Source organism: Trichosurus vulpecula, chromosome 3 (assembly GCF_011100635.1).
Source record: "Trichosurus vulpecula isolate mTriVul1 chromosome 3, mTriVul1.pri, whole genome shotgun sequence".
NCBI lineage: Eukaryota > Metazoa > Chordata > Mammalia > Diprotodontia > Phalangeridae > Trichosurus > Trichosurus vulpecula.
In genome coordinates, this window is record NC_050575.1 from 403219310 (window position 1) to 403291398 (window position 72089).

General features: G+C 41.5%; 1 protein-coding gene across 3 annotated transcripts; it reads left to right on the forward strand.

The window, feature by feature from the left end:
- Positions 1 to 5014: 5014 nt before the first annotated feature.
- On the forward strand, positions 5015 to 27875 carry LOC118840700 (zinc finger protein 420-like). Of its 3 annotated transcripts, XM_036748040.1 has the most exons (4): positions 5015 to 5137; positions 5814 to 5939; positions 16721 to 16847; positions 25207 to 27875. In XM_036748040.1, exons 2-4 carry the CDS (start codon positions 5892 to 5894, stop codon positions 27318 to 27320), a joined length of 2289 nt encoding a protein of 762 aa, XP_036603935.1. In that variant the 5' UTR covers positions 5015 to 5137; positions 5814 to 5891; the 3' UTR covers positions 27321 to 27875. The 3 variants fall into 3 exon arrangements, with proteins under 3 accessions (XP_036603935.1, XP_036603936.1, XP_036603937.1); XM_036748041.1 differs by lacking the exons at positions 5015 to 5137; positions 5814 to 5939 and adding an exon at positions 11643 to 11704; XM_036748042.1 differs by lacking the exons at positions 5015 to 5137; positions 5814 to 5939; positions 16721 to 16847 and having other exon boundaries at positions 25462 to 25630; positions 25714 to 27875.
- Positions 27876 to 72089: the final 44214 nt, after the last annotated feature.

Below are 72089 nucleotides of genomic sequence, written 5' to 3' on the forward strand. Positions count from 1 at the left end.
GGCCATAAGCCTTACATTATCATTAGGCCCAGATCTCTACCTAGCCTTGACCTTTATTGTCCAGCTACTTCCCACCCTTGATACTATCAATATCCGTGACTTCAGCTACTTCTCCCCCTTAATCCCATTCTCTTGGTGTTTTAACAATCTGGCTATCAGCTTCTGTGGGGGTATAAGATCCACCCACAGCCAGCACCCAGAAAGCTGCTAACAGCACAGGTTCTTTTGATCTGCTTAATTAAGGAAAGCAAGGTGAAGGGGTTGACAAGCTTACTTTTAATACAAATATCATTCAGTTAGTTCCGGGGAAAAAGCCAGCACCTTGAACTTCAAAACAAAATGCAAACAAATTACAAACATCAACAGACTTTGTCTGATTCAAATCCCAACACATAGTTACCAGAGTTCAACAAAGTCTCAGCATCTGGGTTTACAAGCTGGAGGGCTCCTTAGCTGCAGCTGCCTGGAGTCTGCTCATCAACACCATCTCCAGAGCCCCGCACAAATGGCTCTGTCCTCCCTTCTTACAGGGCTTCAGACATCATCAAACATCATCTGAATCGCCAGAGCTCAGGCTCGGGTGATTGCTTCTTGAGTTGGCCCCTCCACTTAGGACCCTGGGAGGTTCACATCCACATGGATTAGGTTAACACCTAATGGGGTTTGGGCCTGGGGCTTAGCACCTAGTAAGGCTCACTGAATTACTCAAAGAAAACAAAGGCTCTTTTGCTTATCAACACACTTGGTTCCTGGCGTCTGACCTCATCTTGTCCTCCTTAGATTCCTCCTCAAAACCCTCCCTAAAGCCCTTCTCTAGTCACCCCAGACCACCCCTCAATCCCTCCTACAGTCTTTGTGTATATAATCTCCATCTTGCCTCCATGAAGGTGCTCAGATTCACTCTAGCTCAGTAGATTGAATCTGGCCTGCTTGTGAAAACAGGCATCACAAAGGGTGGGATTTCCTAAGACAACCCATTATGGTGAATCCCTAATAAACTTTGTCATTTCACTTGGCTGAGAAGGCTTGAGTAGAATTCTTTCAGCAGGACCTGGTGTGTCGGTATTTTGAGGTCATGAGCACCCCTAGAAACCTATGGTTTCCTTACCTATCATTCCTTTTGCTTTAACCTCATCATTTCCATCTTGAATTTCTTCCTTAAGAAATGATCCTTCCTTAAGGTGATCAACTCCTCAAAGTATTTCTATCTTGACATAGTATAATAGACTCCTTTTAGTTCTCCTTGTCTTACTTTTTGTGTTTTTAATCAGGGTGAAAGCCTGGGTGGAGAATTTACCAGGTCCTCTGTACTTTTCTCAAGAGTAAATTATTATTATTCATTTTAAAGCAAAACATACCCAAGAAAATCTAGAACAGTTTGCAAACATTGTAACCACAGTCATACAACTGAATTAAAAATAAAAATAGAGGACTTTCAAGCTTTCTCAGTGAAAAGACCAGAACTGAATAGAAAATTTGACTTTCAAAATCAAGAATCAAGAGAAGCATGAAAAGGTAATCAAGAAACAGAAATTGCAAGGGACTTACTAAAGTTGAACAGTTTTGTTTACATTCCTACATGGAAAGATGATGTGTATGATTCATGAGACCTCAGTATTAGGGTAGTTGAATGGAATATGCATATATATATATGTTTATGTATATATATAAGTGAATGTGTATGTATGTATGTATCTATGTGTATATGTATGTATGTGTATATATATATGTAAAAGAGAGAGAGCAGACACAGGGTGAGTTGAAGATGAAGGGAAGATAGCTAAAAGAAATAAAATGAAATTAAGGGATGAGAGAGTAACATACTGAGAGAGGGAGACAGGGAGAGATAGAATGGGGTGGATTATCTCCCATAAAGGTGGCAAGAGGAAGCAGTTCTATGGGAGGAGGGGAGAGGGTAGGTGAGGGGGGAATGAGTGAACCTTGCTCTCATCAGATTTGGCCTGAGGGGGAATACCATACATACTCAGTTGGGTATCTTACCCCACAGGAAAGAAGAGGGAGGAAGATAAAAAAAAAAATAAAAGGCGGGGGATGATGGAGTGGAGGGCAGATGGGGGTGGAGGTAATCAAAACAAACACTTTGGAAAGGGGACAGGGTCAAGGGAGAAAATTCAATAAAGCGGGATGGGTTGGGAAGGAGCAAAATGTAGTTAGCCTTTCACAACATGAGTATTGTGGAAGGGTTATACATAATAATACATGTGTGGCCTAGGTTGAATTGCTCAACTTCTTAGGGAGGGTGGGTGGAAAGGGAAGAGGGAAGGGAATTTGGAACTCAAAGTTTTAAAATCAGATGTTCAAAAACAAAAAAAGTTTTTGTATGCAACTAAAAAATAAGATACACAGGCAATGGGGCGTAGAAATTTATCTTGCCCTACAAGAAAGGAAGGGAAAAGGGGATGAGAGGGGAGGGGGGTGATAGAGGGGAGGGCTGACTGGGGAACAGGGCAACCAGAATATAAGCCATCTTGGAGTGGGGGGGGGAGGGCAGAAATGGGGAGAAAATTTGTAATTCAAACTGTTGTGAAAATCAATGCTGAAAACCAAATATGTTAAATAAATAAATTGCATTTTAAAAAAAAATAAATATGGGGATAATAAAAAAAAAAAGATACCCAAAAAAAAATTTCACAGCATTCAGATCAAAAGACAAATTACTTTTCTTTTTTTTTAAAATTTTTTTATTATTTTTTTAAATTTTATTTTTTTAATTTTTAGTTTACAAGACTTGGTTCTACATATTTTGAGTTCCAGATTTTCTTCCCTCCCTCCTCCCTCCCTACCAAAGATGGCATGGAATCCCATATAACTTCCATGTATAACTTCGTATTGAATTAATTTACACACTAGTCAAGTTATGGAGAAGAATTGTGATCAATGAAATGAATCATGAGAAATAAGGAACAGGACCCCCCCCAAAAAAACAACCCAAAAACAAAAACAAAAGAGAGAAAAAGAAAAAAAGGGGGAAAAAGGCTAGCAAGAAGTGTGCCTCAATCTGCATTCATACTTCATAGTTCTTTCTCTGGATGTAGATAGCATTCTCCGTTGTGAGTCCTTTGGAGTTGTCTTTGTACCTTGTGTTGCTGAGAAGAGTGAAGTCTGTCAGGGATGGTCCTCACAGAATCCATGTATCTGTGGCTATGTATAATGTTCTCCTGGCTCTGCTCTGCTCACTCAGCATTATGTCATGTAGGTTTTTCCAGGTTGTTATGAAGTCTGTTTCATCCCCATTTCTTATAGCACAATAGTATTACCATTACCTTCATATACCACAGCTTGTTCAGCCATTCTCCAATTGATGGGCATCCCTTTGATTTCCAATTCTTAGCTACCACAAAAAGAGCCACTATAGATATTTTTGTACATATGGGTCCTTTTCCCTCTTGTGTGATCTCTTTGGGATACAACCCTAGAAGTGGTATTGCTAGGTCAAAGGGTATGAACATTTTTATAGCCCTTTGGGCATAGTTCCAAATTGCTCTCCAAAATGGCTGGATCAAAAAAAAAAACAAAAACAAAACAAAAAAACAACAAAATGGCTGGATCAGTTCACAACTCCACCAGCAATGTAACAATGTTCCAATTTTCCCACATCCTCTCCAGCATTTATCATTTTCCTGTTTTGTTATTTTAACCAATCTGGCAGGAGACATGTGATATCTAAGAGTTGTTTTGATTTGCATTTCTCTAATCAGTAATGATTTCCAGCATTTTTTTCATATGCCTAGAGATATCTTTAATTTCTTTCTCTGAAAACTGCCTGTTCATATCCTTTGACCATTTCTCAATTGGGGAATGACTTGTATTCCTATATATTTGGCTCAATTCCCTGTGTATTTTAGAAATGAGGCCTTTATCAGAGACATTAGTTGTAAAGATTTTCTCCCAATTTTCTGCTTCTCTCCTAATTTTTGTCGTATTGGCTTTTTTTTTGTACAAAACCACTTCAATTTAACGTAATCAAAATTATCCATTTTGCATTTTGTAATGCTCTCTATCTCTTGTTGGGTCATGAATTCTTTTCTTTTCCATAAATCTGATAAGTAAACTATTCCTTGCTCTCACAAATTACTTATAATATCAGCCTTTGACAAGTTACTTTTCTAAGAGTGCAATTGCATATCCGTCTCAAAATCTTTTTTTTAAGTTGAGAGCATAATTAATATGATGGTTCCCCCAAATCCCCAACTGAGACAAATTTGGAGCATAATAACAACATAAACAATGTTACAATGTTGATACATGAAACAAAATTGCTGTCAAATAACATCAATTCATTTCATTATCTTGGTTAGAACTATCTTTGATGTTTGACCCTCTGGGCTGATTACATTCAGAGAGGAGCCAAGGGGAATTCTGATCCAGTTACATTTAATTCTTATTTCTTCAGCTCCTAAACACCTGTCCTTAAATACCAGATTTTAAGTGTACTTCACATTAAGCGTGGCTCTGCCCTTAGGTCTTCAAACATCCCAATTATCCTGCTGGGATCTGACTTTAAAGGAGCCACATTCTATTTTAAACTAGGAGAAATGTGCTAATCAAACTGACTGCATTTTGTGAACAACTTGTATTCTGAAACAGCTCTGTTTGGCTGTGAATACCTTGCTTTCCTGGAAATCTGCTGGTTGCCTCTTCCTTGTTCTCCCCCTCCCAAGTCCTAAAGTCCTGAATCTTTCATCCAATAAGGAATCAGGGGGTAGCATGATGGGGGAGGAGGAGCTCTCACAGATGACCAGCCTGGTGGGTGGTGGCCAAGCTCTGGGGTGGAGTTTGGAGTCCTGGGTGGAGTCTAGGGCCGGAGAGAGGCCATCCTAGTGGCTCAGGCATTCCTGGTGATGGAGGGCAGGGCTTGGGGACGAGAGGCAGAAAGGGTCTAGAGCACTTGGCTCTGGGTGTGATTGGAGGAAACAGCCCTTCCTGAGGCTTCAGAGGATGGGAGGACCCTCCCACAGTGGGCTGGCTGAAAATTGCAACTTGTGCTGATTCTGCTAGGCCTTCTCCTCTTGCAGCTGAACTTTCTCTGCCTTCCCTGCAGCTGAGATCACAGTGCCTTCACTTGGACCTGAGATCTCTTCCTTCTGGAGCCCAGCCCTGTAGGTGCAGGTCCCAGGTAGGTCTGAGCCAGCCCCTCACAGACCTTCTGGCTTCTGCTGGCCTGTTAATACCATTGAGTCTCATACTCCTCTGCTCACCCTGTGGTAAGTCCAGCTCCAGGTCCAAGTGGAGCAATCCTCCCTCCCTAGCACGGCTATTGGACAAGCTTCCCACTGCAAACTCCTTTACAGACTCCCAATCGTCTCTCAAAAATCCAGGGTCACTTTTCCCAGATTTAAGATTGGGTCCCTTTTTCCCAAAATTCAAACCTTACCTGCAGGGCCCCAGGAATCCTGTCTTGAGTGAAAGACAAGTGAAGGGCTTGAACGAACCTCCAAATGCAAGGGTAAAGGGCCACAATGAAAGGACAATGGAACGGATTATTGACTGTCTAGGTGGGGATGTGTGGGAAAGTTCAGGAGCTGGGTTGCTCTTTTGGGGTCCAGGTCCCATATCCAATCAGAAGGAAGTCTCTGATTCAGGAGCCACTGAGGCTCTGACTGTTCTCGTCCCTTCTGGGTTCCCAAGCGCCTTCTGCTTCTTGGTTCTCTGAAGGAGAATGGGGGAAAGGAAAGGGAAAGAAGAGGAGGAGAGGGAGGGTGGTACCATCTTCTTTTTTGAAGCTGGACCCTACCTGGAGGTTTCATTCTCTGTCCTGAGGGCAGGGCCTTACCCTCTGTAAATCTCTGTAGGCCAGTCTCCTGCCCTGGGATCCTTCTCCCTCCCCTGCTGAGTCTGCAGAAGACCAAGGCCTGGCCCAAGCAGGGAGCATGGAACCAGAGGTAATGGCTCCTGGGAGCTGCAGACCCCCACCCCAGGTAAGTGCACTCGGTCTACAGACTTGACCAACATCCACAAAAGAGGCCATTTCCGTAGACAAAGAGCATTGTCCGTGAGGCTGGCAATCCCCTACCTATGGATTGTTTCTTTACAAAAATAGGCAGGAAATTGGAAACAGTAGTCAAAAGCCACCCTGTTCTCTGTACTTTGAACTGATTCATGGCACATTGGCATCACAATCACTAACTGCCCCCCACCCTGAATTATTGCCCTCCTCTGTGAGGGTATTTTTTTTTTTAAGTTTTCCCTCATGATCCCTGTCACAAGGAAGACCACTTCACTCGTTCCTCTCTGTGCTCTAGGGGTCTTTTCTTTGCTCCTTTATCCATGTCTAGCACCCCTCCCCCCCATATCCATAGAACTGCTTCCTCCTCCGCCTTTGCCTCTTTGGCCAAGATCTCCCTGCCAGACTGGAAGATAGGATGCTCTGCCCAAGGGTGTGAGCTGCAGAAATAGCTCTATCTCTGGTGCATCTATCTGGTGCACACTGATTGGCCCCTGTCATGTAGCTGGTTTGAATGTGAAGGCCACACTGAGGAAGCAGAGAGGGCTAAAAAGAGCAAATACTATGAGCAGGGGCTGGGGGTGTTCCTGACCTCCTGCATACTCTGGTTCAGTGTTTCCGGAAAATATGGCAACTGAAGAAAACAGGTTAAGTTGGCTTTTGGATCACTTTCACATGATCAAAGGCCCTTACCAGAGCTATTTGGAGGAGGCCAAAGAAAAGAGTACCTTCTTTAGCAGTTAGTTAATTAGTATTTATTAAGGGCCTAGTACTTTCCTTGATTAGATATAAGGAAAGGGCTGAGTTTGGGGTTCTATTCAAAGTTCTGGGAGTTTACTTTTCCAATGATGGAAAGGGGGATACTGAAGGAAATGCTCAGTTCTTGTCAAAGAGGTATCAGGCTCAAAGGCAAAGACACAATGGAGTGACTTAGTTTCTCCCCAAAATCCACTTTGGATCATCTTCACAACAGTCCTATAGGGTAGGTGTTCTTATATTTTTTATTTCACAGTTCAAGAAACTGAGGCCAACAGAGGTTCAGTGACTTACCAACCAGGGTCACATGACTAGTCAGTGTCTGAGGCTGGATTTGAACTCAGATCTTTATGATCTTCTCCCATTTCATAGCTCCATCAATAATGTATTAGTGCACCCATCTTCCCACACCTCCTCCAGCATTGACTGGTACAAATTTTTGTCATTTTTGTCAATTTTGCAGAGTATGAGATGAAACCTCAGTGTTGTTTTGATTTACTATTGTCTTATTAGTAGTTTAGAGTATTTTTTCATATGGTTGGGTATACTTGGTAATTCTTTCTGAGAATTTTTTGTTCATGTACTTTGACCATTTATCTATTGGGGAATGGCTATTTGTTGTTTTTCAATTGTTTCAGTCATGTCCGCCTCTTTGAGATACATTGGGGTTTTCTTGGCAGAGATACTGGAGTGGTTTGTCATTTCTTTCTCCAGTGCATTTTACATAGGAGGAACCATGGCAAACAGGGTGAAGTGACTTGCCCAGGGTCACATTGCTAGTAAGTATCTGAGGCTAAATTTGAACTCAGATGCTGCTGATTCCAAGTCCTGGCACTGTAACTGCTGTGCCCCTTAGCTGCCATTGGTTATTAGTCTTTTTTAAAATAGTATTTCATTTTCCCCCAATTACATATAAAATCAATTTTTATTCCTAAATTCTCTACCTGCCTCTTTCCTCTTACCCCTCCTGCATATGGTAAACCATCAGAAGCAGATTATACATATGCGGTCTTATAAAACTTTTCCCTATTAGTCATTTTGTGAAAGAAAACTTGGACCAAAAAGAAAGAAAGTTAAAAATAGTATGCTTTAGGTCTCTATTCTGACTCAATCAGTTCTTTCTATGGAGAAAGAGAGCATTTTTCATTATGAGTCCCTTGGGATTGTCTTAGATCATGGTATTGCTGGGAATACTGAGTTATTCATGGTTGTTCATCATACAATATTTCTGTTACTTTGTGCAGTGTTCTGGTTCTGCTCATATCATTCTGTATCAGTGCATGTAAATCTTTCTAGGTGTTTCTGAAATCATCCTTCTTGTCATTTCCTATAACACAATAGAATTCCGTTGTAATCATACACCACAACTTGTAAGGGCATTCCCCAGTTATTGGTTGTTTCTTCCAATTCTTTGCCACCACAAAAAGAGCTATTATAAATACCCTCCTAAAAATAGGTCTTTTTCTCTGTTTTTTTAAAAAATCTTTTGTGGATACCAACTTAGTAGGGTTATTTGTGGGTCAATGGGTATGCACAGTTTTATAGCCTTTTGGGAATAGTTCCAAATTGCTCTCCAGAATGGTTGGATTAGCTCACAAATCCAAGAACAGTGCATTAGTGTCAGTTTTCTTACTTCCTCCACTATTTATCATTTTCCTTTTCTGTTTTATTAGTCAATTTAATAGGTATGTGGTAATAACCTAGGGTTGTTTTAATTTGCATTTCTCTAATCAGTAGTGACTTAGAGATTTTTTATATGACTATAAATAGCTTTTATTTTTTTGTCTGAAAACTGCCTATTCTTATGCTTTGGTCATTTATCAATTTTGTTGTGATTTGTATTCTTATAAATTTTACTCAGTGCTCTATATATTTGAGAAATCAGGCCTTTATCAGAGACACTTGGTGTAAATTTTTTTCCCAGTTGTCAGCTTTCCTTCTAATCTTGGTTGCATTGATTTTGTTTCTGAAAATAAACCTTTTTAATTTAATACAGTCAAAATTATCCATTTTACATCTAGTAATGCTGTTTATCATTGAGTTCATTCAATTCATATTTACACTTTTGATAACTGTATTTCCCTCCATCCTATTTCCCCTATTTCTCTCTCCCTCTCTTACTCTCCTTGCTAGTGTTTTGCTTCTGACCAATGCCTCCCCCTACCTACCTTTCCTTCTATCAGCCCCCTGCCTCTTATCCCTGTCCGTTTTTACTTCCCTGTAGAATGAAATAGATTTCTATACCTGTCTAATCATGTATGTTATTCCCTCTTTGAGCCAGTTTTGATGAGAGTAAGGCTCAAGCCCCCGTTCCCACCTCCCCCATCTTCCCCTTCAGTGTAAGAGCTCTTCTTTGCCTCTTTTATATGAGATAATTCACTCCCTTCTACCTTTCTCTTCCTTCTTCTTGGAGTGCAATTCTCTTTCTCGCTCTTTAATTTTGTTTTCTTGAGTATCATCCCATCATTGTCAATGTATACTGCCAATGTATACTCCTAATTGCCCTAATAGTCCTACAGGTCTTAAGAGTTACAGGTATTGTTGTACCAGAAGCGAGTGAGACACGCCATAGAGTATAAATTTTAAATGGAGAATTTATTAGCGCGGCCGTAGGGGCGCTGCAACCCAAATCAATGGCCCTGTGTTGGGGTGACACTGTGACTTATATAGGACATGTGGGGGTACAGTGGTTAATTATCTCCTGGAACCTACAGGCCAGGTCACAGGGTGGGGGGAACAGGAACAAAGGTCCTGGCTGATCAAAAGATTCAGTCAGGATGTCCTTAAGTGGGATAATCTTATTGACATTCCTTGGTGGAGTTGGAGCCCCCAGGGATATCTGCTAGACAGAAAGGGTCTGCCAGGTTATCCTTCAGTGGGATGGTCCTATCTATTGACATTCCTTGGAGGAGTCACAGAGCCCCAGGGATTTCTGCTAAATGCCGGGGAGATCTGAGTCCATTCTTTCTGGGGGTGCTTGTCAGTAGCTAGGGGTATTCTCAAGGGTTCCTAGTTTTTCCAGTATTACAGTATCATGTTCCAATGTAGGAATGTAAACAATTTAACCTTATTGAATCTCCTCTCTTTTCCCTTTCCTGTTTGCTTTTTGATGTTTCTCTTGCATCTTGTATTTGAAGATCACATTTTTGTTCAACTCTGATCTTTACAACAGGAATGCTTGATTGCCCTCTATTTATGGAATGTCCATTTTTTCCCCTGAAGGATTATGCAGTTTTTCTGGGAATGTGTTGCTTGGTCATAATCCTACTTCCTTTGTCTTGCTGAAGATCATATTCCACACCCTCTGATTTTTTTAAATGTAAAAGCTACTCACTTGTGTTTTAGCCTGACTGTGGCTCTATGACATTTGAGTTGCTTCTTTCTGGATGCTAGTACTTTTTTCTCCTTGACCTGGGAGCTCTGGAATTTGGCTATAATATTCCTGGGAGTTTTCATTTTGGATCTTTTTTTTAGGAGGTGATTGGTGGATTCTTTCAATTTCTATTTTACTCTCTGGCTCTTAAGATATCAGTTCTCTTTTCTTTGATAATTTCTTTGTGAAGAAATTACCAAATGGAGTCATGGAGGATCAGACATGACTGAAACAACTGAACAGCAATGATCACATCTATATAGAATGTATTGTAGAGTATTGTGTAAGATGTTGATCCAATCCTAATTTCTTTCCTGAATGCTTTCCAGTTTTTTTAAGCAGTTTTTTTCTTAACCATATAAGGAATTTTACCCTAAGCAGTCTTTTTTCCACTTTATCAAACATGGAGTTACTGAGTTCTAATGATTCTGAATCTCCTTTCTTTAATCTGTTCCATTCATCTCTCTCTCTCTCTCTCTCTCTCTCTCTCTCTCTCTCTTCTCTCTCTCTCTCTCTCTCTCTCTCTCTCTCCCCCCCCCCTCCTTCCTTCCCTCCCTCTCTCTCCCCCTCTCTCCAATACCAAAGGATTTTGATGACCAATGATGTATACTATAGTTTGTTGCCTGGAAGTGCTCTTCCACCTCTATCTTTACTTCTTTTCATCATTCCCCTTGATATTATTGTAGGTCTTTTATTTTTCACATGACTTTTGTTATTTTCTCCAGCCCCATAAAATATCTCCTTCATAATTTTGTGGTTATTATTATTGATGTTGTTATTCAGTCATGTCCAACTCTTTGTGACCCGATTTGGGGTTTTCTTGGCAAAGATACTGGAGTGGTTGTTTTTCTTCCTCCAGCTCATTTTTCAGCTGAGGAAACTGAGGTAAAGGGAGTTTAAATGACCTGCTGAGGATCACATCGCTAGTAAGGGTCTGAGCATGAATTTAAACTCAGATTTCTCATTCCAGGACCAACATTCTATCCACTCTGTCCCCTAGCCACCCCCATAATTTCAGTAGGATGGTATTAAATGTGTAAATATCATTGTTATGTCTCCATTTGAGTTTGAATCTTTTGTTGATCCTGAAACAATTTCCATTCTTATTTTATTATGGAGTGAAAGGATATATTGATAATTTCTGCTTTTTTACATTTGTTTGCAGCCTGTTTCTGTCCTAGTCCATGGTTAATTTTTGCAGAAGTTTCATGGGGTACAAAGAAACAAATAATGTCTTCAGTTCTGATTTTCCTTCCAAAAATATTTGACTCTGTTAGCATTGAACATCCATCCACTTTTTGTCCCATATTGCTGAGCTCCTATTTGGAGGACAAATCTCCCTGGGCTGCATACTGAGCTTCACTGCTCTCTGGAACATATTCTTCCATTACCTTCTCATTTCTGGTGGGTTTGGAATAGTCTTGCATATTTCTGTCCTTTCCATTGTATTTGAAAGTCTTTCTCTTGATGGTTTTTAGAACTCTCTTAGCATCAAGAACCTGAAAGTGTAAAAGAGGAAAACAACACAAAAAAATGATGAAAACAGGTTGGAGTGTGGAGAAGATACTCCAGTTCAGGGGCTCATAGAAGTCCCAAAGATGTTGAGCCAGGTGAGAAATGAGATTTCTGAAATGAGCTTCCTCCTTAAACGGAGGTTTGGAGTTCATAACCCCATCCTGTGGTGGTTACAGGTGGATGTGGGAGGCTTGCAAAGGAAACAGATTGTTTGTGAGTTAGGGAATTAGAGATCAGTTCTCAATCAGTAAGAGGACAGCCTTCCTGCAATGAAAGCCCATATGATGATTACTATGCAAGGAAGAATAGTAACTTGAGGCCCCAGTCAAAAACAAGAATTATAAATTCTTGGGAATCTCAAAAATTAGCAAATACCTTAATTGTTCCAAAGTAAAAAAATAAAGGAAGTTAAAGTGAGATGTTTAAAAATAGACCATAAGTCAGGTGCTTTAAAGAAGACATCACAGTGATAAAAAATAAAAGACAATTTTGTACATATGATGGAGAATTGTTCCCAAATATCAGAATGTCTGATAAAGTGTATCATATCCTAATGATTGAAATGGAAGACCATCAAATTCCAAGCACATTGGCCAAACACACATTGTGTATGTAGCTGATTGGAAATATAGATGACTGATCCCAAGTACCAAGGCATTTTCAAATTTAGCCCACCTCTCCTATATATGGTCCATTCTCCTGATTGTACTCCCCAGTTTCCAGAATTCTGGAGGTATGTTTAGATCCTTTTCTTCTCTTGAGGAAAGTGTCAATATCTATCTCATGAATTAGCTTAAATACAACCTATATTGATTAAATTTTGCTTTTTTTAATATATTAAGAAGTCCTCCACAATTACTCTTGTTTCTATGTAACTAGATAACAGCATATGGATCAATTCTGTGATGCTTCTGCTAATTTTGGTCTGACAACAACACCAAGAAAAAAATTTTCTGAAAGGTCAAGGATATCAAAGGAATAGATTTTTTAAAAATGAAGGAAGGCAGTCTAATCATACCAGGTCTCAAACTGTATTATAAAGTCATAATTATCAAAACAATCTGGTTCTGGGTAAGACATAAAGTGATGGATCAGTGGAATAGATCAGGTGTAAATTACCTTATAGTAAATGCCCCTAGTAATCTGGTATATGATAAACACAAAGATCCTAGCTTTTGGAGCAAAAACTCGTTATTTCACAAAAACTTCTGGGGAAACTAGAAAACACTATAGCAGAAGCTAGATATACACCCACATCTCACAAGGTATACCAAAATAAGGGCCAAATGGGTACATGATTTAAACATAAAGGATAATGCCATGAGCAAATTAGGAGAGTAAGGAATCATTTACCTATCCTATCTATGGATGAGGGAAGAATTTATGAACAAACAAGTGTTAAAGAATAATACAAAAAGTAAAATCCATAATTTTGATCATATGAAGTTAAAAGTTTTACACAAACAAAACCAATGCAACCAAAAGTATAAGGAAAGTAGATAATTGGGGAAATTTTTTTTCCAAGAAGTATCTCTGATAAAGGTTTCATTTCTTCAACATATAGAGAACTGAGTCTAATTTATCCAAATCAAGTCTTTCCCCAATTGATAAATGGTCAAAGGATATGAACAGGCAGTTTTCAGAATAAGAAATCAAAGCTATCTATAATCATATGAAAAAATGATCTAAATCACAATTGGTTAGAGAATGCAAATTAAAACAACTCTGAGGGTCCAACTCACACCTATCAGATTGGCTAATATGTTAAAAAAGGAAAATAATGGAGGTTGGAGGGGATGAGGAAAAACTGGGATACTAAGGCACTGTTGCTGGAGTTAGGAACTGATCCAATCATTCTGGAGAGCAGTTAGGAACTATGCCCAAAGGGCTATAAAATTGTGCATAGCCTTTGATCCAACAGTACCACTGCCAGGTTTATAGCCCAAGGACATCAAAATAAAGAGGAAAGGCTCTATTTGTACAAAAGTATTTATAGTAGCTCTTTTTGTGGTGGCTATTAAAGGGAAATTGATGCCCAACAATTTGAGAATGGCTTAACAATCTGGGATATATGATTACAATTGAATATTGTTGTGCAATAAGAAATGATGAAGGTGATGATTTCATAAAAACCTGGAATGACTTAGTTGAACGGATGCAAAATGAAGTGAACAGAACTAGGAGAACTTTATATACAGCAACAGCAATATTGTTCAATGAAGAACTGTGAATGACTTAGCTATTCTCAGCAATACAATGATCCAAGAAAATCCCAAAGGAATAACGATAAAGCATACTACCTGCCTTCAGAGAAAGAACTGATATTGTTTGCATATAGACTGGAGTATTCTATTTTTCACTATCTTTCTCACATTCTTTTTTTCAAGTCTTTCTGTACAAAGTAACTAATACAGAAGTGTTTTACATGATTGCAAAAGTATACCCTATATCTTATTGCTTACTATCTAAACTGGGGGTGAAGGGATAGAAGGAAGGAAGGATAGACTTTGGAACTCAAAACTTTGTTATTTTTTAACAAACATTAAAAAAATTAACATGTAGTTGGGTTGAAAATAAAATATATTTTCAAAAAATATAAGGAAAAAATATAACAAAATAGAAAAGAAAATAGAGGTTCTCCTCCATTCAGCATGGTACCATCCATTGGTTACAGCAAATGGAGAAATTTTGAATCCTCTGAATGAGTTCATTTACTTGGACAACCCACTTTTCAGCATGTACACAAAGGTGATGAGGTTGTGAAAAGAAATCACCTTTAAATCAGTTAGTATTTAATTATTTTGATTCATTTTTATTTTCTTTGTAGGATTAAGTTTCCCTATTTGGGAAAAGCTAACCCTAACAGCTAAGCCAAACTAACATAAATATTTTCCTAAGACGAGGTTACTTGTAGATTTAATGAATGCACAGATTGATAAAACTTTATCATTTAGTAGCAGATAATTTATAGCAAGACAAAATATCTTTGTAGGACTAAAAGAATCATGGGGTTATAAGACACTTTTCTAAAGCTGAATTCCCCTCTCTGGCTGCTGGAGTAAAGAGGTTGACAAAAGCCTAAGTTCCTCTTTCCAGTCTTAGTGGATGAGATCCTTTTTGTTTTTTCTTCAGCTAGAGGTTAACTATATATTGAGGAGTGTAATCTTCTACGGTTGGGTTTCCCTTTCTGGCAGCCTAGCGTGGGGTGTGAGTGCTAAGTACAGAGCAGTAGTTCCTCTTTTCCCATCTTTCTTCAAACTATAGGCTCCTTTAAAGAAATACTTTCAGTTGCAAAATTCAGCAAGGACTTCTGGGGTATTCTCTCTTTGACAGACCGGTTGATAGACACAGGATGAATCTGGGTCAGGAAACCAGGAGGAGTAAGTAGTCAGGTGACCTGCCTTGTCCAATTAAGTTATGTTCAAAATATGTTCCCTAAGATTATTATAATTTTTTCTTCCTCTTCTGTCATAAAAATAAGCTCTGTAAATCACACCTTTGTCACAAATTACTGGGAAATTAGTTGACCTTACATAAAGATAACCTGTCAACTATTACAATTAAATCATTGCTTAATAGCAAATTTTGTACCTCAGATTATTTTCTATTTCAGATAACTAATTTTAACAGTTGACCCCTGCTTCACCAGAGATAACTCAGTGTTTGAGAGGCTCCTAAGGAAAGTGTGGGAGAGAAGAGGTTTTGGGCTGCATACAATACTGAAGGTGTACAGAGCTATTGTGCTGACCTCATTGTTGTGTGCCTGTGAAAGCTGAACAGTATACCAGCTCCATGCCAGGGAATCATCTTAGGAAGATTCTGAAGGTCACCTGACAAGATAAGATGCTGGACACTGAGGTCCTTTCTCAAGTTAGATTGCCAAGCATTCACATTCTACTTCAGAGAGCACAACTCTGATGGACTGGCTATGTTGGTCAAATGCCAAAAGCCTGTTTGCCTAAAAGACTATTTCATGGAGAACATATGCCAAGATGGCACTCACAAGGTGGTGAGAAGAAGTGATAATAAGGACATTCTCAAGGTCTGTGAGGAATTTTGTAATCAATTATGAGGCATGGGAGACACTGGCAAAGAACCACCCAGAATAGCTTGCCCACATCAAAGAATGTGTTGTTTTTGGTAGCAAAGCAGAAGTACTGTAGCTCAAAAGAATGGTGAGATGTGCAAATTCAGGGCCATCTCCATCCCAAGTGTTCACATGGAGTGTTTGTTCCCAACCTGTGACAGAGCCTTCTGGCCTCTATTAGTCTGATCATCCATGGTCAGAAACATTGTACTTTAACCCTGACATGGTGATGTCATTTTGGTCCACTTTGAGCACAAAAAACAATAAAAATGACCAAATATGTAACTAAATATTATAATAAGGAAATATATGGTATTGACAAAGGAAAGCAATCATAAAGGGAAGGCATAAGATATTTTGGTCATGACATATATTATTCAGGTGGCCTCAAGCCCTCAATGTAACAACAGATAACTCTCCTTCACTTGGCCAGAAAGTCTCATCTCCCTCAGTTCAGTCCAGATTGTAATTAGTGTGTCTTATGAATCGTTTTCAGGTCTTATTTAGATAAGACTTTGTTTCAGGCTCTCAGGAGATTAACTAGATCTTTTCTTTTTTTTTTCTCTCTTTTCTATAACCAAATATTATGCCCCTCCCCTCCCCCCAGAATACACTGTCCTTGCCAGCTTCTCACAAAATTCACAGAATTTTATTTATACCGTATTGCTTTTATCAGTTCTGATAAAGAAGAAATTTCACATCATCTCTCTTTCTCCTCCAGAGAGCCTTATCTTGCACAGAAAAAAACACACACTTTGTCCCAGATGCCATAGAGAGATACATTCCATAGTAAGACATTCCTCTACTTTATTCCAACTAATCATATCAAATACTTTTCACAATATTTCATTGAGCTCTTAATGATGATGGTTTTAAGTGTTGATTCTGGTACTCTACAAGGATATGACTTTTAGGTAAATCCCCTTTCTGTGCTTCACTTTCCTCCTCTCACATAATAAGGATTAGACTGCATATATTCTGCAGTCTTTTTCAGGTCTAAATCTTATGACTCTTGATGGTTTAGGTGCTGGTGACATTCCAGGATGTGGCTGTAGACTTCACCCCAGAGGAGTGGGGCCTCTTAGACCATCCTCAGAAGGAGCTATACAAGGAGGTCATGCTGGAGAATGCCAGGAACCTGCTCTCCTTGGGTAAGAACCTTTCCCCTGACCACTCAGAGTCTGCTATCAAAGAGAATATCTTCATCCCTCATTGTGCTGACTTTGGAGCATTTCTCAGTTACTGGAAAGGGAAAAATGCTGGTCTCCTCTGTCCAAGAGACAGGGTCCTCCTGCTGCCTGGTTTTCCTATAAAGGGTCAACAAATTGTGTGAAGATAACATGAAGGTTTCCTCATTGCCCCTGAAGCTCCTGAGTCTCTTGAGAGTTCTAGGTAGCTTTAGTTCAAAGATAAGATCAGTATTGAAGCATCTCAGATATAGAACTAATCAGTTGGGTTATTTAGCCCAAGCTCTCCCTGGACATGAATTTTGTCTGCCAAATCTCTAAAAACTGCTTGACCTGGGTTTTCTTTGCTACCACTTCCTCTTTGGGCAGGGCCAAGTATTTAGGATATCCTTCTTTTTGAGAAGCACCCAATTTGTAGCTCACAACTCCTAGTTGTACCTAGTATGACACATTTGTCCTTAAACTCCCTTTCCTTTGCCTCCACATTCCAGCACAGATGGTGGGAAAGGAAGGGAATAAGCCTTTCTCTTCATCTGCTATTCACCAGCTGTTGTCCTAAGTGCTTTCTTTACAATATTATGTTATTAGGTGATATTATTATCCCCTTTTGACATTTGAGAAGACAGAAGCAAACAGAGGTTAAGTGAATTTTCCAAAGGCACACAGCTAGTAAACTATCTGAGGCTAGATTTAGACCCTGCCATTCCTGACTTCAGGCCCAGGGCTCTTTCCACTGCACTACCAGCTTCCTCTAATTTCTAGATAATGGAAAGTCTGCAATGAGTCCATCCTCCTATGAAGAAGGTGCACCAAGATCACATTTTCTCATTCCATGTTGGTTCTATGACCTTCTCCCCCACATCTCCCCAGAGCTCCCCAAAGTAAATGCAATGGAAACCATGCTTAAGGACTTCTGGGAACCATCCTGTGCTCCTTGCTTGCATGCCCCTATCAATGGCAGAAATAACAGACTGGCCAAGAATCAGAATTTGATAACCTAAGGTTCATTGAGTTCCTCAACAGGCAGTGACTCTCTGAATGAACAGTAGCAAGGTTTTTATAGGTTTCAGGGAGTGAGGAGTTGGGTAGGAGACAGAGCCAAAGCTGATTCATCAAGGACAAATTTGCTGGAGTTCAAGGCTGGTCTGGTACATCCTATTTTGGTTACTTGAATTCCACCCATTAATGGGAGAATAAGTCAGATATGTGCTAATATGATGGAGTGATTCTCAAAATGGAGTAGCTTTGTATGTGCACTGTTTTCCCTAAAGAAAACTAATTTCCAAGTTTTTCTCCATGCTCATCCCTGATTCCCCATGCCCAGGGCTTCCAGTTCCCAGAGAATATTTGATTTTTTCTGAGGAAAGGGAAGCACCATGGGTGCTAGAACAAGAAGGCCTGAGGAGCTGCTGTCCAGGTGAGTGAGGTGAAAGCAGGTATATGAGATGTGAGTACAACAGGCTTCTCAGTGTTGTAGCAAAGCAAGTGCTGGATTTGGGCCCAGAACACCTGACTTGGAATTTTTTTTCAGATATTTTTAGCAGTGGGTCTGTGGACAAGTTACTAAATCCCACTGAGTCTCAATTTCCCCTTTTGTAAAAGGAGGAAGTTGGACACCATGGCAATTAAGCTCTCTCCCAGTCATAAATGTATGATCCTAAAAAAAGTCTTTATTTAGAAATTTAGGGCATGAAACTTCTCTGAAAATGCAAAAGCGGATTAGGCTTTCCAATATGGGCTCTTTCTTAGACTTTTTTCAACTTAGTAAACATTTAATTAAGTTCTTGCCATGTGTCAGACCCTCTGCTAAGCACAAGGTATATAAAGAGATACAAGGATCTTCCCCTCCTCTCCTGAAGTTCAGACTAGTAGTGCAGATGACCTGCCCACATCAATGTAAAAACCTGTTATCGATAAGAAAATTGGAGCTCATTGGTAGAATGAAAGCACTAAAGTGAAGGAGGACTGGAAGGGCTTATTGTGGAAGGTGGGCTCTAGCTGGGGCTTCAGGGAAGCCAGGGTGAACATTCTGGGTATGGAGATGACATGGAAAACCCACAGGGTCAAGAAGTGAAGTGTCCTGTTCACAGAACAGAAGGGAGGCCCATAGCACTGGATTATAGCATGTCTGGTGGGGACTTGAGGTGAAAGAAAATTAGAAGAGTAGGAGAGGGTTAGGTGATTAAGAGTCATAGAGAGGATTTTATATTCAATCCTTTTCCCAGGAAGGCACTGGAGGTTGCTGAGGAAATAGTGACATTGTTAGTCTAGAACTTTAGGAAGATGATCTTTGATAAACGGGTGGAGGAATGACTGGAGTTGGGGGAGATTTGAGGCAGCTTGAGCAAGTAGCAAGTTCTTGTAATACCTCAGGTGTGAGGTGTTTGGGGCCTGAACCAAGGCAGTAGCAGTGTTGGGAGAGAAGGGGATGTATGGGAGACATGTTACCTGGGTGGAATTATAGGACTCTGCAGCAGACTGAATATGGAGTTAAGAGCGTGTGTGAGCCTGCAGGAATACAAGGATGCCCTGGAGAGCATTAGTAAATGTAACCAGAATGGCCTTTGTTTTCTTTGAGTGACTCAATTTATCTCATTGAGCCTTACTAGGTGCTAAGCCCCAGGCCCAAACCCCATTAGGTGTTAACCTAATCCATGTGGATGTGAACCTCCCAGGGTCCTAAGGGGAGGGGCCAACTCAAGAACCAATCACCCAAGCCTGAGCTCTGGTGATTCAGATGATGTTTGATGATGTCTGAAGCCCTATAAGAAGGGAGGACAGAGCCATTTGTGTGGGGCTCTGGAGATGGTGTTGATGAGCAGACTCCGGGCAGCTGTAGCTAAGGAGCCCTTCAGCTTGTAAACCCGGATGCTGAGACTTTGTTAGACTCTGGTAACTATGTGTTGGGATTTGAATCAGACAAAGTCTGTCTGTTGATGTTTGTAATTTGCTTGCATTTTGTTCTAAAGTTCAGGGTGCTGGCTTTTCCCCCTGAACTAACTGAATGATATTGGTATGCTGAATTAAAAGTAAACTTGTCAACCCCTTCACCTTGCTTTCCTTAATTAAGTAGATCAGAAGAACCTGTGCTATTGGCAGCTTTCTGGGTGCTGGCTGTGGGTGAATCTTATACCCCCACCGAAGCTGCAAGCCAGAGTTTTGAAACAAATGGCATAGTCGGCAGGATCTGCCTTTAACAGGAAAGCATGGCGTGTTGGGGTACTGGGTTGGTTGAATGTTTCCCAGTTTTTAGATTGCTCTTTGTACTTGGGGTGGCTATGGGTCTGTGCATCCTCAGGAGCAACAAAGTCCTGAAGGAAAACAGGCCAGTGGAAGTGCTGGGCGTGGTTTCCCAAGGGCCCAGAGCAGGAGACAATCCCTTCTTCCCAGGGCTTAAGCTGATAAGCCTGGCCCCGGAGGACTGTGCTGAAAGGGTGAATGTCTTGAGATTATATTGTATATGGAGTTTTGAAACAGGAGTGGAGAATGGCCTTCCTACAGATTTGGCAGGAGGGGCTGGTGAGAAAAAAGAAGCAGACTGCAGCTGCCAAAATACTGACCCAGACAGAGCAGAAGACTGCCTGCATGAGAACTTTGGAAAGGTGAGAGCAGTGAGCTGCTTTCCAGCTGACTTTGGTGAGGTGAGCACAAAGATGGGGAACCACCTACATCAGGATTCCAGAAGAAGCCAGGTGAGGCCAGCTGGAGTTGGAACCCAAGAGCCTGAAGTCCAGCCCTGGGGCAAGATGGAAACTTTGCAGCAAGGCACTGAGTCTGCCTTTTTGGTCCCTTTAGCTTGGGCTGCTTGGGATCCAGGAGGGAGGCATGTATTTGTTTTTGTTGGGGTAGGGGAAATGCCTTGGACCCCCAGGGACTCCACCCTGTTGGCTTTATTACCCAGCGGACCCTCTGGACTTGGAACCGGGGACTGGAACTTAATGGGGAGAACAGACTCTAAAAGAACTTTGTTTGGACTCTTTCTTTGAAATTGGGACTTTGGGTGCCACATGGAAGCCTGCAACAGCAGTTTGGGGAGGAAATATCCCCAAGAGAACTGTATTTGTTTGTCAGTTTGCTTTAGGACTTTACTAACTAAAGCATGCCCGTGCCTCAGGGTAATGGAAAAAAGCCTGCAATGGCAGTGTGCTGCTGAAGAAGCACTTTATTTGGTCACTTTATGAGCTTAAGAGATTAACTTGCTTTGACCTAGGGGTGGACATTTGAATAGTTAACAATTATTTTGGGGATGATTGATTGAAGAGATTATCTTGCTGGGACCTAGGGGTGGGTCACATTTGAATTGTAAACCAATATTTGGAAATGTCACTGAATGATAAGTTTTGCTTTATTATGAATGATATGGTTTAGTTTCCTTCATAATTGGATCACAATGAAGTTCTAGGATACATGGCTGATTAGATTATGTATCCTAGAACAAGGGGTGGAGTGTAACCACAATGGCCTTTGTTTTCTTTGAGTGACTCAATTAATCTCATTGAGCCTTACTAGGTGCTAAGCCCCAGGCCCAAACCCCATTAGGTGTTAACCTAATCCATGTGGATGTGAACCTCCCAGGGTCCTAAGGGGAGGGGCCAACTCAAGAACCAATCACCAGAGCCTGAGCTCTGGTGATTCAGATGATGTTTGATGATGTCTGAAGCCCTATAAGAAGGGAGGACAGAGCCATTTGTGTGGGGCTCTGGAGATGGTGTTGATGAGCAGACTCCAGGCAGTTGTAGCTAAGGAGCCCTCCAGCTTGTAAACCCGGATGCTGAGACTTTGTTGAACTCTGGTAACTATGTGTTGGGATTTGAATCAGACAAAGTCTGTCTGTTGATGTTTGTAATTTGCTTGCATTTTGTTCTGAAGTTTAGGGTGCTGGCTTTTTCCCCTGAACTAACTGAATGATATTGGTATGCTGAATTAAGAGTAAGCTTGTCAACCCCTTCACCTTGCTTTCCTTAATTAAGCAGATCAAAAGAACCTGTGCTATTGGCAGCTTTCTGGGTGCTGGCTGTGGGTGAATCTTATACCCCCACAGAAGCTGCTAGCCACAGTTTTGAAACAGTAAAGTAGGAAGATGGCAACGTTGGGCGAAAGAAAATGAGTTTGGTTTGTGGAACAATAAGAAGAATGTCACTAAAACAGAGAGTGGCAGAGAGAGGGAGAGAGAGAGAGAGAGGGAGAGAGGGAGAGAGAGAGAGAAAGGGACAGAGAGAGAGAGGAGGGTCATTGATTGTTAAAGGCTTCGAAGAAGGCAAGAAGGAAGAGGGTCAAGAAATGGCCAGCGGATTTAGCAACTTTGAGATTTTTGGTAATTTTGGAGAAAGGAATTTCACTTCAACAATTAAATTGGGAGCTAGATTGCAGATAATTTCAGAGAAACCAGAGAAAAGGAGGTGGAAGTACCAGTTGTAACTCGGCATCTGCAGGTGTTTAGCCAAGAAATGGAAGAAAACTACTGGAAACTATCTCTGAGATTGAATGGATCAAGTGATTGTGTTTTGAGGATTAGAGAGAAATGGCAGTAGGGAAGGAGTCATTAGTGTGGGAGAGACTAGAAAGTACCAAAACAGGGGATGCTGGAGAGGCAGCATCATGAGGAAGATTGTGTCCTGGAATGCGATGATTTGCACATCAAGTGGAAAGTGGAAAGGAGTTTGCTTTAGCTAGCAGAAAGAGACCATTTCATCTGCTAGTCATGTCAAAAAGGAAAAAAAAAAGTATTTAATATATGGGAAATGAGGATAAGATAGCTCTCGATAAGTATCCAGTTTTTTCAACAAACACATACAAGGCACATTTCTCTGATGAGAAGGTGAGGGGGAGGTGAACAGTGGGAGCAAGTAGTGAGGGACTGTTGGGAAAGAATGAAAAGAACCGGAAAAGCTGCTGTGGTTAATGAGATGGGGAGCCAGTTCTGTGGGTTTCAGTCATTTCAGTCACTTCTGACTCTCCATAATCCCATTTGGGGTTTTCTTGGCAAAAACACTGGGGTGATTTGCCATTTCCTTTTCAGGCTCATTTTACAGATGAGGAAACTAAGGCCAAGAGGCCTAAATCACTTGGCCAGGGTCTCAAAGCTAGTAAGTGTCTGAGGCTGGATTTAAAATTCAGTCTTCCTAAGCAGTACTCTCTCCACTACACCACCTAGGTACCCCAAGTGAGTCAGTTAGGGAGATGTCAAAGGATAGCCTTGCCGCAGTGAAGTCCACCCTGAAATTACAGAGCCTAAATTTGTAGTGGACCCAGGCAGCCTGGTTTTATGCGTTTCTCTCTTTCCATTCAGCAGCATCTAAGGACTGGCAAAGGCTGTTGCCTGATTTAGAATTAATCCAAGGCTATGCTTTACATAAATCATCACCTTGTGTCCCTCCCTTGATCTCTGAGGCTCAATCTTTGGCCCATTCTTGGAGAATCGTTGGCCAGATTCATTGAGTTGACAGGCACTCTGAGTTTGGGGAAGTGGGAAGTAGAAATTCCCAAGTGTTTCATAGGATGGGCTGCTTCAGGAGCCTAAAAAAAGTGTCTGGCATCTTCACTATGGGTCTGGTTAGGTCCCATCAGTGTTAGAACCAGACCAAGATCACTCAAATAGGAGATAAGGTGCATGAAACAAAGCTGAGCCCAGAACCTGCATTTGCCAAATAAGGTAGACCAGAGGTAGAAGCTGGGGCCTGGTTGTGCCCGCAGAGGTGTGAATATATGATGAAGTAATGGACACAAAAAGACAAAGACATGGGGCTAGGTGAGTCATATAGTCAAGCTATAGACTGATTTTAATGGAGTTACTGACAGTATGTTATACAGGTTAATTGCTGAGTCATCCAGACTTCAAAGAAGAGTGAGACACTATTTTTCCTCAAGGCTAACCAAATTGAAACATTTATGTTCTCTCGCATATAGATAACCAGAATGAAACATTTCTGTCATCACCCATGTGGGTAATCAGCTACAAAGGCAGGTTTTCTTTGCCAAGTCTTATTATGCTAAAACTGGCCCTGCCTTGCAGAGGTCTAAGAGGCCTAAACAGGATGTAGCTGGCTCCCCACACCTGGTGTCAGCCTTGGGCCCAGTCAGTCAGTCAATAAGTATGGATGAAGCACCCCCAGTTTTCCAGGCCCCTCACCAAGCTTTAAGAAGGGAAAAGCCAGTCCCTGCTGTCAAGGAGCTCCCAATCTGGCATACAAACATGGGGGTGGTTGAGAAGAAGCAACAGATGAGGAACCTTGGTATTAGCTGATCCAGTGAAAGGAAAATGCTTGGGAGTAGAAAGACATCTAGTTCAATGGAATATAAGGGACTCCAAGGAGTGAAGCTAGTAATAGTTTAAGAAGGAGAATAGAATTAGGGAGGAAAGAGTCAAAATCAAAACAAGAATTTAAAAAATTTCAGGTATACCTCAGACATATTGCAGATTCAGTTCCAGAGTTCTGCGGTAAAGTGAATATTGCAATCAGGCAAGTCACCTGAATTTTCAGTTTTTCAGTACATAGAAAAGTTATGTTTGAAAAAAAAACTGTTGTCTATTACATGAACAGTACTATTTTGTTTTTAAAAAGTACACATTTTAATTCAAAATTATTTATTGTTAATAAAAGCTCACTATCATCTGAGCCTTCAATGAATCTTAATATTCTTGCTGGTGGAGGCTCTGGCCCAAATCATGGCTGCTGACTGATCAGAGTGGTGGTTGCTCAAAATTGCCATGAGAGTTTCTTAACATAAGGCAACAGTGAAGTTTGCCACATTGATTAACTCTTCTTTTCCCTTGAAATTAAAGCCCCATTGTAGGGTTATGGATTGGCCTAATTTCAATATTTTTGTGTCTCAGTGAATAGGGAGATCCTAAGAGAGGGAGAGAAAAGTAAAAAATGCAAAAATATTTTTTTTTTCTTAAACAGAACAAAAGTAAGCGCAATAGAGAAAGACCATCTAGTTCCATGGACAGAACATCCCCACTTGCATGGTTGGAGGTCTAGATTCAGCTACAGGGTTGTTGGTCAGGTCACCCAGCCATTCTAAGCTCATGGCCTGACTTGAGAATGTAATAAGAATGCTGGTTCTGCCAGTGTCACAGGGGTTTCTGAGAATCCCATGTGATTGTGTGTGAAGCTCTTTGTAAGTCAAGTTATCTTGCAGATGTGAGCTAATGGCACTTTCAAATGATTAATTCTGTCCATTTCACTTTGAGGACTTTTCTCCTGGGAAAGTAGGATATAGATCAGTTAGTTTACTTTCTTGCAATGGAGGAAAACAATTATAATTACATATGTGTGTACATGTGTCTCTGTATATATTTTTTGCTGTTTGTTTCTTGTAGAAGGAGAGATTAGACCTGAAATGAGAGAGACTACAGAAAAGCTAAGGATTTCTGTGAAAGAAACTCACAAAGAAAGCTACATGTGTGATGGTCCCTGTGACTTTACTGGGAGAAAAATCTGTGCTGTATTTCGCAGAATCCACACAGAAGAGAAACCTTATGATTGTCTTCGTTGTGGGAAAGACATGAATCAACAGTCAACCCTGATTTGCCATCAAAAAATTCATGCTGGAGAGAAATCATATGAGTGTCATAAATGTGGTGAACCTTTCAGTGAACACTCATCCTTCATTATTCATCACAGCATTCACGGTGACAAGAAAACTTATGAATGTAATCAGTGTGGGAAGGCTTGGAGTTACAGCTCTAGTCTTGCTGTACATCAAAGCATCTGCACTGGACAGAAACCATATGAATGTGATAAATATGGAAAGGCGTTCACACAGAGTTCGAACCTTACTCAACATCAGAGAATAAACAATGGTGAGAAACCTCATGAATGTAATCATTGTGGAAAAGCATTCAGATTTAAAAGCAATCTTACTGTACATCAGAGAATCCACACTGGGGAGAAACCTTATGAATGTAATCAATGTGCAAAGGCTTTCACACAGAGCTCCAAACTTGCTGCACATCAGAGAATTCACACTGGGGAGAAACCTTATGAATGTAATCAATGTGCAAAGGCTTTCACACAGAGCTCCAACCTTGCTGTACATCAGAGAATCCACACTGGGGAGAAACCTTATGAATGTAATCAGTGTGGAAAGGCTTTCAGAATCAACTCTAAACTTGCTTTACATCAGAGAATCCACACTGGGGAGAAACTTTATGAATGTAATCAATGTGCAAAGGCTTTCACACAGAGCTCCACACTTGCTGCACATCAGAGAATCCACACTAGAAAGAAGCTTTATGAATGTGATCAGTGTGGAAAGGCTTTCAGAGAGAAATCCAAACTTGTCCTACATCAGAGAATCCACACTGGGGAGAAGCCTTATAAATGTAATCAATGTGGAAAGGCTTTCACACAGAGCTCCAGTCTTACTGTACACCAGAGAATCCACAATGGGGAGAAACCTTATGAATGTAATCACTGTGGAAAGGCTTTCACAACCAACTCCCAACTTGCTCGACATCAGAGAATCCACACTGGGGAGAAACCGTATGAATGTAATCAATGTGGAATGGCTTTCACACAGAGCTCCAGTCTTGCTACACATCAGAGAATCCACACTAGTAAGACACTTCATAGATGTGATCAGTGTGGAAAGGCTTTCAGAGAGAACTCCAAACTTGCCCTACATCAGAAAATCCACACTGGGGAGAAACCTTATGAATGTAATCAGTGTGGAAAGGGTTTCACACAGAGTTCCAAACTTGCTCGACATCGGAGAATCCACACTGGGGAGAAACCTTATGAATGTAATCAATGTGCAAAGGCTTTCACACAGAGTTCCAATCTGGCTGTACATCAGAGAATCCACACTGGGGAGAAACCTTATGAATGTAATCAATGTGGAAAGGCTTTCAGAATCAACTCTAAACTTGCAGTACATCAGAGAATCCACACTGGGGAGAAACCTTATGGATGTAATCAATGTGCAAAGGCCTTCACACAGAGCTCCACACTTGCTGCTCATCAGAGAATCCACACCAGAAGGAAACTTTATGAATGTGATCAATGTGGAAAGGCTTTCAGAGAGAAATCCAAACTTGCCCTACATCAGAGAATCCACACTGGGGAGAAACCTTATAAATGTAGTCAGTGTGGAAAGGCTTTCACACAGAGCTCCAGTCTTGCTGTACACCAGAGAATCCACAATGGGAAGAAACTTTATGAATGTAATCAATGTGGAAAGGCTTTCAGAATCAACTCTAAACTTGCAGTACATCAGAGAATCCACACTGGAGAGAAACCGTATGAATGTAATCAATGTGGAAAGGCTTTCACACAGAGCTCCAGTCTTGCTACACATCAGAGAATCCACACTAGAAAGAAACTTTATAAATCTGATCAGTGTGGAAAGGCTTTCAGAGAGAATTCCAAACTTGCCCTACATCAGAGAATCCACACTGGAGAGAAACCTAATGTGATAAAACCTTTTACGTAGACTCTTACTTTACTATACAAATGTGATGCAAGCAAAGCCCAAGAAACGTAATTTCTTGATTTGATTAATTATTGCTAGTGAATAGTTAACAAAAAATTGTTGTTTAGCTCTCTCCTGTAAACCAAAGATGAAACATGGAGGCTTCTCAACACTTATATGCCTTAGATAAGTGGGTGTAGCTAGCAGGCATGAAACAATTCTGATTGGTTAAAACTTAATGAGAATGAGTATTATAATGAGAGGTGGACTTATTCTACTGAGAGGCTGGGCGATATGGCTGATGACTCCATCTTAGACAGAGAGACTTATCTCTATCCAGATCACCCTTACCTAGTGCAGTCTAGACCGAAGGGGAATCCACTTCCCCTCAGACCTTTCTGACTAAAACACAGTGGGCCTGAATTCACCTAGACTAAAATCTCTTTATCTTTTGGTCAGATCTAAACTTTCCCTGTTGGCTAAGTCTTGTCCAAGATTTCATCTCATCATTATCCCTGCCTTTCAAAGCTTAGCTGAACCACCTAAAGGACTGATTTCTGAATGAGGAAATAGAAAGGGAAAAAGCTTAGTCCTAATTCAATAATTGGTTATTAATATGAGAGAAATAATCATTTCTCTCACATCAGAGAATCCATTCTACAGGACATATCTCATTAATATAATCAATATGAAAAATGTTCAGGCTAAAGTCATTCCTTATTTCCCATCAGAATTCACATGAGGTAGGAATCATATTCCTGTAATGAACGTGGAAAGACATTCAGATGGACTATAGAACTTGTTAGACATCAGAAATTTTGCCTTATGAACAAGCCCCTGTGTGGATTCAGTTGGACAGGTTTGCAGACAGAGATCATCTTTCCTTTACATCACTGAGGACTTTTGAATGTGCTCAATGAGGACTTGCCTTTTCCTGGAAGAGGCAGGTCACTAGACACCGCAATATTCACACTGGAAGGAAGCCTGATAATAGCAGTAATTGTGGGAAGGCCTTCACCTGGAGCTCATAAATTTGTGTACATTATGTACCTTAATGTGTACATTGGAGTAATCTTCCTGGAGATAAAACTTATGGATCTATTTAATGAGGGATGGCCTCTCCCTGAAGCACAGACCTCACTAGACATTACATATTTTGTATGGTGTATCAAGGCCTAAAAATGGATTGAATTTTTCTCTGAAGTTCCAAGGTCTCTCATGACTCTCCTGAAATATTCCATGGCTGCTTAGGGTGAAGCCTGCCACTGGCTTGCTCACTTACCTGCACTCTCCTCCCACTATAGTAAGACACCTTTCATGCTCATCCTCCGAGCTGTCCTACTCTGGTAATCTGCTTCACTGCTCCAAAATTGGCTCTGACCCATCATTGTGAGGTTTTTTGAAAGGGAATTTGGAAAAGCCTGGGAAAGTTACTGCCTCACCTTGCCATCTTGGCTCCAGAAGCCCTCATCCCCATTTTTGCAGGAAATATTCCCTTGATAGCTCAAATTTTCTTGAAAAGATCTCTTGTCTCTCCCATTCATTTCTTTTCTTCTATTTCTTTGTATTGGTCATTTAAAAAAAACCTTCTTACCTCCCCTTGCTATTCTCTAGAATTATGAATTCGTTTGGCTATATCTTCTTCCTTTCTCTTCTCTCTTTTCTTCTTTCCTCAGCTATTTGTAAGGCCTCATCACACAGCCATTTTGCCTTCTTGCTCTTCTTTTTCTTTGGAATATATTTAGTTGTTGCCTCCTGTACAATATTAAGAACTTCTCTCTGTGGTTCTTTGGGCACTCTATCTACCAGGTCTAGTCCCCTCAATCTATGCATCACTTCCAACTCTTATCCGTAAGCAATGTTATTTAGGTTATATCTTTAAGCAATTTTATTTAGGTTATATCTGTAGGGTCTAATGGTTTTCCCTATTTTCTTCAATTAGATTTTGAATTTTTCAGTAAGAACCTCATGATCTGAGCCTCAGTCAGCTCCAGGTCATGTTTTGACTGATTGTATAGAACATTACCACCTCTGCCTTTTCCCTAGAAATTGTTTTGGGTTTTCAGAGAACTGAGCAGCTTTGGGCTCTTTGGAGCCAGTGGTTGGAAGATAGACTTGTCACTGTGATGCTGAATGGCTTTCCTTGGATTTGAACAGTACTTGACTATACAATGGAAAAATCTTGCTGGAGATAGAGCTTAGGGATCTACTTAACAAGGTTAGGCCTCTTGCTCTAGACCTCATTAGATTTCCCACTATAGGAGACCTCATTAAACATCCAAAATTACTTACTGTGATTAAACTGCTATAAATATAATTGCTTTTCTTCCTGGAATGGTGATGTTTCTCATTATTCTTCAGTAATATTCCTTTAATTCATATTCTGGAATTTCTTCAGATGTTCAACATTTGATGGGTACTCACTTTGTTTCTTGTTCTTTGCCAGCACAAAAAGTTCTGGTATAAATAGTTTGATAACTGACTCCAATCAGTCTAGAGTATTAAAATCATAGGTGAACAAAAGGATTTTCTATCTAAGATAATTTGGAAAATATATGTAACTGAATTGATGTCATTTAATTGGCAACATGTTTTTGTTTTAAATCTGTCTTATCAAAACAATAAGATTTGTTTTATTTTTTATTTTTTAATTTATTTTTTATTTACAGTTAACAAAACTCAGTTCCACAAGTTTTTGAGTTCCAAATTTTCTCCCATTCTTTCTCCTCCTCCCTCCCCTCCAAGATGGTATGTAGTCTGATAGAGGTTGTACATATGCCTTCGCATTGGTCTTATTTACACAATATTCGAGTTGTAAAGAATTATAACCAATGGAATGAATCATGGGAAAGAAGAAACAAAACCAACAAAGAAGAAAACAGAGAGAGCAAATAGTTTGCCTCAATCTGCATTCAGACTCCATAATTCTTTCTCTGGATGTGGATAACTTTTTCCATCATGAGTCTTTTGGAGCTGTCTTTGAACCTTGTATTGCTGAGAAGAGCCAAGTCTATTAAAGTTAGTCATCACAGATACCATGTGTCTGTAATCATGTATAATGTTCTCCTGGTTCTGCTCCCCTCATGTAGCGTCAGATCGTATAGGTCTTTCCAGGTTATTATGAAGTTCATCTGCTCCCTATTTCTTATAGCACAATAGTATTCCACTACATTCATATACCACAACTTGTTTACCCATTCCTCCATTGATAGGCATCCCCTTTATTTCCAATTCTTGGCCACCACAGAAAGAGCTGCTATAAATATTTTTTTTACATACGGATCCTTTTCCCACTTGTGTGATCTCTTTGGGATACAGCCCTAGAAGTGGTATTGCTGGGTCAAAGGGTATGCATATCTTTACAGCCTTTTGGACATAGTTCCAGATTGTTCTCCAGAATGGCTGAATCAGTTCACAACTCCACCAACAATGTAACAGTGTTCCAATTTTCCCACATCCTCTCCAGCATTTATGATTTTCCTTTTTTGTCATGTTGGCCAATCTGACAAGAGAGATGTGGGACCTAAGAGTTATTTTGATTTGAAAAAGATTTGTTTTAAATCCATAATATTTCTTTTGTTATTATGCTTCAAATTTTTTGTGTGTTTTTAGGAAATTATTTGATAAGAAATGTTAACTTTAGAAATGATACCTAAAGGGTGGTTCAAGTATATCTTCAGAAATCAACTTCTATTTTGATCTGGATCCTGTGAAATGAGTTTAACTGTTAGAGAATGTGGTTTCAATGTTAGTGAAAATTATATAATTCCACCTAGAGTAATATATATGGCAGTTACTACACCTTTGAAACATCTCAGTCTCAACAGACTCCAACAAATTCAAATGGGTCCCCTTCCTTGAGTAAAATTGATAGTCAGATGTTGGCATGCAGAAAATAAGAGAATGACTCCAATCCTCATTATCTGGGGGCATCATGTCAATTCAACATGTTGATAGAGACACAGATGATACAGATGATAAAGCTGCTATAGACAAATGATACAGACACAATTATAAAGATGTAAATATATGTGATTAGATGAGGCAACATGGAAAAGTGGACAGAGAATCAAGAGACTCAGGATCATGGACTAATTTTGACCCATGCTGGCCATGTTCCTTAACAACTACTTAACCTCTGACTGCTAAAGATAAGTCCCCAGGACTGTGAACTGGAGATGTAAAGAACATGCCAAGCGGCATGGGTGGATGTTTGTCATTGGGAGCTTATCTTACCAAATCATATCAGGAGAAATCTATATCTGCATTAATACCTATCTTTATATATCCTAAGTGCAACAGTGGATAGAGACCAGGCCTGGATTCAGGAATGTCTTAGTTCAAATCCTGCCTCCGACAATAACTAGCTGTGAGACCCTGACCATATCACTTCAAGTTTCACTGTCTCAGTTTCCTCATCTATAAAAAGGCATAATACCACGTATCAGTGCTATTAGCTAATAGCAGCTACCTCCTGGTGCAATTATAAGGGGAAAAAGAGCTAAAATTTTCGTGTGCTTTGCAAACATTAAGGCAATGAAAAATTCAAGCTATATAGTAATTATATAATAATACATTTACGATTATTATTTTGCATACTCTTATTAGATTATGAGCACCTTTGGAGCATGGGCTGTTTTTGGTTTTGTCTTTGTATCCTCAGCATTAGTATTTTGTGTTGTACACAGCTTAATAAGTTCTTTTTCAACTGTTGGTGTCTGATTAAAGCATCATATTTTACCTCCTTATTTGTCTATGTTTTCTTTCACAGCATGGTTAATCTATGTTTTGCATTATTGCAATGTATAATGTCTATCCAATTGTTTGCCTTCTCATTGAGGGGGTAGGAGAGACAGAAAATTTGAAACCCAAAAATTTTTAAAAAAGGATACTAAAAATTGTTTTTACATGTGATTGGAAAATATTTTTTAAAAGCAGGTAGAACATAAGTGCTTCTTCATGCATTAATTCACTGTTGATTGTTTGGAGAGCAGAGAGACTGGAGACAGGTGGATCAAACTGGGGCCCTTGCAATCCCCCAGGACAGAAGTGATTAGTCAGAAGTGAAGGACTCTATCCAGTCTCCTGGTCTCTGTTTCTTACCTAGTGACCCTCACCTTAGTCTCACACAACACAGATTTCCCCAGATCCACATTTCTAGAAAGAGTCATAGCCAAGATATGGGATGAATCATATTGTGTGTCCTTACCTTTAGTGCATGTCTGAAACGGGAAAATGTGGAAAGGGCAGACCCAACCTTTTGCTCCACAATGCTCAGAACAGCTGCAGTGACCTCATCTAGTGACCCATTCATATAGGAATGAGGCTCTCCTAGGGTTTTCCCAGGGGCCCAGGCTAGGATCTGTCCATGAGCCAGACCCTCCTCACTGCCTCCTTGAATTCCCACCTTCTCCAGCAGAGAGGTAGTGGAGCAGATCCATGAGCAGAGACAGATGAGGCATCTCCAAATCCTACAAATTGTGAACTTCTGCCATCTCTGCCACTTCCCTAGGGCTTGGAGCTCTCTTGGGGTTATGGGGAATCTAGTCCTGGGACACAGAGAAGCCTCCCTCCATTCATCCACATCAGCTGCAACCATTCCTATATCAGTCATTAAACACAATCTTGCCTTTGATCTTGAGGTCACACATTTGAGGACAGAAAAGAGTGAGACTCCTCCCCCAGAACCAGTCTCAGCCAGTGTGACTCAGTGTGGCTTACAGGGTCCCTGAGGTGAGATCCTACCAGACCTGGGCCTCTTTTGCATATAGAGACCCAAGGGACCTGTAGTGAGTCCTGCTCAGGATATCAAAGCTTCTTTCTTCCTTCCTGCCCTCCCAGGCTCTGAGTGCTCTCTCTGTAGGTTTCTAAAGGGCAGGATGGTCTCCCCATGGCAGCTCCTCTGACTGCTGGTCCTCTGGGCTCGGGGTAAGACACTTCAGGTAAGCATTTAGAAGATCACAGGTTTTCAGGGATTACAAACTTGATGCTCCCTTGATCCAGTGGTTGAGCAAGCTGTAGCGACAATCTGCTAGCAGCTGCTGTAGGGGTGTAAGACCCACCAAAAACCAGCACACAGAAAGCTGCCAACACAGGTTCTTTTAATCTGCTTTATTAAGGAAAGTAACTTTAAGGTGTTAACAATCTCAGTTTAATCAAACATAAATATATAATTCACTTAGTTCAGGGGGAAGATATCAGCCCCCTGAACTTCAAGGCAAATACAAACAGAAATTACAAACATCAACAGACAGACCTTGTCTGATTCAAACCACAATTCATAGTTAGAGAGAAAAAACAATTATCTGGGTTTCAAGGCTGGGGGGCACTTTGCAGCTCACCCAGAGTCTCAACACTCCTTCCATGAGTGTGCCCCAAAAGTCAAAAGCCAAACTCACTTCAATTATATCCTGTTTGGACCCCTGAGGGCTCTGACCTCACCTAGGCTGGGTGTGAGAGAGTTCTCCAACCTCAGTATCACATCATATAGAAATCAATGACTCCCAATTGTCTCAGTGCTGAGAAATACTCCAAGACAAAAAGATCCCACTTTATCTGCCCCATTCAAACAAAGGGCAGAATCATTAAAGGCACTTAAGAGAAGAACAGCAAGTAAATAACTGAGATGTGAAGACTTCAGAAGGGAGGATATGTATAATATTCCTATCTATTCATATCTATATACAGGAATGTTTAAAAGAATCAAGATACATGGAAGGGGAAGATTTTGAAGCTGAAAGAATCTGTTTATTCAGCAGTCAGCCTCTGGGAAAGTTTCTTTTTTTTAACTCTGAAACTTTTTGTTCTTTTTCATGGTTCTGGTTTCAGTAAGAACAGGGTCATAATGACCTGTTTTTCTCTACTGCAAAGAATGGAGAGGGTTTCCCCTCCCCTTATTCTGTTCTCCTTTCTCAGATTTATAGATGTCACCCCACCTGTAATCATTAACTAAGGGAATGGGAATTGGAGTTTCTGTGCCTTGATTTCCCGGTTCTTTGTCTAGTTTTCGTGCTCAGATTGTAAGCCCACCTCCCAGCCAATGGTGAGAAGAGTCAGAGGTGGGCGAGAATTCTCTTGTGTTAGGTATAATTATGGGTGCTTAGCCCCTTGTAAAGTGCCTTCCTTGCTGGATTCATTCTAGCAGGGGTTGCCCAATTCTTGAGAATTGAATAAAATTTATTTCTGTTCCCACCTTGAGATGGCTCCTTATTAACTTTTAATTGGTGAGGGTCTTTCATCCCACACAGTTTTGGTGGCTCGTCTGGGATCTGCCCATTTTGTAAGCGAGATTCCTGATTGGCTCTGAGACTGGTGCACACTCGGAGATTTCTCTGACAGTCTCTGGAACTGTTCAGGTATTTTTGCTTCAGCTGGGCAAAGTCCTCAAGAAAGAGAGCCTCAGGGGAACAGAAACCAAAGAGCTCCTATTCTAAAATTAAAATTCCCCAACTGAAACTCCAGCCGGTGGAGAGAGAAATCAGTCAAGCAAGTTATATGCATATAGCCCAGAGGGGGAGGATAAGAGCTTGGGGGCCCAAGGGTCTTAATTAGATTGGGCACTCCCAAGTGACCCCCTGGGTGACTGGGAGAAGCTGGGTGACCAGCTTCTGTGGTTTCGAGAGTCATTGACTCGGAGGCTCCAGTGACGGACCTTGTCTAAATTGGAATGGGGAAAAATTAATCAAAGTCTATTATTTCGGAGCAAGAGTTTCCAGGTATACCGGTAGATAGTGTTTTAGGGGAAAAAAAAGCTTTTGGATTTCTGTACCTACCTGTCTGTGTTTTTTGTCTGTCTGTGTGAATGGGTGAATGTAGCCTGTCTGAAGCAGCAGCGGCAGCGGCAGCGACAAAGAGGTCAATAAATTCCCCCTTGCCCCTCCCTATCCTACTGGCATTCCTGAGGAAACAGATTGGGTATGCGTCCGTGGTTTGGTTAAAGTTTACCATTGTAAGGAGAAATACCCACAAGTTAAAGTCTACTCATGGTGGGGAGATTGATTTATGTTGAAAAGGGGGAGAGAACAGGGTATGTGATGTTTGTTATATCAAGAGCCAGAGTTATCTGAGCATAAGGAAGACTTAAAGGTGCATGGGAAAAGTTCTTTTTGAACTTTTTATTTTTCGCACTAAAAAGCCTTAAGATAAGAAATGGTTATAGCTCTTATAAAAAAAAGGAAGAAAGAAGTGGGGGGAACTTTTCCCTCAGAGACAAATATTTTAACCCTTTTTCTTGCTTACCTAAAAGGTGAAAAGTTTTTGTGTAATGGGACCCAACCAGAAAAGAATTGAACTCAATGTGAAAAGTGAAGATATGTCATTCTTAATTTAATGCTTAAGATAAATTAGAGTTTATTTTACTGTTTGTCACTCAAGTTTATGGGGAAAGGCAAGGAGAGACTGTGATTAAAAAAAAAGTCTAGAGCAGGTAGCTTAGAGTAAAAGGCTTGAAAGCCTGAGTTAAAAATCCAATAGATAACATTATAGAGAAATGGAAGGGATTATGTCCACCTGCCCTTTGGAAAATGTGGACATTAATGGACAACTGAAAAATAATAAGGAAATATATGAAATTGTGGATAATATTTTTTAAGGGCCAGAGGTATTAGAATTGTGTGGCCCTAAGAAAGTTAATTCACTGTCCAGTGAGGGGATGAGGGTGGAATTCACTCTTAGAAATAATATGGGAAACACATAACTGTAAAAGTATTTGGTATACTGATTGGCAAAAACAAACGTTTAAGTTAAATATAATTGCTTTATATGTGGATTTTCTCAGATGTGAAGTTTATGTCAATGGTGATAAGATGAAGGTGGAAACACATCCAGCCAGATTGGTAATTAATTAGTTATGGTTTTAAAAGGTTTAAATAAAGAAACTTAACTTAAAATTAAAGAAACTTATGCAAATGTGTTACAGCAATAACTTATGATCTTAATGGGAAGATTTTAGGAACAAGGGAGGAAATGCATGCAAGCTATTTAGAGCTAGCTTTAAGGATTTTCCTTAAGCCATGTGAAATCATAATCATATTCTAAAACTGATTATTGGAACTTGCTATTCAAAGACTTAATGGGACTGTTAACTGACTGGTTTTTTTTCCTTTTTCTGAGTCTAACTCCAGGTGTGAGTATCAAGGAAGGCTGACCCAGGATGTCAGCAGCCCTGTGGAAGGGCAGGCATGAGCTGGAGGTATGATTTTCTTGGCAAAGTTGAGAGGGCAACTGTTCAGCATGTGCTGAGGTGGGACGCTTTTGACTTGATACCCTTAACTGAAACTTGGCAGACTAGGCCTGGCTCAATGCAGCCTCTGTCTGGAGTTGATAGGAAGCTGGGGAGCATAAGTCCCTACTCTCTTTGTGGCAAATTTCTATAATCAGAAGGTTTTGTAACAAATCTATTAAAATAATTGATTATGGAACATCTTAGGTTAGGCCTGGGACTAGTGTTCCTGGGTGTGGCCCTGTATAAGTGAGGATAGTTTATATTTTTGGTAGTGGTATAGAAACAATTATTAGGTCAAGGGCTTGTGAGAATATTATTTTGTTATTTGGTTAATATCAATCTTGTCTAAGGTTTTGTTACAAATAATAATATTAAAAGAACAATGGTTTGTGGCTTATTTTGTAATGCCATAAAAGAAACATGGTTGGACTAAAAGGTTGAGATTTATATGTATTGTTATTTAAAAAATGGTTATTTAATGTATTTGTGTATGTACTGGAGTCTTAACCTCCTGGTGGGGAAATTAATAATGAGTCAATGTAAAGTATGAGAATTTGGGTTCTGATGTGAATTTCTTAAACATGGCAATTGGCCAAGGTTTCAATTTTGAATTTGTAAAAATGATCAGGTATAATTAGAAATGGTAACTTAAAATTGTGCTAAGGTAACTTTTGTAGGAGAATGGACAGAAAGCTGGTTCCTACAAGAAGAAACTGTGGAAGTAGCTGAAACAACCAAGGATCAGACGACTTTATTGATGCTTCTTGCCAGACAGCTGTATGGAAAGAGACTTTTGAAATTTAAAGGGACAATTGTATTGTAGTTTTCTTTTGGGTCTCTGTATTTGTACTTATAAAGGAGACTGCCCCTTTGATTTGTCAACATATTGATCACTCCTTTATTAAAAGGGTAATGGGGATACCAGCATGATGGGAAAGAAAATGTGGTATAAAGGTGTGATGAATGAAGAAGATAGGTGGGTGGATAATACATATCAAAAATGGTGTGTGAAGTCTTCAAAATAATGTCAAGGAGAGGGGGAATTGTGTGAGGTAAATAAATGAAATGTGAAGACTTCACAAAGGAGGATGTGTATAATATTCATATCTATATACAGGAGTGTTTAAAAGAATCATGATATATGGAAGGGGAAGATTCTGAGACTGTAAGAATCTGTTTATTCAGCAGTCAGCCTCTGGGAAAGTTTTATTTTACTCTGAAATTTTTGTTCTTTTTCATGGTTCTGGTTTCAGTAAGAACAGAGTCATAATGACCTGTTTTTCTCTACTGCAAAGAATGGAGAGGGTTTCCCCTCCCCTTATTCTGTTCTCCTTTCTCAGATTTATAGATGTCACCCCACCTATAATCATTAACTAAGGGAATGGGAATTGGAGTTTCTGTGCCTTGATTTCCTGGTTCTTTGTCTAGCTTTCATGCTCAGATTGTAAGCCCACCTCCTAGCCAATGGTGAGAAGGGCCAGAGGTGTGCGGGACTTCTCTTGTGTTAGGTAAAAGCGCCTTGTAAAATGCCTCCCTTGCTGGATTCGTTCTAGCGGAGGATGCCCAATTCTTGAGAATTGAATAAAATTTATTTCTGTTCCCACCCTGAGATGGTTCCTTATTAACTTTTAATTGGTGAGGGTCTTTCATCCCACACACAACCTCAATTACTATTACACAAGCTTAGTCCCAAGAGAAGCAGAGAGGGACTCACTAACATGACCAGGCCCCAGATAACAAACATTCTGAAGTCTGCGGGAAAGATGGCTTTTTGTTTCATGTTCACGGCAAATACAAATATTTGTGAGGCATTTGCAATTTCAAAGGTCTACAGAAAATTGTATTGTTCCTACACTTTAACTTGGACATTCACATATTTCTGTCTTCTAATTTTGTTGTTTTCCTAGATTCCCAAGAAGCCATTGTGGTGACCCAGTTTCCGGGCTCCTTGTCCAAATCTCCAGGAGAGAGTTACCATCAACTGTAAGGCCAGTGAGAGGTTAACTATTTACGGTACTAGCTTCTTATATTGGTACCTGCAGAAACCTGGCCAAGCCCCCAGACTCCTCATCTACAATGCTACTAGTCTGGCATCTGGAGTGTCTTCCCAGTTCAGGGGTGTGGATCTGGCATAGATTTCATTCTCACCATCAGCAGCCTGGAGCCTGAGGATGCTGGAGATTATTACTGTCAGCAGTCTAAGAGCTCCCCATTCCCACAGTGCTTCAGAGCTGAAGAAAAACTTCCCCAGGCTGTTCAGGGGATTCAGGTCAGAGCAGCAGCTGCTTCCTCTCTGGTCCCGGGGCAGAGCAGCCCATACTCTCTGGGCAGGCTCACATCTCCCTGGTTATCCCCTTTCTGATTCCCCAGGCCCCCTCCTTCTAACAAAACCTTGTCAATCACAAACCCTTTTTGCACAGCCAAGGCAGAGTAGAGGTGGCACAGGCCCCCGCGAAACAAAGGGGAAAATCCAAACAGGGGAAATGTGGCCACTTCAAGTCCACTCAATTTATTTGCTTCGACATAAAGTACTTCTCTTGTAGGAGCCCAAGTTCATGTTGAGGAGGCTTTGCTCTAGCTCTCCGTAGCAAAGAATAGAAACTTGTTGGTTGCCAGTGTTCAGTTGCATCTGACCCTTTGTGACCTCACTTGGGGTTTTCTTGGCAAATGTCCTGGAGTGGTTTGTTATCCTTCTCCAACTCATTTCACAGATGAGGAAACTAAGGCAAATAGGGTTAAGTGATTTGCCTAGGGTCACTTAACTGAGGAGCATCTAAGGTCAGATTTGAACTGAGGAACATGAGTCTTTTGGATTCCAGGCCAGAGCTCCATCCACTGAGCCACCTGGCTGCCATAATATAGACTAGATTCCTTTTTCTTCAGCCTTTTTCTTCCTTATGACCTGGGCCTGGTCAAGAGCCAAGGTGAATACCCTGACTCACCCAGCAACATCCCTGTTGGAGACTCTTCATTTCCCATATCTGGAGGATGGTGGCCTCATAGGCTGACTCAGGCTAATGTGTTCACCAGGTGGGTTGGTGTATACCTCCCAGGAGGTATAGGGGGAGTTCCTAAGACAGCAGGCGGCAGGGTCACAGCCGTTTACTAGGTGTCTCTGATTCTCTTCTCTGACCCAAGGGATCTCTTGGTGGTATGAAGGTCCAATGCCCTATCCATTCCCTTTAGGACCAAGAACATACAAATATTTTCACTACTACTCAAGGGCTCAAGTCAGCCTCTGTCACTGAAAAGAAGAAAGGATTAGCTCAGCTCCTAGATTCATCTCAGTGGGGTCTTGGGCCCCCATCCTCACAATGTTCCCAGACTCTTTCCTTCACTCTCATGCACCCAGTCCCAGGAGTGAGCTCGCATGAAGTATGAGCATTTGCTTACATTGAATTTCCTTATAAGAATTTTCTTACATGCAATTGTTTTCTTACATGAAATGAAGTCATGGTAAAGCCTGTAGAGAGGTGATTTCAGTTGATATGGAAAGTGAGACACGGGTAGCCAGGGAAATTAGACTTCCTATAAAGGGTGGTGCTTGAGCTCAGCTTTACAGAATACTAGGGAGGCAACTACATGGTGCAGCAAGTAGAGCAGCAGCCCTGGAGTCAGGAGGACCTCAGCTCAAATCTGGCCTCAGACACTTGATATACCTGTGTGACCTTTTGCAAGTCACTTAACTCCAACTGCCCTATCTTACTCCCTCAAAAAAAAAAAGAAAGAAAAAGAATACTAGGGATTGTCAGAGTCAGGCGTGTGTAAAGTTTATTTCAGGAATGAGGCACAGCCTGGACAAAGGTGTGGAGACAGGAGATGAAATATCACCTGTGGTGGACAGCAAGACAGCTCTTTAGTTTGGATTGCAGAAGAAATAAATGAGTATATTTTGTAATTGGTCTGGAAAGGGATGCTGAGCTAGCTGGTGAAGGCTTTAAATGACAGAGTGATTTTTATTTCATCCTAAAGACTCAAAGAAATCATTCAGATCTAATCAGTCAGTCTGTCAATAAACATTTATTAAGCACTTTCCATATGTCAGTGTGTTGGTAAGCAAAATGGGCTCTTAGCGCTTAGTTCAACCAAGTGCCCTTGAATAGTTTGGCTTTTGTTTCCTTTGAGTAATTCAGTGTATTTCATTGAGTCTTACTAAGTGCTAAGCCCCAGGCTCTAACCCCTATTAGGTGTTAACCTAACCTATGTGGATGTGAACCTCCCAGGGTCCTAAGGGGAGGGGCTAACTGAAGAGCCAATCATAGCAGCCTAAGTTCTGGTCATTCAGATGACATTTGGTGATGTCTGAAATCCTATAAGAAGAGAAGACAGAGCCATTTGCGCAGGGCTCTCACTCGCGATGGTGTTGATGTGGAGACTCCGGGCAGCTGTAGCTAAGAAGCCCTCCAGCTCGTAAACCTGGATGCTGAGACTCTGTTAAACTCTGGTAACTATGTGTTGGGATTTGAATCAGACAAGGTCTGTCTGTCAACATTTGTACTTTGTTAGTATTTGTTCTGAAGTTCAGGGTGTTGGTTTTTTTCCCCTGAACTAAGTGATTGATATGTGTATGCTGAATTAAAGTAAGCTTGTCAACCCCTTAACATTGCTTTCCTTACTAAAGCAGATCAAAAGAACCTGTGCTTTTGCAGTGTGTTGGCAGCTTTCTGGGTGCTGGTTGTTGGTGGATCTTACACCCCCACAGAAGCTGCTAGCCAGATTGTTGAAACAGTCAGGCACAAGGGGAATTCTATGGTGAGATCTCTGCTCCAGTTAAAGGACCAGAGACCCTCAGGGCTTGTCCCTGTATTTTATTTGATATATAGATACTTTCAGAGGCCTGGGGAGGAACTGATCTTTTATCTATTGGTCTAATAAAATGAAGATCTTTTCAAAATTACCTAATAAGGAGGAAGGAAGGAGGAAAAGTGAAGGAAGTAGGAAGAAGGAATCTTAACTTTGGATGTTCCATCCCAGCAAGAGGCTGACATACGGGTAGAGGGCTGAGAGTCCAGAAGCCAAACGGTTTTTCATCAGTTGGCCATCCATTACCTGGTCTAGCACCCCATCATCTAGATCTAGATGATGCTGCTACTACTTTACAAAACAAAGAAGCTTCTTTACCTAGAAATGTATGTGAGATAGGTTGTATCTATATGAGTGTTCCCTATATCTACTGGGACTCACATCTCAGATGCAGCCACAACACCCACTGTCAGGTGAATTACATTCTCTGTACTAGTATGTGACTCTTTATGGAAATTCATTTCACTGACTTTGTAAATTAAAAGAAGGGGAATATTTTGGTCTTCCATTCAAACCTCAGATCATCAACCTGTCAGGTACAAGAGTCAGTAAAACTGGTTCCATTGACGAATCTTCCCATCTCCATCCTCCTACTGTGAGGTTGACCCAGTGATTGAACCTCATGGAGTGGGTAAAGAGCAAGGATTTTAGGGAAAGAGGCAAGGCTGATACCCCTGGATGTTGCTACACAGTTTAATACAGAAATAGGCTCACTACCTCCTCTCCTAGGCATATGCTCAATAGGGGACCGGTGCTCTATATAGAGGGACACCTTATGTTTTAGTGTTCACCCCACAGTTCCCCTATATGAAGAGTTGCCTATAGGCTTACAATGAAGATTACAATCCTGTTTCTGTCATTCCTTAGGAAACTTCATTTTATCCCCTCAGAGCACAGGACCATCACAATTGAGAATGACCATCACCGACTCCTATGGCACTTCCAGTGTGGGAGTTTGGCACAGCACTATGGAGTGAGGTGAATTGTGTTGGAAAACATTAGAGTAGTCAGTAGACAGGGCGGGATATTTTGGAGAGATGACTTTGGAAGTTCAGTGGGGTCTGACCCATTGGTTGCTGATGTCAGCTCATCGTAAACTCCCTAGAATTATGTCCATTGCTTTAGGTAAAATGTAACTTGAATCTTTTTGAGACTACTTTGTCCTGTGATCCATGGCAACCTGGGATCTCTGTGAGATTATAGGTATTTAGATAGATGGGCTTGGTAGCAGGAATGAAGGAACTCAAATTTAATCCTAAGAACTCTCATTTCAGTCAGGTACTAGCTCTGTGATCTTCGGGAGCCACTTAATGAGCCCCTTGATATTCAGTTGATTCGTCTGTAAGAATGAGATGAAGAGATGCTGGAATTTGTAAGTGAAATTGCTATTCCCCTGATGCTCACTCTCTGTCTGCCACCTGCCCAGCAAGTTCCTATTAGAGCCCTCCTTGTAGGGGTGGGGTGTAAAGTTAAGGCCTTATTCCACCCTAGCAGCAGGTGAAACACACAGCTTGCCTATGTGCATCTGAGTATGTTTTTTTTTAAGTATAGATAATTGAAGTGGGATCTTGCAATAGATTTCTCAACCTTGGAGTAGGCTTGGGATTTGAGAAATCCAGGGACACTGGTTTCCTCAGACAGTGCTGATTGGTAGCAGGAGAGTTTTGTAACTCCTGCATTTGGAGAAGATAACTACCAAGCAGGAGGGCCAGTCCAAGTAACTGTCAGGCCTGCCCAAAAATAGAGAGCCCCAAGGAATTGCTTGTAGAGTGTAGAGCTGGGATGAAATGTCCAATTCCTTTTCCTGTGAATTGTTTCACATTCTGATGTTGGATTCCCACTACCCTGGGAGAGTGTAATAGTGCGTGTGCTTCTGCTGTTCCTTGTTCAAGTCTCTTGTCAATGGACACTTGGAGTTTTTCCTTTTAATAGTTTAGGTACAGGAATCGAATCATTGACATAGAACTGATTAACAAGATATCTTGAGAAGCTTTCCATGTTCCCTATTGGAAAGAGCCAAGAAATTAATTCAACCTAAGTTTTTCGTTGATTTCCCTGGCACTCTGGGTATGTGTGTGAAGAACCAGAGATTGAAGAAAGAGCTTAATTCTATTGATGGGCCAGGCTCTCATGAGACTCACCCTGTGGCCAGAGCTGAGATTGGTCCCTTGCTTTGGAGAAAGGTAACATCCACTAAGCTTCTTGGTCCTGGTAACAGGAGTCATTGTTCACCAAGGATGCCCAAGACCATGTAGACATTCCACAGTTTACTAAGAGATGGTTGAAGATCTCCTGTTCAACAGTCCTCTTAGTATATATACCCTCAACATCCCTGCTCTCCATCTTCAGGGATATCCCTGGATGGCCAATTAATGGGAGATGATTAGCATTAGAAAGTTCTTGGATTCTAAAGGATCCCTCTTTCTCTCAGGATGAAGGATTTTACTGCTATGGCGGACTAAGAACATGACCCAGGTGAATCTCTGCTTGAGCTGAGTCTTAAAGAAAGTCTGGGGTCTTGAAATATGGTGGTTAGGAAGTGAAACATTAGAAGGGATGGGGGACAGCCCATGCCTAGGCACAGAGAGAGAAGGTAAAGCCTTTTGGGCATGTGCCTAGGATGTTGCCCCTTCCCACCAAGGCGAGCCTCAGGAAGACTAAAGATGTATTGTCCTGATAGACACTGATCCAATGATTAGGAACCAGCTGTGCCCAGATCTGGAGAGTCTGTGTAGCACAGCAATACTCCTTTCCACTATCAGCTCTAATATTTATCAGCTAAGGCACTAATAAAACAATGTGCTTGTATTAATGAGAACTTGTATTTGACTCCTCTTCCCCACCTTGAGTCTTTATAACCAAATAAGCTTTCTGAGGCTCCATTTCCTCCATCATCAAATGGGGCTAATCGGAGCACTCACCTTCCCAGGGTTGTTCTGAGGCTTAAAAGACTCAACATAGAGTGGTTTGCAAATTAGACATTTCTGTGTAGATGTGAGCTCTTGCTCTACTACTTTGCTCACCAAAGCTGTTTAGCTCATGTCTACCGTGACAATGAACATCTGGCCCTTAACACTCTCTTAGGTGATTTCTCAGGTTCCTGTTCTAGCCCTAACCATCCTTGTTGCTGGAACATGGAAAAAGGATGAGGAACATGAATGCCTACTTTCACTCTTCCCTCTGACCAGGAGAGGGCCCCGTTGCTCTTTTTGTTGTCACAAAGTATTTGTCCTGTGTTCTCAAAGATTACCCTGGCATCGGGAAGTTGGTATCTTGACATGGCAAATACATTGGATTTAAGTGAGACAGGACTGTGCAAAATCACTAGTCTCACTCTCTCCTCCAGAGCCATTTGGGTCCAGTGGCAAGATGCAGATCAAAACGACTGAAGACGGCCCTGGGATGCAGTGGGAAACCTTGCTCTTTTGAAGCTAAGGTCGTTTCCAGGTCTCAGTCTGTCTGATGCGGCATCCATTCAGTGTTTTAGTGCTGCATGACCTAAAACTGAAGCCTGGTAGCAAAAGCTGTGTGGACAATTCACAACCTTTAGTTGCCATTGAGTTTGCTGTGCTCAGCAATACTTGGAATTAGGATGGCAATGGATGAAAGTTAGACTTTGTTTTGTTTGGTGAGGATATCTGTTATAAAAGAAATGATTGCAGTAAGATTCCAATCCTTTTATTTCAATTCAAAAGCATTTATTGAGCACTTGCTGTATGCTAGTCAGTAGGTAAGATGTCCTGAGACACCATTTTATCAAGTGAATCAAACTGGACTAAACCTGGAGAATTTCATCATTGCTTGGCAATGGCATGGTCAGATTCCAGGAGACACCAGGCCCAGGGTTAGCCTCAGACTCCCAGCCTGGGCCCTGAAAGAGCCTCCAAAGTATCACAACCAATGATGAGCACAGGTCCATGTTGGTGGAACCTCAAAGCCCGTCCTAAATTCCCATCACTTTTACCTCTGCTCATGGACCCCCAATTTCCTGATAACTAGCTCTAGTTCTAGCTGCTTTGGAAGACTTCCCCTAAAGCAAACTTTAGATATGTCACTATTTTTTAAAGTTATATTTCAAATATGTGGACACAACATAAATCTAGGTTGAGAATCTATGGACAAAACCTTCAGACCAAGTATTCAGCCAGAGTGAGAGAAAATAGAAACAGCTTCAGAGAAGGCAACTGGTGTCTACAAAGTAATTCCAAGAGGGAAAGAAGACATATATAGGAGGAGTAGCAGAGGCTTTCTCACTAGGATGAAAACTGAGGTGTCCTTCAAAGGCATATAATGAGTGCTAAAGAAATGCCAGGTGACTGAACAGATACCTACCAACAGCTCTGGGATTTTCTCAATTTTCCAAATCCAATTTTCTTTGTGGGCAGCTGGGTGGCACAGTGAGTAGAGCACCTGGAGTCAGGAGGACCTGAGTTCAAATACAGCCTCAGGTACTTGACACACTTACTAAATGTGTGACCTTGGTCAAGTCACTTAACTCCAATTGCCCTGCCTTCCCCCTTTCAGAAAACAAAAACCAAATCCGATTTTCTTCTGCTATCCCATGTAGATTAGAGGACAAGTGGAGTACTCAGAGGTTAAGCTAAACCCTGGGTCTAGGTCATTATTTCCATGAGGACTAAAGGAATATGGTCTTAGAGGTAGACTAGAGCCAGAGGTCGTTTAATCCAAGCCCTTTACTGAAGCCCAAAGAATTCACAGTTAGTAATAGTAAGAGTCATACGGAAGGAGTCTGGACCCAGTGGTAAAGGAAGATCATGCAAAGCAATGTTAGAAACCATGCAAGAAATCTCTATAGCCTATAAACATTTGGTACCTATTGGCCAAGACCTAACCGGGCTAGGTGGCTACAATTATGTGCCAGAATCTTGGTATCCTTCATGAAATAACAAATGACAAATGTCCTTCCTATAAATATAGATCCCAAAATATCTTTGACCTCTCACTCTACACACTGCCCTGGAAGGAGGAGCACATTATCACTGAGTAAACTATATCCCACAATCACCTAGGCACAACATTTGTGCATAAAAATGTAAGAACAACAGAATTATAAAAGCCATCACACCTTGATTCATTATCAGTAAGCTACATGGAATCCAAAGCACAGAAACTTAACAGGAGAAATCAAAAGCATGTAAGAATATCTAGAGGTATATAATTGCCAGCATCCTATACTCCACTAGTTTTGTAGATGGGGCAATGGATAGAGTTTTTCTGTTGGAGACAAGAGGACCCCAGTTCAAATCTTGCTTCAGTAATCCAATAGCTGTGTGAACCATGGAAAGTCACCTACTCTTTTTCAGCCTCAGTACCTTAATTTGTAAAATAAGGATAATAAGAGGTGGATTGTGAGGAATAAGCTAATATATCAATCACTTTTGCAAATTTAAAACAGTGATATAAATGTTAGCTATTCTTGTCATTGCCAGATGGCAAGGTCAGTATGCCAGAGGATGCTCTTATGTACTTTATTTCAGCTAGAAAAAGGAATTATTTTGTCCACCTTCAGAACACAAAATAGAAAGGATTAACAGTGGGATAGTGATGGGCCCCTTGACTATTTCTATCTGAACTCATTAGAACAAGATGAGAAAAATGAGAGTAGTAAATGCCAAGTAGGATATTTTAATAGTTCTTAAGCATTTACAAAGTAGTCTTACCCCCAAATTAGCTTATGTATGTTGTACATTATTTTTCTTTCCATTTTACAGATTAGGAAACTGAGTTTCAGCAAGATTAAGTGAATTTGCCCAAGGTTGCATTACTAGTCAATAGTTTTTAAATGGGTTCATTAGACAAAAGAAGGTGTGGTGAGATGCTGTAATCTATGTCTTGGGTTCAAAGACTGAAAGGACAGTTTTTGAGGGAACAAACAGAAGAGACTGGTGGAAGGAAGGCAGTGTCCCAGAGGAAAACCAGCCTTGCTCATCTAGTGATTTGACCACCTGAGTGAGACTCACTGTTTGAATGCTTCAAGTGTGACTGGTTTCTGAGAGGGGACACCGAGGGAAGAATTGCTGAATATGATCAGAGATGTGGCATAGTAGGACTGCCCCAGCATCCAGGTGTTTTGTATTCATTCTTTCCCCCAAACTCCTCCCTGTTGCTGAAAACCTTTATCAACAGACTCGGCTTTCTGATGGAGAAGGGATCAGCACTGGACAGAGCTCATTGTGAAGATGGAGTTCCCAGCTCAGCTCCTTTGTCTCCTGCTCCTGTGGCTCCCAGATAAGGAAGGAGAATGGAGGGGGGAGATTATGGAGAAGTACATACAGGAGGCTGGGAGAGGCCCCTTGCAATCTGAGCATCTACAGTCTCAATGAGAAAAGTCTTTGAGAGATGATATCAGATTTATAAAAAATCTCCTTTGGTGAGAGGAATTACCCAATTTTTGTGATCAGACATTGAAGGGAGAGTTTGGGAAAGGAGAGGAAACAATCATGGTTCTATGACCTCAAATATCTCTTGATTAATTCAGGTGCACAAGGGGAAGTTGTTCTGATCCAGTTTCCAGTCTCCCTGTCTTTGGCTCTGGGAGAGAGAGTCACCATCAACTGCAAGGCCAATCAGAGCCTCTTACACAGCAATGGGAACACTTGCTTACTGTGGTACCAACAGAAACCAGGCCAAGCCGTTCAACTCCTGATTTATGAAGTTTCTAATCTGTTCTCTGGGCTTCCCTCTCAATTTCAGTGGCAGTGAGTGTGGGACACATTTCAACCTCACAATCAACAGCCTGAGGATGTTGCAGAGTGCTACTGTGGGCAGAGTATTCGCTTGCCTCCCCACAGTGCTCCAGGCCTGAACAGAAATTTCCCTATATCATTAAGCCCTGAGCTCAGGGGAATAGCTGCTTTCCCCAGAGGCCTAGAGCCATAGAAGCTGCTGTTCTACATTCATGATAGGATTCCTCTTAGATTCCCTTACTATTATTCACCTCACTGATCAAGAAGCACCATGCCATGATGGAAATAGCCCTTGACCATCAAAGACTCTCATTACCCTGGCTGAAATAATATTTTGTTTCTAAACTTTGTCATAGAGTGAAACTTGCCCAGTTCAATATTCCCATAATCGTTATCTCAAAATGTCTTGTGTTAGACGCGTGCCTGAGGTGACATTTGTGGTTTGTACAGTGCTCTTTCTAAGTAGAAATGCTTAGATTTTAAATAATGTTAACTGAATGAAAAACATTTCTGAAGAACTTTTGCCTCAAACACAGAGGATGGTATTAATTTTTTTCTTTCAAGGAACATCTCCTTAGCTCAGAGCTTCCAAAATTTTCCATGAGAATAATGTGAGAAACTTAACTCAATGTTATTTCTGAATTCTAGGTAAATTATGTAATGTGACAATACACTTAATCTGTGATTTTAGGGACCATGTCAGAAGTGAAAAAAAAAAGTGAATCTGGTGTGTCCTGTTTAAGTCCATGTCCTCATGAAGCTCATGAATAAAACATCCCTTTCTAGCTGCTCATTGACTTACCCAGAGCAACCTCACCTACTCTAAACCTTGTAGTCCTTGGTGGCTCACCTGGATTTCTGTGCTCAAAGTGTCCCAATGTCTCTTTCCAAAAGTATTAGTCCCTGTTCTGGCTTCTCATCTCAGGGACACAAAGATTCCATTGTACCACACTGATATCTCTGATCCCGTTGGAAGGCCAGCTAAGCCAGTGCAATCTCTCAGGGAGACAGTTTCATGTGCTTTTTGTTAGCCATCAGAACACTTTAGAGAATAGAGGATATCATGGGATCACAGATCAACAGGACCTTGCAGGTAACAGAATAAAATCCTCTCATTTTACATTTGTATTACTGCATGAACTATTCTTCTGGTTTTGCTCATTTCACTCTGAATCAATTCACAAATTCTTCCAGGTTTCTCTGAAAATGTGCCTGAGATTTCTTGTGATTCATTAGTATCCCACTGCTAGACAATTAGACAAATTGTCTAGCCATTCTCTAACTTATGGATAATTTCTAAATACTAATATTTTTTGGTGTTTTTTTTGCCACCTGGCTATTATGAAGCGAGGCTCCCTTGAATCTCATGCTTTGCCAGACCAGCCTACCTAACTCTTATGAAAGGAACCATCCAGGTCCTTCAAAAAATTCTCCCTTCTCCCTTACCTTTTTCACGTTTATGATAGGCAAGGGTCATCATATCAACTTTGACTTATACTGCTCCTCCAACTCCCCACTGAACTGTGCATATTAAAGAGATATAATTACTAAAAAGATCTGTAGCCAATTTGATGTCTCTCTTGTGCTAGGACAAGTCTTCGGTTAAAGATACTTTCCTAACAACCTTACAGGATGCTTGTAAGGATCAAATGAAATAATGAATGTCAAAATATATTGTTTGTATTACTCATCATATAAAACTAAGCTATCATGATTTTGTCTGAAAAAGATACATGGTAGCCTGTGTGGACAACTTTGCAATGTTCTGCATTGCCACTTTCCTCTATTTGCTTAACCAAGTGTTTCCACAATCTGGCTAGCAGCTTCTGTGGGGGTGTAAGATCCACCCACAGCCAGCACCCAGAAAGCTGCCAACAGCACAGGTTCTTTTGATCTGCTTTAACTAAAGAAAGCAAGGTCAAGGGGTTGACAAGCTTACTTTAATTCAGCATACAAATAGCATTCACTTAGTTCAGGGGGAAAAGCCAGCACCCTGAACTTCAGAACAAAATACAAACAAATTACAAACATCAACAGACACACCCAATACAGATTCATAGTTACCAACATCTAGGTTCAGCCCGGGAGCTCAGAACAAGGGCTGGCCCAGAGTCACGTGCGCCACCACTGCTGTGGGTAAGAGAGCTCCAAAGAACAGACAGCCAACCCCTGGTTTTTATATCTTTTTCAAAGTATCCTAAAAAGAGAACACATGTGGCTTTCAATGAGACTACATATGAATTTTGTTTAGGACAAACTCAGTTTTATGAATACTGGATTTACAGTTACAAATGGTACATCATGCAAAATCTCAATTTTCCCTGGAGCCATTTGCTGCTGGGACCTCAAAATGTAGCTCCTTTAGGTTAGTCTACTGCCAAAACGTTATTGTGGCAATTTTTTTACTCAGAAGGAGAAGGGTCTGAGTCCCATAGCAGGATGAAGGAGGGAGAGTGAGAGAGAATGGACAGGTGAGAGAAGAGGAACTCTCAGAGGGAATCAATCTTTTCTATTTTTAGGCCAGGTAGTATTTGAGCCCTGGGATGGAAGTTGGTGGACTAGGACAAGGTCAAAGCGGAAGAGGGGTCATTCCCATGGCCATGGCATTGGAGACCAGAAATAGGGGTACAGAAGAAGTCAGGGGCCTATGTTTCTGGCCATAAGTGTTGAATGAAAGAAGAGGATGTTCCTGGGGCCTCAGGACTGAGGTACAAAGGGCCTCTTGGACCCTCCCAGAAAGGGCTCAGCCCATTGATGCTCATGAGGTTTCTGCTTTCAACACGGCCTACTTTTCCAGGCAAGCTCTGCCTTGGACTCTTTCTCCTGTCAGATCCCCTGGTTGGAAGAGGTAACCCTTTTAGTTGAGATAATCGCCTCCTAGAAATTCGGGACTGGGCTTTCCACAGCTGATGAGATGGTCTGTCCCAATTAGACTGTGAGTTCATGGAGGGAAGGTGCTATTAGTTTTTTTAACCTTTCTTTGTATCCCCAGAAGGTTAGCACAGTGCTTAGCACAGAGCAGCCACTTCCTAAATGCTTATTGACTTGAAATAAGAAATGATAAATGAGAGGGATTCAGAGAGACCTGGTAAGGTATGTGTGGTCTGGGGCAGCAGGAAGTGGGCAGAACCAGGAGGACAATTTCTGCTCTGCTGACAGCACTGCAAAGACCAACCTGTGTCTAATAGGGTAAAGCTCCCTTGGTTTTCTTGGATTCCACCTTTGCTGATGCTGGTCTAATCTGTGGATGGACTGCACCTACTTGAGATAGGGATTTCTAGTTCCTAGGGGCCATTCTCTCTGGCTTCAAATGTTGGTCTTCTGCAAACTGACCTGGGGAGGGACAAGACAAGGATGGCAGAAGGGGGCGACTCTGTTTATGCCTTTTCTTTCTAGGCTGGATGCTGACCTGCTCCAAATTATAGAAGGTGAGGTCTCAGAGGAGTTACCTGGCCTTGCCCTAGGGGGAGAGACCCTACCAACATCTGAGGACAGCAGTGTAATATCAATTGAATTGGGACTTTCTTACTGTTTTAAAATGATTAATTAAATGTCTTTGAGTCTTACTAGGTGCTAAGCCCCAGGCCCAAACCCCAATTAGGTGCTAAACTTATGTGGGTGTGACTTAGTAACCAAGGTGAGGCCCCAGGTGGGGCTAACTAATGGAGGGCCTAGTTTACACACGAGTTTGAGTGATAGGTTTGATACATCAGAGGCTCTTAGACCAGGTGGGTTTAAGTTGCCTCTTTGTGACGATTTTAGGTCACGTGGGTGAGTCGCATGTGTGACTCACCCCTGACCCTGAAAATGATATAAAACCAGGGCTTGGTTTCCTCTTCTTTGGAGCTCTTACCCACAGCAGTTGTGGTGCACGTGACTCTGGGCCAGCCCTTGTTCTAAGCTCCCGGGCTGAACCTAGATGTTGGTAACTATGAATCCATATTTGGTCTGTCTGTTGATGTTTGTAATTTGTTTGTATTTTGTTCTGAAGTTCAGGGTGCTGCCTTTTTCCCCTCAACTAAGTGAATGCTGTCTGTATGCTGAATTAAAATAAGCTTGTCAACCCCTTAACATTGCTTTCCTTACTAAAGCAGATCAAAAGAACCTGTATTTTTGCAGCGTGCTTGTTGTTGGGGTTGAGTTGGTCTTTCACCCCCACAACAGCAGCTAGGCAAATTGTGGAAACAAATGGTGTAGTCGGCAGCATCTGCATTTTAAAAGGAGAGCATGGTGTTTTGGGGTACTGGAGTGGCTGAATGTTTCCCAGTTTTTAGATTGCTCTTTGTACTTGGGGTGGCTATGGTTCTATGGAGCCCCAGGAGCAACAAAGGCTTGAAGGAAAACAGGCTGGTGGAAGTGCTGGGCATGGTTTCCCAGGGGCCCAGAGCAGGAGATAATTCCTTCTTCCCAGGGCTTAAGCTGATAAGCCTGGCCCCAGAGAACTGCTGAAAGGGTGAATGTCTTGAGATTATATTGTATATGGAGTTTTGAAACAGAAGTGGAGAATGGCCTTGGAGACTTGGAGAATGGCCTTCCTACAGTTTTGGCAGGAGGGGCTGGTGAGAAAAAAAAAGCAGACTGCAGCTGCCAAATACTGACCCAGACAGAGCAGAAGACTGCCTGCATGAGAACTTTGGAAAGGTGAGAGCAGTTAACTGCCTTCCAGCTGACTTTGGTGAGGTGAGCACAAAGATGGGGAACCACCTACATCGGGATTCCAGAAGAAGCCAGGTGAGGCCAGCTGAAGGTGGAACCCAGGAGCTTGGAGTCCAGCCCTGGGGCAAGATGGAAACTTTGCAGCAAGGCACTGAGTCTGCCTTTTTGGTCCCTTCAGCTTGGGCTGCTTGGTATCCAGGAGGGAGGCATGGATTTGTTTTTGTTGGGGTAGGGGAAGTGCCTTGGACCCCCAGGGACTCCACCCTGTTGGCTTTATTGCCCAGCGGAACCTCAGGACTTGGAACATAATGGGGAGAACAGACCCCAAAACAACTTTGTTTGGACTCTTTACTTGAAATTGGGACTTTTGATGCAAAGTAGAAGCCTGCAACAGCAGTTTGGGGAGGAGGTATCCCCAAGAGAACTCTATTTGTTTGCTTGTTTGCTTTAGGACTTTACTAACTAAAGCATGCCCATGCCTCAGGGTATTGGGAAAAAGCCTGCAACAGCAGGGTGATGCTCAAGAAGTACTTTATGAGCTAAAGAGATTAACTTGCTTTGACCTAGGGGTGGACATTTGAATTGTAAACAAGTATTTTGGGAATGATTGATTGAAGAGATTATCTTGCTGGGACCTAGGAGTGGGTCATGTTTATATTGTAAACAAATATTTGGGAATGTCACTGAATGATATGTTTTGCTTTGTTGTGAATGTTTTATTTTATATATTTTTTATTTTATTTTTTATAATATTTTATTTATTTTAGGTCACATGGGTGAATTGCATGTGTGACTCACCCCTGACCCTGAAAAAGATATAAAACCAGGGGTTGGTTTCCTCTTCTTTGGAGCTCTTACCTACCGCAGTGGTGGCGCATGTGACTCTGGGCCAGCCCTTGTTCTGAGCTCCCAGGCTGAACCTAGATATTAGTAACTATGAATTGTATTGGGTGTGTCTGTTGATGTTTGTAATATGTTTGTATTTTGCTCTGAAGTTCAGGGTGCTGGTCTTTTCCCCTGAACTAAGTGAATGCTATTTGTATGCTGAATTAAAGTAAGCTTGTCAACCCCTTAATGTTGCTTTCCTTAGTTAAGCAGATTAAAAGAACCTGTGCTTTTGCAGCATGCTGGTAGCATTCTTGTTGTTGGGCTTCTGTTGGTCTTTCACCCCCACAACAGCTGCTAGCCAGGTTGTTGAAACAAGCAGGAAGGGTCAGGATTAGAAGTGAGTTTGGCCTGGACAGGAAGAAGACTTGCCACCCACTCTAACTCCTTCCCTTTGGCATCATGCCCCTACTCCACACTCCTACAGAGACCCAAGACTCAGAAGGGACTTGGGACCCCATATGGGATGAGACCAGCCAGAACCTCAAAGACTCGAGACCCAGAGCTTTGCCTCTATCAGATGCTATGGGTGAGATATGTGGGTCAGGCTGTTGAGGGGGAAAAACCCAGGGATTCAGGAATCAAATTGGTTTTACCCATCTTTAGGGACTCTAACCACTCAGGAAGGGATCCTGAGGGTGGAGCACCTTTACAGGCTCTAACTGCTTAAGGTCTCCTGAGTACTGGAGAGAGTTGGGGCAGTCTGGAATAAATTCCCAATCTCAGACACTATTTAAGTCAAGGTGGCAAAGATTTATTATGGTTTATAGCAGGGAGCAAGAGTTCTTAGGGAACCTGCAACCTTACAGGGCTACAGGGAAAGTTTAAATATGAGATTTGGGGGTGAAACCTGTCAATTAGGTGTTTTGGGGTGGGATTAGGGAGTAGTTCAGGGGTGGTCAGTTCTTAAAGGAACATGCACTTTTGCAATCTACTGCACAGGTATCTTACCCAGAGTTCACTGGGAAATAACCCAAGGTGGGGGCTACCTGGGGGTGTGGTCTTGACTGTGAAACATCACTAAGTCAACTAGCGGTGACTGGAATATCCAGGCAGCTTCCATCAAATGTCTTGTTAGACAAGATGAATGTAAGGCTGTATACATTTGACTATGTCTAGGATACATATCAGGAAGGTCAGGAAGGAGTAAATATTGTTATATTCCAGTGCACAGACAATTAGGAATACACAGGAGTTAGACAAATAAATTCTATAGGTGCAGCTGGCCATAATATCAGGAGGAGAGATAAGTGTTTTGCTAAGGCGTGCTGCCCTTGAACTAGAAAGGGACTGCTAGAGCTAATGCTTTGAAGCTAGGGAGAGATGTAATTTTAGAATTGGGGTCCAAGTACAGGCACCCAAGCAGAAGCTAAGGAGAAATGTTAGAATTAGCATCCAAGCACAAGCACCAAGCACCCCATCAAGGCAACTGTGACCCAATGGTAACACTGGAGATGGAATTCTAGGACCTTGGGAATATGACAAGCAGCTTGGACAAATAACAGGGGCAACCCTGGGAGCCAGGACTTGGAGGAAAGCCTGCTCCTGGCAACCTGGAGGACACTCACCAAGAAGTCAGAGGATGAAGAGAGGTCTAATGGAAATGGCAGCCAGCAGAAGCAAGGTATGGAGAGAGGCCTTCTTTCAGACCTACCTGGTACCTGCATACCCAGAGTTGGCTCCCAGAAGGTAGAGATCTCTCAGCTCCTAGTGCTTCTGCTTCCAGCCAACCCATTCAGGCTAGTGCCTCCTAATCCCAAGAGTCCCACCCTGCCCTACCCTGCCCTCCATCTTCTAGAATGACATCTCTTCTCCCCTGTCTTCCTCCCAGGCTTCCAATCTTTACCCCAGGGACAGAATTCTACCAGGGGCTACCACCCACCAGCCTAATCATCTTGAAAAGCTTCCCTCCCCTGTTGCTCTACCACCTCTCTCCCTCCATCCTTTACTCTGCTCTGGGATTCCAAAACTCCTCAGCATAATCTCCTGGTCCTCTAGCTTTCCTTCTGCCACACTCATCATCTTACCCACAAAGATATGTCCATCATGCATCTCTCCTGGTTCTCCTACCCATTCCCCTCCCTGCATCCCCTTCCCCCTCAGCCACCTCTTTTTTCTCTATACCCTGGGCTCCAGACTTGCCCACTTCTACTTAACTCTCCTCCAAATTGAAGATGTTTACCACCTTAGCCCATCTCTATTCTTGATGTTCCACACCCAAAACATAAAACTGAGGGGGCATTTCCCTCTGCCTTGTTTTAATTTCCCAAGAGATGTTCTCTTTCTGGAAGACAGCTGGATCTTAAAGAGCTGAGGCCAGGACATCAGGACACCTAGGTCCCAAGTCATAGGTTACATCACATATTATAAACCTTCTTTACCCACTTATATAAACCTTCACATCTGCCTCCAAGTTGAGAGGTTTAGCTGTACCCTTGATGGGGTGCTTGTGCTTGGACCCTAATTCCTAACAGCCTCTGCTTGGGTGCCTGTGCCTGAACCACAATTCCAAAACACATCCAGTTCTAAAAACATATTATGTCCTAGGCAGTTTCTCTCTAGCTAAATGGCAGCGTGCCCCAGCTTATCTCCGCTCCTTCCTCAGTAAGCAGCTCTGCCTATCTATAAATTGATTCTGGATGCTGATAATTAACTATACACTGAGTCATGACCATATTTGCTACTTACTGACCTTTCTAATATGTATTCTAGACATAGTATTTTGTCTAACAAGACATTAATTGAAAAGCTACATAGAGATTCCCCTTTAGCCCTGACATATAGTTAACTTAGTGATGTTTCAGAGTCAAAACCACACCCCCCAGTAGCCCTGCCTTGGGCTATTTCCCAGTGAACTCAGGGAAATATCCCTGTGCAGTAGATACTAAAATTGCATGTTCCTTTAAGAACTGACCACCCCTTAACCACTCTATAATCCCACCCAAAAACACCTAATTGGCATGTTTCACCCCCAAATCTCTTACAAAAGCTCTCCCTGCACTCCTCTAAGGTTGCAGGTTCCCCAAGAACTCTTGCCCACTGTAAAGCATGATAAATCTTTGCCACCTAGACTTAGAAAATGCTTGAGATCATGAACTCATTCCAGACAGCCCCAACCCTCTCCAGTACTAGGGTCCTTGAGGGGCACTCCCCCTCAACCAGGAACTCCAGTCCTGGGAACTTTAGTTTTGGGATTCCCAAATCCCTGGTATTTTCTCTCTCAACACCCTGATTAAGCAATTGAAATCCATCCAGTGGGAGGTTCCAGTATTTCCCTCTTCACCCCTCAAAACCCAGGTTCTAATGGGAAGGGGAGATGTGCAGAAAGCAGGACATGTTGGTCCTGGGGCACAAGGATGTCAGGAAATTAGGGAAGAGGCCAAAGAAGGACTAAAGGTGGGATTGCTGTTGGGGGAGGGGGAAGCTCAGTAACCCAGCACAGAATCCTTAATGATCCTTCTGGCTTTGTTTTGAACAAAAGCAAACAGAGTCCCCACCCCACCCCCACCCTTCCTGGACCTCATCTGGCAATGGGCAGGGAGGGGATCAAAGGCTGGGCTGGGGTGTGGAGCCTTAGGCATAGACTGACCCTCATTCTCCCAGTACAGAAACAGAATGGGATATCACTTTGCTTCTTGTTACCTCTACTGAAGAGGAAAGGGAAAGTTTCCGGATGAAAAATAAAGCCAAAAGGACTGTGTGTGTGTGTGTGTGTGTGTGTGTGTGTACACTTATATATCTGCTTGGCTTGGTGGTAAAGCTTACTTCTGAGCTGACAATTAAGAGTTTTTTTAGGGTTTTTCAAGGGAACTCAGGGATTCTAAGAAAGGGGTGGCATTCTAACCATGAGAACAGCCATACAAGCCCTCCCCACCTCTACCAGGCAGAATCCCCAGCTTCCTTTGAAGCTTAGCTCAGGTCACATCCCATTGATGAGGCCTCTGCTGCTCCTCCCGTATTTGTCTGTGGCCTTTGGGGAAGAACCTACTCCCCGGAAATGAGGGGCTGAGCATCCTGGGGAAGCTTTTTTTCAGGGCTGCAACATTGTGGGAGAACAACATCATTACATTTCCAACAGTAGTAATTGGCATCAAATGACCTCCACAGTGCTGGTAGCAAAAAGGAAATGTATCCCAGGTCCAGTGCAACTGAACTGGGCAGGGACTCCAGAATACAGGTAAGTAGCTTCAGAGATCAGGGGTTTGGGTGACTGTCCTGGTTCCTGTTGCTACCTCATTCTCCACTTGTGAGGGTTGGAATTGGCCACACACTAATGGGGACTGTCTCCTAGAGCCACAGACAGCTAGGCTGGAAACTGAATCACCACATTTAATGCATCCATTCATAAAAAAAAAACAAACCACTTTGCCACTATTCATAGGTGTGTCGATCTACATATACCTCAATACCCCTACTTACCATCCCCAAAGCTTTCCAAACCAAAGTGCTCCACCTGGGTCACCATTCCCCTATGAGTGCTATCTCCCCACACTAGAATGGAAGCTCCTTGAGGGCATGAACTGTTTTTTCATCTGTATTTATATTTCCAACACTTTGCACAGTGTTTAGCACTTAGTAAACACTTAATAAAGGCAGCTAAGTGGCACAGTAGATAGACCACTGGGCCTGGAAACAGGAAGACCTGAGCTCAAATCCAACCTCAGATACTTACTCTATGACCCTGGGCAAGTCATTTAACCCTGTTTGCCTCAGTTTCCTCATCTGTAAAATGAGCTGGAGAAGGAAATGATAAACCACTCCAGTATCTTTGCTAGGTACATTCAGAGGTTCATTGACCTGCCCAGAGTCACAAGGCAAGCATCTGAGACTGGATTTCAAGTCAGGTCTTCCTGACTCTGAGTCCAGTACACATTCCACTATGCTTCCTAATTGCCAGATAGGTTAGCTACTTCCAATGGGCTTTCATGTGAAATAGGAATCAGGCTTGTTCTTCTCCTGGAATGCAGCAGAATTTGGAACAGAGGATTTAAATTGATAAAGAGAAAATTTAGGGTTGATTGCAGGAAAAATTCCTGACAATTAGATCTACCCAAAGATGGAATGAAATTAGAGACACTGAGATCTTAAATGAACATTTTTAAGCACAGTTTGGTGACCATGGGCTTGTAAATTGTTAAAAAAAATCTTATTCAAGAATGGGTTAGAAAAAATAGTCCCTGTGGTCCCTTTCTACTTTGAAACTCTGTGATTCTATGAAATACTTGAAGATGTCCCTCATGCCCTCTGTTCTCCACACCACCACACACTGTTTTATTCTCTAGGCTAAACTTGCTCAATTACCACAAAAAACCTCACTGAACCATTCTATGACTCAGTTTACTTACCTACAAAATAAGGGAATTGTGTGCTATTTCTTCAATGTTCCCTTCCAGCTCTACATCTCAGATCATATGGTCCTGCTCATATTATTAATTGCTTTAATGGATTTTGTCCTTCCATATCTAGGTTTCCCTAAGTAAGCATGTTATCATTAACAAAGATAATTTGGCTGACATTTCCCCTGTTTATTCCCTCAATGTTCTTGTCTTATTGCTATAGCTAGAGTTTCTAAAAGTATATCAAATTACAGCCGTGATAATGGACATCCTTGCCTTTCTTCAGTGTTTACTGTGTGGAACATTTTATGCCATTTTATATCATTTTTGTAATTTTAATCAAGGGCCAGGGCCTGAATTAATGATCAGCTGGAAGAAGACTGTGGACCTGGGCTTTTTTGTTCTCTAAAGTTTGCTCAGAGAATATCTTTTCTCTGTCAACAAGGCCAGATCCGGCTGACCTAAGAACATTCTTTCTCCTGTTAACCATTAAAGGATGAGACCCTAATCCCGAGAGACTACCTCGTTTAATATTTTATAGGCATATACAATGTTATGGAATGTTAATGAAACACAGAAATGCTGGTCATAGTTTCAACTGACCCTTGTAAACACTCTTATCTTATTGTATTTACAAATCTATTCCATTAAGGAAAATCTTCTTCTTGTATCGTGGTTAAACATACATGGGGATCATAAAAGTGAGGTAACACAGACATGCTGCGTGCTAAAAAGAATGTATATAAGTGTTATACCAGAAGCGAGTGAGACACGCCACAGAGTATAAGTTTTGAATGGAGAAGATTATTAGCCGGCGGCCATTGGGGTCTTCCCAAATCAATGGCAACGTTTAAAGGGAGAGGGTAGTTTATATAGACAATACAGGATTCAGTGCTTAATTATCTCTTGAAGTTTACATATGTTACTTTGCAGACTCAGCAAGCCTGTGTTATTTCACTTTTTATGACCATGATACATTAGTGGAACCTCCTGAATAGATTGTAAATACAACATATCATATAGTTGACAAAGTGTCAATTGGAATTACAACCCAGGATCTCTGTCTCCAACTTTTGCCATAACTCTTGAAGCTAGGAAGGCTCAAGATATGGTAAAAGTCATATAATTCAAGATAATGTCTAGGGCCAAGGCTTCTATCCTGGTAATTAGCTTACATTCCTTGGAAATGTCTTAGGGGCCCAGGACACTCGCCAAACGGCAGGACCTCAGTCTGTTTTTTTCTTATGCAGACTGGGGTTTGCAGTTAGGGGCTGGGGGCAGGGTTTTTCTAGCAATAGCTGGCTACTCAGGTATCACATCTCCCACTTCTTTTATGGAACATTTCAAATATTTGAAAAGGAATGACTTGATTCAGAGCACCTGAGGTTTGGGCCACTAAGACAGGGACAGAATTAACATGAGAACGAATAAGGTTGGGGATATGAGAAAGTAATCGGGAACCTATAGTTACAGACAGGATCAATAAAATGAGGGGGGGCCAGCCAAAGTGCTAGCAGGGTGGTGAGCCAGGGAGGACATTGGTCCCCTGAATATCACTCAATATCAGCTTAGGCCAGTGCCAGGTGAAAAACTTGCAGTAAAATTCCCTAAAAGCATCCTGTAAAGCAGGGGTTTGGGAAGTAACTGAAGGCATGCATATAGTAACAATAGAGGGCAAGGCTTCAGGCAGAAATTCAGAAGCTTCTTCAATTAGAGTGGCTGTAGCAGCCAGGGAGTCTGAAATATACAGGGAGCTGAGCCAAATATATAGGAATACAAGCCATTCCCCAATTGAGAAATGGTCAAAGGATATGAACAGGCAGTTTTCAGAGGAAGAAATTAAAGCTATCTACAGGCATATGGAAAAATGCTCTGGATCACTACTGATTAGAGAAATGCAAATCAAAACAACTCTTAGATACCACATCTCTCCTGTCAGATTGGCTAAAATAACAAAACAGGAAAATGATAAATGCTGGAAAGGATGTGGGGAAATTGGAACATTGTTGCATTGCTGGTGGAGTTGTGAGCTGATCCAGCCATTTTGGAGAGCAGTTTGGAACTATGCCCAAAGGGCTATAGAAATGTTCATACCCTTTGACCCAGCAATACCACTTCTAGGGTTGTATCCCAAAGAAATCACACAAGCGGGAAAAGGACCCATATGTACAAAAATATTTATAGCAGCTCTCTTTGTGGTAGCCAAGAATTGGAAATCAAAGGGATGCCCATCAATTGGGGAATGGCTGAACAAGCTGTGGTATATGAAGGTGATGGAATACTATTGTGCCATAAGAAATGGGGATGATGCAGACTTCATAACAACCTGGAAAAACCTACACAACATAATGCTGAGTGAGCGGAGCAGAGCCAGGAGAACGTTGTGCACAGCCACAGATATATGGATTCCGTGAGGACCAACCCTGACATACTGCGCTTTTCTCAGCAACCTAAGGGGCAAGGACAACTCCAGGGGACTCATGATGGAGAATGCTATCTTCATCGAGACAAAGAACTGCGAAGTTTGAATACAGATTGAGGCACACTACATGCTCGCCTTTTTTGATTCTCTTTTGTTTTTGTTTTTGGGTTTTTTTTTTTTGCTTCTGTTTCTTCTTTCTCATGATTCATTCCATTGGTCAAAATTCTTCTCCACGACTTGACTAGTGCATAAATTAATTCAATGCGAAGTTATACATGACAGTTATATGAGATTCTATGCCATCTTGGGGAGGGAGGGGGGAGGGAGGGGAGAAAAACTGGAACTCAAAACTATGTAGAACCGTGTGTGGTAAATTAAAAATAAATAAAGAAATTTATGAAAAAAAAAAACAGGCAACTGGCTTAGGCAACTAAGGACTGCGTTAGGACTCCCAAAGCCTGTGCTCTCCCTTCATCAACATGCCAAGTGAAAAGTTTGTAAAGACAAGAGTTTTGACAAGGGTCAGTTAAAGTATATACCTGTAAAATATTTAAGCAAGGTACTCCTCTCAGGATTAGGGTCTCATCCCTCAATGGCTAACAAGGGAAAAATATCCTTAAGTAAGTCTGATCTGGCCTTGTCAACAGAGGTAGGGGTATTTCCTGAGCAAAGTTTATAGAACAAAGAAGCCCAGGCCCTGGATCTTCTTCCAGTTACTCATTAATTCAGGCTACAAAATGGTATAAAACATTCCACATAAGTTTTCTCATTTCTTTGTTCTGTCAGCCAGAGCTTGTGCTCTGATTCCTTGTACATACAAGTAAGCTAGCTTAGCTATGCTTTAAGGGATAATAAAATAAACATGGATTTTTTTATCACCTAACTTGTTTGCTTCCTTCAGGCAAACTTTCAGGGTTCAACAACTGGAAAGATTTCAGTGTTTCTCCATTACATGTTAGCTCTTGATTTTAGATAGATGTAGTTTGACATATGAAGGAAAGATTCATTTATTACTATGATGTTAAAACTGTTTTAAACTAAAGGAATGCTGTATTTTTCAAAGGTTCCTTCTGCATTTTCTAGTTGTGTCATTTTTCCTTCCTTACCCTATTCCCAACGGGACCATTCTGATCAGACTCCCCTGACAGGAGATACAGTCATAAAGAGCATTTGAAAGGAAAGGTCAGAATGTATCATTCTCAAGGGGTCACTGCATTGACCTCAGGTACCTTGGTGTTGGGGGCCTCTCACCCCTGGTAGTCCTTGACCAGCAAGGACCTGTCTCAGTACGCAATGATTGAGGCAGGAACCAGGGATGGAAGGCACTCCGATTTATTCAGATTAGTAGCAAACTTTTATATCTTTTGTTACGTAGGTACTATCTTTGGTTACGTAAGCATTAGGACCACCCTGGTTCCTCCTACTCTCTTCCCCTTCTCTTCCTGCACTCTCCCAAAGTTCCCTGTGGTCAGGCAAGTCCAGACAAAGAACTGGAATTGCCACGTTGGCAACAAAGGTGAGACCCCTCCTCCTGACTCCATCCTGTTCCACCCATGCCGCAGAGCCCTGAGTTTACCTCAGCAGGCCCTGGGCATGGAGGTCCGAGGAGGGCAGGGGTCAGCTCTGACTAGCCCTGTTATACCTTGGGGCTGCACATATGATGGACAAAGTTCACCCCTCTCCTCTTGTTCTGCTCTGGATTAGAACCAGTACAATGACATATCCTAATGCCTGGAGCAACCTGTAAATAATCAATTGAGGCCTTGAGGGTTTTCCCATCCAGGCCTGGGCCCACCTCAGCTGTCTTAAAGAAGTCCTGGCTGATATATCATCACTTGGTTGAGCAAAAGGAGGAAAGTGGCAATGCAGAACATTGAAAAGTTGTCAAGACAGACTACCATTTATCTTTTTCAGAAAAAATCATGATAGCTTAGTTTTATATGATGCGTAATAGATACAAAACATTTTCACATTCATTTGATCCTTACAAGCATCCTGTAAGGTTGTTAGAGAAGTATCTTTGACCTAAGACTTGTCCCAGCACAAGAGAGGCATCAAATTGGCTACAGCTCTTTTTAGTAATTATATCTCTTTAATGGGCACAGTTCAGTGGGGAGTTGGAGGAGCAGTATAAGTGTAAGTTGATATGATGACCCTTGGCTATCATAGGCATGAAAAAGCTGAGGGAGAACGGAGAATTTTCTTAAGGATCTGGGTGGTTCCTCTCTTAAGAGTCAGGTAGGCTGGCTTGGCAAAGCATGAGATTCAAGGGAGCCTCGCTTCATAATAGCCAGGTGGGAAAAAAAAAACCATCAAAAAACTAAATATTTAGAAATTATCCATAAGTTAAAGAATGGCTAGATAATTTGTCATATATGAAAGCAGTGGAATACTAATGAATCACAAGAAGTCACAGGCGTAATTTCAGAGAAACCTGGAAGAATTTGTGAACTGATTCAGAGTGGAATAAGCAAAACAAGAAAAATAATTTATGCAGTAATACAATGTTGTAAAATGAGAGGGTTGTATTCTGTTACCTGCAAGGTCCTGTTGAGCTCTAAATTGGTGATCCCATGATTTCCTCTGTGCTCTAAACTGTCCTGAGGGCTAACTCTAGTAATGCCAAAAAGCATATGAAGCTGTCTCCCTGAGAGATTGCATCGGCATCACCTCCTACTTAGCTGGCCTTCCAACTGGCTCAGAGACATCAGGAGAATACAATAGAATCTTTGTGTTCCTGGGATAAGAGGCCAGAACAGGGACTAACACTGTTGGAAAGAGACATTGGGACACTTTGAGCACAGAAATCCAGGTGAGCCACCAAGGACTACGTGGGTTACAGTAGGTGAGATTGCTCTGGGTAAGCCAATGAGCAGCTAGAAAACGATGTTTTATTCGTGAGTTTAATGAGGACATGGACTTAAACAGGACACACCAGATTCACTTTTTTTTTTTTACTTCTGACACAGTCCCTAAACTCATAGATTAAGTGTAATGTCACATTACAGAATTTACCTAGAATTCAGGAAAACATTGAGTTAAGTTTCTCACATTATTCTCATGGAAAAGTTTGGAAGCTGTGAGCTAAGGAGATGTTCCTTGAAAGAAAAAAATTAATACCATCCTCTGTATTTGAGGCAAAAGTCCTTCAGAAATGTTTTTCATTCAGTTAACATTATTTAAAATCTAAGCATTTCTACTTAGAAAGAGAATTGTGGAAACTGCAAAAGCCACCTCAGGCATGCATCTAACAGCAGACATTTTGAGGTAACAATTATGGGAATATTGAACTGGGCAAGTTTCACTCTATGACAAAGTTTAGGGATAAAATATTATTTCAGCCAGAGGAATGAGAGTTCTTGATGATCAAGGGCTATTTCCATCATGGTATGCTGCTTCTTGAGCAGTGGAGTGAATAACAGTAAGGGAATGTAAAAGGAGTCCTATAAAGAATGTAGAACAGCAGCTTCTAAGACTCTAGGCCTCTGGGGAAAGCAGCTATTCTTCTGAGCTCAGGGCTGAATGATATGGGGAATTTTCTGTTCACAGCTTCTGCTGGAGTACTGTTGGGAGGCAAGTGAGTGCTCTGCCCACAGTAGCACTCTGCAACATCCTCAGGCTGTTGATAGTGAGGGTGAAATATGTCCCACACCAACTGCCACTGAATTGAGAGGGAAGCCCAGAGAACAGGTTGGAAACTTCTTAAATCAGGAGTTGAACATCTTGTCCTGGTTTCTGTTGGTACCATAGTAAGCAGATGTTCCCATTGCTGTGTAAGAGGCTCTGACTGGCCTTGAAGTTGATGGTGACTCTCTCTCCCAGAGCCACAGACAGGGAGGCTGGGAACTGGGTCAGAACAACTTCCCTTTCTGAAACTGAAATTAATCAAGAGACATTTGAGGTCATAGAACCAAGATTGTTTGCACCCCTTTCCCAAACTCTCCCTTCAATGTCTGATCACAAAAATTGGTTAATTCTTCTCACCAAAGGAGCTTTTTTATAAATCTGATATCATTTCTCCAAGACTTTTCTCATTGAGACTGTAGATGCTCAGATTGTAAGGGGCCTCTCCCAGCCTCCTGTATGTGCTTCTCCATAATCTCCTCCCTCCATTCTCCTTCCTCACCTGGGAGCCACAGGAGCAGGAGACAAAGGAGCTGAGCTGGGAACTCCATCTTCACAATGAGCTCTGTCCAGTGCTGATCCCTTCTCTATCAGAAAGACTAGCACGTTGATAAAGGTTTTCAGCATCAGGGAGGAGTTTGGGGGAAAGAGTGAGTGCAAAACACCTGGATGGTGGGGGCAGCCCTGCTATATCCACATCTCTGACCATATTCAACCGTTCTTCCCTGGGTGTCCCCTGTCAGAAACCAGTCACACTTGAAGCCTTCAAACAGTGAGTCTCACTCAGGTGGTCAAATCACTACATGAGCAAGGCTGCTTTCCCCTGGGACACTCCCTTCCTTCTACCAGCCCCTTCTGTTTGTTCCCTCAAAAATTGTCCCTTTAATCTTTGACCTCAAGACATAGGTTATAGCATCTCACCACAAATTCTTTTGTCTTGTGAACCCATTTAAAAACTACTAATTAGTAATACAACCTTGGGCAAATTCACTTAATCTTGCTGAAACTCAGTTTCCTAATCTGTAAAATGGAAAGAAAAATAATGTACAACTTACATAAGATAATTTGAGGGTAAAACTACTTCGTAAACTCTTAAGAACTATTAAAATAAACTACTTGGCATTTACTACTCTCATTTTTCTCATCTCATTCTAATGAGTTCAGATAGAAATAGTCAAGGGGCCCATCACTATCCCAATGTTAATCCTTTCTATTTTGTGTTCTGAAGGTGGACAAAAAAATTCCTTTTTCTTTTTTTTAAAATTTAATTTATTTAATATATTTAGTTTTCAGCATTGATTTTCACAAGAGTTTGAATTACAAATTTTCTCCCCATTTCTACCTTCCTGCCCATTCCAAGATGGCATATATTCTGGTTGCCCCATTCCCCATTCAGCCCTCCCATCTGTCACCCCACTCCCCTCCCATCCCCCTTTCCCTTCTTCTCTTCTAGGGCAAGATAAATTTCTATGCCCCAGTGCCTGTGTATCTTATTTCCTAGTTGCATGGAAAAACTTTTTTCATTGTTGTTGTTTTTGAACGTCTGTTTTTAAAACTTCGAGTTCCAAATTCTCTCCCCTCTTCCCTTTCTGCCCACACTCCCTGAGAAGGCAAGCAACTCAACATAGGCTACATGCATATCATTATGTAAAACCCTTCCACTATACTCATGTTGTGAAACAGTAACTATGTTTTTCTCCTTCCTAACCTATCCCCCTTTTTTGAATTTTCTCCCTTGACCCTGTCCCTTTTTGAAAGTGTTTGTTTTTGATTCCTCCCCTGCCTGCCCTCCCTTCTGCCATCCCACCTTTTTTATCTTCTTCCTCCTTCTCTCCTGTGGGGTAAGATACCCAATTGAGTATGTATGGTATTCCCTCTTCAGGTCAAATCCGATGAGAGCAAGATTTACTCATTCCTCCTCACCTGCCCCCTCTTCCCTTCCTAGAGAACTGCTTTTTCTTGCCACTTTTATGCGAGATAATTTACCCCATTCTATCTCTCCCTTTCTCCCTCTCTCAATATATTCCTCTCTCATCCCTTAATTTGATTTTATTTTTTTAGATATCATCCCTTCATATTCAACTCATCCTGTGCCCTCTGTGTGTGTATATATATATATATACATATATATATACATACACCTACGTATATACATACATAGACACACATATATGTATATATATGCATACACATATATATATATGCATATTCCTTTCAGCTACTATGATATTGATGTCTCATGAATCATACACATCATCTTTCCATGTAGGAATGTAAACAAAACAGTTCAACTTTAGTAAGTCCCTTATGATTTCTCTTTCTGGTTTAGCTTTTCATGCTTTTCTTGATTCTTGTGTTTGAAAGTCAAATTTTCTATTCAGCTCTGGTCTTTTCACTGAGAAAGCTTGAAAGTCCTCTATTTTATTGAAAACCCATATACCTTGGCGCATGACACTCAGTTTTGCTGGGTAGGTGATTCTTGGTTTTAATCCTAGCTCCTGTGACCTCCAGAATATCATATTCCAAGGCCTTCAATCCCTTAATGTAGAAGCTGCTAGATCTTGTGTTATCCTGATTGTGTTTCCACAGTACTCAAATTGTTTCTTTCTGGCTGCTTGCAATATTTTCTCCTTGACGTGGGAACTCTGGAATTTGGCGACAATATTCCTAGGAGTTTTTTTGGGGGGGATCTTTTTCAGGAGGTGATCAGTGGATTCTTTCAATTTCTATTTTACCCTCTGGCTCTAGAATATCAGGGCAATTCTCCTTGATAATTTCTTGAAAGATGGTATCTAGGCTCTTTTTTTGATCATGGCTTTCAGGTAGTCCAATAATTTTTAAATTATCTCTCCTGGATCTATTTTCTAGGTAAGTGGTTTTTCCAATGAGGTATTTCACGTTGTCTTCCACTTTTTCATTCCTTTGGTTCTGTTTTATATCTTGATTTCTCATCAAGTCATTAGCTTCCACTTGCTCCAATCTAATTTTTAAGGTAGTATTTTCTTCAGTGGTCCTTTGGACCTCCTTTTCCATTTGGGTAATTCTGCCTTTCAAGGCATTCTTCTCCTCATTGGCTTTTTGGAGCTCTTTTGCCATTTGAGTTAGTCTATTTTTTAAAGTGTTGTTTTCTTCAATATTTTTTTCAGTATTTTTTGGGGTCTCCTTTAGGAAGTCATTGACTTGTTTTTCATGGTTTTCGTGCATCATTCTCATTTCTCTTCCCAATTTTTCCTCTACTTCTCTAACTTGCTTTTCCAAATCCTTTTTGAGCTCTTCCATGGCCTGAGACCAGTTCATGTTTTTATTGGAGGCTTTTGATGTAGGCTCTTTGACTTTGTTGACTTCTTCTGGCTGTATGTTTTTGTCTTCTTTGTCACCAAAGAAAGATTCCAAAGTCTGAGACTGAATCTGAGTGCGTTTTTGCTGCCTAGCCATGTTCCCAGTCAACTTACTTGACCCTTGAGTTTTTCGCCAGGGTATGATTGCTTGTAGAGCAAAGAGTACTTTGTTCCAAGCTTGAGGGGATGCGCTGTTGATTTCAGAGCTATTTCTATACAGCCAGCTCTGCCACAACAGTACTCCTCCTTCCTCAAGAACCACCAACCCAGACCTGATGCAAATCTTAAGCAGGGTCTACACTCCTGCTCTGATCCACCACTTAATTCCTCCCACCGGGTGGGCTTGGGGCTGGAAGGAACTGCAGCTTTAGTTCTGTAGCTGCACCTCCCCTGCTGCCCCTGGTGTGGTGGCCGAACCATGAACTCTGTCCCCTGCAGCTTTTCCCACTAACCTTCTCTGTTGTCTTTGGTGTTTGTGGGTTAAGAAGTCTGGTGACTGCCACAGCTCACTGATTCAGCGTGCTAGGGCCTGTTCTGCCTGGCTCCCTGTCTGATTGGTTCTGTCACCACCCACACTGTGTTCCACTGCCCTCCACTCCATGCGCAATAGACCTCATCCAGTGACCATCCAGGCTGTCCTGGGCTGGATTCCTGCTTCCCTCTGCTATTTTGTGGGTTCTGCAGTTCTAGAATTTGTTTAGATCCATTTTTTATAGGTTTTTGGAGGGACATGGTGGGGAGCTCACTGAAGTCCCTGCTTTCCAGCTGTCATCTTGGCTCCGCCCCCTGGCACATTGCAATTCCTTTTTCTAGCTGAAATAAAGTATATAAGGGCATCCTCTGGCTTACTGACATTGCCATCTGGCAATAATAAGAATAGCTAACATTTATACCACTGTTTTAAATTTGTAAAAGTGATTGGTATACTAGCTTATTCCTCACAATCTACCTCTTATTATCCTCATTTTACAAATTAAGAAACTGAGGCTGAAAAAGAGTAAGTGATTTGCCATGGGTCACATAGCTATTGGATTACTGAAACAAGATTTGAACTTGGATCCTCTTGTCTGCCACTGCAAAACTCTATCCACTGCCCCATCTGCAAAACTAGTAGAATATAGGATGGTGGCAATTATATACCTCTAGATATTCTCACATGCTTTTGATTTCTCCTATTAAGTTTCTGCGCTTTGGATTCCATGTAGTTTACTGATAACGAGGTCATGGTGTGATGGCCTTTATCATTCTGTTGGTCTTACATTTTTATGCACAAATGTTATGCCTAGGTGATTGTGGGGTATAGTTTACTCAGTGATAATGTGCTCATTCCAGGGCACTGAGTAGGGTAACAGGTCAAAGACATTTTGGGACCTATATTTATAGGAAGGGCATTTGTCATTTGTTAGTTCATGAAGGATATCAAGATTCTGGTATGTAATTGTAGCTACCTAGCCTGGTTAGATCTCACCCAATAGGTACTAAACAAAGTACAAACAATGAAAAGAGCAATGTTGCCCTCTCCTGGTCAGAGGGAGGAGTGAAAGGAGGCATTCTTCCTGTTCCTCATCCTTTTGCCAAGTTCCAGCAACAAGGATGGTTAGGGCTAGAACAGGGACCTGAGAAATCACCCAAGAGTGTATTAAGGGCCAGGTGTTCATTGTCATGTTAGACATGAGCTAAACAGCTTTGGTAAGCAAAGTAGTGGAGCAAGAGCTCACATCTATACAGAAACATCTAATTTGAAAACCACTCTATGTTGGGCCTTTTAAGCCCCAGAACAACCCTGGGAAGGTGAGTGCTTCTGTTAGTGCCATCTGGTGGTGGAGGAAACTTATTTAGTTATAAAGATTCAAGGTGGGGAGGAAGAGTCCAATACAAGTTCTCATGAATCCAAGCACATGATTTTATTAGTGCTTTAGCTGATAAATATTAGAACTGATTGTGGAAAGGAGTATTGCTGTGCTACACAGACTCTCCAGATCTGGGCACAGTTGGTTCATAATCATTGGATCAATGTCTATCAAGACATTATATCTTTATTCTTCCTGATGCTTGCCTTGGCGGGAAGGGACAACATCCTAGGCACATGCACAGAAGGCTTTACCTTCTCTCTCTGTGCCTTGGCAAGGGCTGTCCTCCATCCCTTCTAATGTTTCACTTCCTAACTACCATATTTCAAGAACCCACACTTTCTTTAAGACTCATCTCAAGTAGAGATTCACCTGGGTCATTTTCTTGGTTCCCCACAGCAGTAAAATCCTTCATCCTGAGAGAAAGAAGAATCATTCAGATTCCAAGAGCTTTGTGATGCTAATCATCTCCCTTTAATTGGCCATCCAGGGATGTCCCTGAATGTGGAGAGCAGGAAGGTTGAGTGTCTGTATACTAAGAGGCCTGTTGAACAAGTGATCTTCAGCCATCTTTGACTAAACTGTGGAATGTCTGCATGGTCTTCAGTATCCTTGGTGAACACTGAGTCCTGTTACCAGGACCAAGAAGTCTGGTAGGTATTACCTTTCTCCAAAGTAAGGGACCACTCTCAGTTCTGACCACAGATTGTGTCTCGTGAGAACCTGGCCCTTCAATAGCATTAACCTCTTCCTTCAGTCTCTGGTTCTTCACACACACACACACACACACACACACACACACAGAATCCCAGGGAAATCAACTTAAAACTTAGATGGGATTCATTTCTTCAATCTCCCCAATAGGGAACATGGAAAGCTGCTCAGGGTACCATGTTAATCAGTTCCATGTCAATGATTGGATTCCTGTACCTAAACTCCTTAAAAGGAAAAACACCCAAGAGATTTGAACAAGGAATAGTAGTAGCACATGCACGATTACACTCTCCCAGGGTAGTGGGAATCCAACATCAGAATGTGAAACAATTCACAGGAAAAGGAATTGGACATTTCATCCCAGCTCTGCACTCTACAAACAATGCCTTCAGGCTTTATATTTTTGGGTAGTTGGGCTGGCCCTCTCACTGGTACTTATCTTTTCCAAATGCAAGAATTACAAAACTCTCCTGCTACCAATCTGAGGAAACCAGTGTCCCTGGATTTCTCAAATCCCAAGCCTACCTCCAAGGATGAGGAATCTATTGCAAGATCCCACTTCAGTTATCTATGCTTAGGAAAACAAACAGACCCCACTGAACTTCCAATGTTATCTTTCCAAAATATCCCACCCTGTCTACTGACTCCTCCAATGTATTCCAACACAATTCACGTCACTCCACAGTGCTCTGCCAAATTCCCACACTGGAAGTGTCATGGGAGTCAGTGATGGTCATTCTCAATTGTGATGGCCCTGTGCTCTGAGGGGGTGAAATGAAGTTTCCTAAGGAATAACAGAAACAGGAATGTAATCTTCATTGTGAGCCTATAGGCAACTATTCAGATAGGGGAATTGCTGGATGAACACTAAAACATAAGATGTCCTTCTATATCAAGCACTGGTCCCCTATTAAGTATATGGCTAGGAGAGGAGGTAGTGAGCCAATGTCTATATTAAACTGGGTAGCAGCATCCAGGGGCATCAGCCTTGCCTCTTTCCCTAAAATCCTTATTCAACCCACTCCATGAGGTTCAATCACTGGGTCAACCCCACAGTAGGAGGATGGAAATGGGAAGACTTGTGAATGGAACCAGTTTTATTGATTGGCATGCCTAACAGGTTGATGATCTGAGGTTTGAATGTAAGACCTAAATATTCCCTTTCTTTTAATTTACAAAGTCAATGAAATGCATTTCCATGAAGAAACACATACAGGTACAGAGAATGTAAT

Coding starts and splice junctions, on each gene's coding strand:
- LOC118840700 (XM_036748040.1), top strand. CDS start 5,892: ATGGAACCAGAGGTAATGGCTCCTGGGAGCTGCAGACCCCCACCCCAG. Junction 5,940..16,720: donor GCTGCAGACCCCCACCCCAG/GTAAGTGCACTC, acceptor TTGATGGTTTAG/GTGCTGGTGACATTCCAGGA. Junction 16,848..25,206: donor CAGGAACCTGCTCTCCTTGG/GTAAGAACCTTT, acceptor TGTTTCTTGTAG/AAGGAGAGATTAGACCTGAA.